The following is a 72,089-nucleotide window of genomic DNA, read 5'->3' as shown; positions in this document are numbered from 1 at the left end:
TGTTTGCTAGTATTTTGTTGAGGATTTTTGCATCTATATTCATCAGTGATATTGGTCTGTAATTTTCTTTTTTTGTAGTATTTTTGTTTGCTTTGGGTATCAAGGTGATTGTGGCTTCATAGCATGAGTTTGGGAGTTTTCCTTCCTCTGCAAATTTTTGGAAGAGTTTGAGAAGGATGAGTGTTAGCTCTTCTCTAAATGTTTGATAGAATTCACCTGTGAAGCCATCTGGTCCTGGACTTTTGTTTGTTGGAAGAATTTAAATCACAGTTTCAATTTCATTACTTGTGATTGGTCTGTTAATATTTGCTCTTTCTTCCTGGTTCAGTCTTGGAAGCTTATACCTTTCTAAGAACTTGTCCATTTCTTCCAGGTTGTACATTTTATTTGCATAGATTTGCTTGTAGTAATCTCTTAGGATGCTTTGTATTTCTGTGGTGTCTGTTGTAACTTGTCCTTTTCATTTCTAATTTTATTGATTTTAGTCCTCTCCCTTTTTTCTTGTTGAGTCGGGTTAATTGTTTATCAATTTTGTTTATCTTATCAAAGAACAAGCTTTTAGTTTTATTGAGCTTTGCTATTGTTTTCTTTGTTTCTATTTCATTTATTTCTGCTCTTATCTTTATGATTTCTTTCCTTCTGCTAACTTTTTTTTTGTTCTACTTTATCTAGTTCCTTTAGGTGTAAAGTTAGATTGTTTATTTGAGATTTTCATTTTTTCTTGAGGTAGGCTTGTATAGCTGTGAACTTCCCTCTTAGAACTGCTTTTGCTGCATCCCATAGGTTTTGGATCGTCGTGTTTTCATTGTCATTTTCCTCTAGGTATTTTCTGATTTCCTCTTTGATTTCTTCAGTAATTTCCTGGTTATCTAGTAGCGTATTGTTTAGCCTTCATGTGTTTGTGTTTTTTATGTTTTTTTCCTGTGTAATTGATTTCTAATCTCATAGTGTTGTGGTCAGAAAAGATGCTTGATATGATTTCAATTTTCTTAAATTTACTGAGGCTTGATTTGTGATCCAAGATGTGATCTATCCTGGAGAATGTTCTGTGCACACTTGAGAAGAAAGTGTAATCTGCTGTTTTTGGATGGAATATCCTATAATTATCAGTTAAATCTATCTGGTGTATTGTGTCATTTAAAGTTTGTGTATCCTTCTTAATTTTCTGTTTGGGTGATCTGTCCATTGGTGTATGTGAGCTGTTAAACTCTCCCGCTATTATTGTGTTACACTTGATTTCCACTTCTACAGCTGTTAGCAGTTGCCTTATGTATTGAGGTGCTCCTATGTTGGGTGCGTATATATTTATAATTGTTATATATTCTTCTTGGATTGATCCCTTGATCATTATGTAGTGTCCTTCCTTGTCTCTTGTGACATTCTTTTTTTAAAGTCTATTTTATCTGATATGAGTATTGCTACTCCATCTTTCTTTTGATTTCCAATTGCATGGAATATCTTTTTCCATCCTTTCACTTTCAGTCTGTATGTGTCCCTAGGTCTGAAGTGGGTCACTTGTAGACAGCATATAGATTAGTCTTATTTTTGTATCCATTCAGCAAGCCTGTGTCTTTTGCTTGGAGCATTTAATCCATTCACGTTTAAGGTAATTATCGATATGTATGTTCCTATTACCATTTTCTTAATTGTTTTGGGTTTGTTTTAGTCGGTCCTTTTCTTCTCTTGTGTTTCCCACTTAGAGAAGTTCCTTTAGCATTTGTTGTAGAGCTGGTTTCATGGTGCTGAATTCTCTTAGCTATTGCTTGTCTGTAAAGCTTTTGATTTCTCCATCGAATCTGAATGAGATCCTTGCTGGGTAGAGTAATCTTGGTTGTAGTTTTTTCCCTTCATCACTTCAAGTATATCATGCCACTCCCTTCTGGCTCGTAGAGTTTCCGTTGATAAATCAGCTGTTAACCTTATGGAAGTTCCCTTGTATGTTATTTTTCCCTTGCTGCTTTCAATAAGTTTTCTTTGTCTTTAATTTTTGCCAATTTGATTACTATGTGTTTCAGTGTGTTTTTCTTTGGATTTACCCTGTATGGGACTCTCTGCACTTCCTGGACTTGGATGGCTATTTCTTTTCCCATGTTAGGGAAGTTTTCGACTATAATCTCTTCAAATATTTTCTCGGGTCCTTTCTCTCTCTCTTCTCCTTCTGGGACCCCTATAATGCGAATGTTGTTTCATTTAATGTTGTCCCAGAGGTCTCTTAGGCAGTCTTCATTTCTTTTCATTCTTTTTTCTTTATTCTGTTCCACAGCAGTGATTTCCACCATTCTGTCTTCCAGGTCACTTATCCGTTCTTCTGCCTCAGATATTCTGCTATTGATTCCTTCTAGTGTAGTTTTCATTTCAGTTATTGTATTGTTCATTTCTGTTTGTTTGTTCTTTAATTCTTCTAGATCTTTGTTAAAAATTTCTTGCATCTTCTCGATCTTTTCCTCCATTCTTTTTCCGATGCCCTGGATCATCTTCATATCATTATTCTGAATTATTTATCTGGAAAATTGCCTATCTCCATTTCATTCAGTTGTTTTTCTGGGGTTTTATCTTGTTCTTTCATCTGGTACATAGCCCTCTGCCTTTTCACCTTGTCTATCTTTCTGTGAGTGTGGTTTTTGTTCCACAGGCTGCAGGATTGTAGTTCTTCTTGCTTCTGCTCTCTGCCCTCTGGTGGATGCGGCTATCTAAGAGGCTTGTGTAAGTTTCATGATGGGAGGGACTGGTGGTGGGTAGAGCTGGCTGTTGCTCTGGTGGGCAGAGCTCAGTAAAACTTTAATGCACTTTGCTGATGGGTCCGGCTGCGTTCCGTCTCTCTTGGTTGTTTGGCCTGAGGCGATCCAACACTGGAGCCTACCCAGGCTCTTTGGTGGAGCTAATGGTGGACTCTAGTAGGGCTCACACCAAGGAGTATTTCCCAGAACTTCTGCTGCCTGTGTCTTTGTTCCTTCATGAGCCACAGCTGCCCCCTGCCTCTGCAGGAGACCCTCCAACGCTAGTAGGTAGTTCTGGTTCAGTGTCCTATGGGGTTACTGTTCCTTCCCCTGTGTCCCAGTGCACACACTACATTTTTGTGTCCCGTCCAAGAGTGGAGTTTCTGTTTCCCCCAGTCCTGCCAAAGGCCTGCAATCAAATCCTGCTAGCCTTCAAAGTCTGATTCTCTAGGAATTCCTCCTCCCATTGCTGGACCCCCAGGTTAGGAAGACTGATGGTTGGCTCAGGTCCTTCACTCCAGTGTGTGGACTTCTGTGGTATAAGTGATCTCCAGTTTTTGAGTCACCCACCCATTAGTTATGGGATTTGATTTTATTGTGATAGTGTCCCACCTACCATCTCATTATGGCTTCTTTGCATATGCAGTATCTTTTTTGGTGAGTTCCAGTGTCTTCCTGTTGGTGATTGTTCAACAGTTAGTTGTGATTCCAGTGTTCTCAGAAGAGGGAGTGAGAGCATGTCCTTCTAGTCTGCCAACTTGAACCAATCTCTAGACTCTCTTTTCTCCTCTAACAAACACACTACAAGTATTAGAAATATGCACCACCATCTCAACAACATCCATTAACTAAGAATTTCATCATCTTCCCTAGGTATTTGCCTGAGAATACTTACCATAATCAAGCTTCTATTACATATAAACAAACTGAGATACAGCTCAAAGTGACAATTATGATATGTGCAAAATTTATATCTATGATCTATTCTTTTGGAAGTCTTCCTTACCATTTACTTTTTTAAACAAATGTTTTTGGGGGAATAATTTTAGATTTACAGAAATGTGGCAAAGATATTACAGAGGATTCCCATTTATTCTTCACCCAATTTCTCCTGTTGTTGGCATCGTATATAATGATGCTCCTTTTGTCACAACTAAGGAAATAACTTTGGTACATTACCACTAACCAAATTTGAGACTTTATTCAGATTTCAGTTGTTTTTCCTTAAAGTCCTTTTTCCATTTGAGGATCCCATATGACATTTAATAATCATGTCTCTTTAGTTTTCATTGGTCAGTGACAGTTTCTCCATCTTTGCTTGCATTTCTTTATTACCTTGACAATTTTGAGGAGTACTTGTCTGTTGTTTTGTAGTATGTCCATCTGTTTGTGTTTTTCTAATATTTTTCTCATGGTAAGACTGAGGTTATGTGTTTGGTGGGAAGACTACAGAGGAGAAGTCCCATTGTCATCCCATCACATAAAGGATACATATTATCACCATGTCTTATCACTGATTATGTTAGTCTTTTTTTTAACATCTTTACTGGAGTGTAATTGCTTTACAATGGTGTGTTAGTTTCTGCTTTATAACAAAGTGAACCAGCTATACATATACATATATCCCCACATCTCCTCCCTCTTGCACCTCCCTCCCATCTTCCCTATCCAAACCCTCTAGATGGTCACAAAGCATGGAGCTGATCTCCCTGTGCTATGCAACTTCTTCCCACTAGCTATCTGTTTTACATTTGGTAGTATATATATGTCTATGCCACTCTCTCACTTTGTCCCAGCTTACCCTTACCCTCACCATGTCCTCAAGTCCATTCTCTGCATCTGCACCTTTATTCCTGTCCTGCCCATAGGTTCTTCCAAATTTTTTTTTAGATTCCATATATATGTGTTAGCATATGGTATTTGTTTTTCTCTTTCTGACTTACTTCACTCTGTATGACAGACTCTAAGTCCATCCACCTCACTACAAATAACTCAATTTCGTTTCTTTTTATGGCTGAGTAATATTCCATTGTATATATGTGCCACATCTTCTTTATCCATTCATCTGTCAGTGGACACTTAAGTTGCTTCCATGTCCTGGCTATTATAAATAGAGCTGCAATGAACACTGTGGTACATGACTGCTTTTGAATTATGATTTTCTCAGGGTATATGCCCAATAATGGGATTTCTGGGTGATATGGTAGTTCTATTTTTAGTTTTTTAAGGAACCTCCATACTGTTCTCCATAGTGGCTGTATCAACTTACATTCCCAACATAACGCAAGACAGTTCCCTTTTCTCCATACCCTCTCCAGCATTTATTGTTTATAGATTGTTTGATGATGGCCATTCTGACTGGTGTGAGATGATACCTCATGGTGGTTTTGATTTGCATTTCTCTAATGATTAGTGATGTTGAGCATGATGATGTTAATCTTGATCACCTGACTTAGGTAGTGTGTGTCAGATTTCTCTGTATAAAATTACTCCCCTCAGCCATTTTCTATACACTATTCTTTGGAAGTGAGTCACTAAGTCAAGCCTGCATTCAGAGTGGGAGAATTAAGCTCCACCTTCTGGAAGTCAAGTTATCTACGTAAATTATTCATGAGAGATTTGTCTGTTCTCATTTATTTATTTATTTAATAATTTATTTAATCAGTTTGGACTCATGTATATTTATTTTATACTTAGCATTATAATCCAATATTATGTTGTTTAATTCTTTGAACAAATTATTTCAGCTTTGGCCATTAAGAGATCTTTCAAGTTTGTGCCTGTGCATTTTGGTTTTTTGAGCACTTCCTTTATTTATGGCACTATAAGGTGTACCAGGCTCATCTTACATATCTTACGCCCTCCCCCATAGGATTAGCTATTTCTTCAAAGAGCGCTGTCTACTTTTACTAGAGAATAGTATTGAAAACCAAGATCCTGCCTACCATTACTTTGCCTCTTTCTTTAGATAACCCCTATCCTACTAGGCTTATCCAACTCCTCATAAACCCAGTACTTTCATTTTGCTTCAACATTAGCCTCATCTCTCTCAACTCGGTTCAAAAAAATGTACCATTTCCACTCTTAGCTTTAATATTCTCATAATTAATTGGAACACTGCTTTGCCTAAAAGGAGTAATGAAAGGCCTTGAAAGGAAAGCAAGAAAGACTAGAAATAAAAAGCAACATGCTCTTGGTTTAAAGCACAATTTATAACCAAAGAAAAGGATCTGAGGTAAATTAAACAAAAATCCTTTATGGAAGAATTTTGATTACTTCATAACACATCACCTCTCACAAGGTATATGCAACAGAAACAAGTTAAGCCTGAGGACTGAAATAACACAGACTCATATGAGCCAAAGTATTCAAATGATATAGATATGAAAACTGATAGCAGAAAATTTTTAGAGAAATATTTTCAAAAGAGAAAAAATTTCAAAAGAGAAATATTTTCAAAATATCCTTGTCAAACCTTTTTTTACCTCCTAAAAATATGGATATTTTTAAAGACCATATGGTCAGTAATTTGTTAGTTAAAATAAGGCATAACTGAGGTGTCACTGTCACAGATACTGAGCATGAATTAATGGTTATCCTGAACTCCTTCAAGAGGTGGTGTCTAATGAACAAAACTATAAAATTATGATCACTATAGATTTAATAGAAGAGAATCAAAAACTCATCAGAATACTTTCTTAAAAATAACTTTCTTAAGAAAGACTATTTGACTGTGAATGTTATATCCCTTTATGGAAAATTCAAGCTTTCTCTGTGCAATTCAACATCCTAGGTTTTGAAACAAAGGAAGAACTTTTAGGGGAAGAAATGTTCTCTTCTTTGAAAATATTTTTCTTAGACAATTGCTGTATGGGTGTTAACAAATATTTACTAACTTCCACATTGTATAAAAGCCAAAATGAGTTTTTTATTTGTGCCAAGTATCTTGATAAATCCCATGAATTTAACTTTACTTGTTTTAACCATAAAAAGGAAAAATGAAAAGGAAGACAGATATGTTCTTAGCTCAGCTCCAGATTGGCACAATCAGTACTTTTTGGTTAAAGAAGCCATGAAGGCACAGTTTAAAGTTATTTAACAACAAAATAGAATTTTTTTCCCTTTAGTCTTCCTGTAGATGAAGCAAACTTGAACCAAAATGTGTTTTTGTTTGAAACCTTGTGTTTCAGGCTAAGAAATGAAGGTGACAATGTATCCCCCTGCTAGGAACCAGAGAAGAAATTAGACACTTTTTTTTTTTTTTTTTTTTTTTTTTTTTTTGCAGTACGCAGGCCTCTCACTGTTGTGGCCTCTCCCGTTATGGAGCACAGGCTCCAGACGCGCAGGCTCAGCAGCCATGGCTCACGGGCCAAGCCACTCCGTGGCATGTGGGATCCTCCTGGACCAGTGCACGAACCCGTGTCCCCTGCATCGGCAGGCAGTCTCTCAACCACTGCACCGCCAGGGAAGCCCGAGAAATTAGACACTTTTAGAAAGATAAATGGAAAGGAACTTTTAAAAACTCTTATCTGTCTTTGTTATATCCTTTCCTTGAACTAAATAAAGTTAGATTTAACATGGGTTCCTCATTTCTTCTTTGAAACTACGTGATGAATAAGAGATACATAAAACACAGCATGTGTTTCAAATGGCATGCTGTAAACTAACTCAAGCCAAAAAGATTGAGACAAAAGAATAATCATACTTTCATTGAAGCCTTCTCTCTGGAAGACTGACCAAAATTATGAATAGTGTATTCTTTGCGGGGGGGAATCACTTTCATGCTTTGGTACTAATAGTGACTAACTAAAATTGCATAGGAGGATATAACATGAAGAAAACAGCCATGTAGGAGAAGGAAGAAGAATTGAACTTAGTGAGGCAGGAAAGCAAGCAAAGAGGGAAAAACAAACTGAGTCTCAGAAACAATATTTTCTGCCACAGGATGAAGAATAGACCCAAAGAAATGATGACTTCATGAATCGGGGAAATGACAGTGAGAGGCAATCCCATTTGCAACTGGGTACATACTGACAGATAAACTGGAAAGAGGATCCAAGAGATAACAATATGGTTTATCCTTAATTTTGGTAGCTTGAAAATGAGGTGAACATCTTTGTTGAGGTTATAAAAAATGAAGAGAAAAACATCTGACAGCTTCAAGTATGAAATCTCTCTACATAACTGCTCATATTATACATGTCCAGATAAATACCCAATAATATGTTGCATATAATAAATTCTACCAGTATTGATATTCCAATTTTATACTTTTTTTTAATTTTTTGGTGTCTTTTAGAGTTCTTAATATAACACTTCCCTAGAAATAACACACACACTGTTCAGATATTATAAGGCCTTCTAATAGGAATAGAAAAGCTATCAGTTAAATAAGACACTATACTAAGGAAATGTCAGACTGGGCAATGTTTATTCATTTCAGGAACACCTACATACATGCCTGCGTTTTCTTCTATTGCTTTTCTCAATCTCCTCCCTTACACATACCACAAGTGTCTCGGAATTCATTTTCTTCCACCTTGAATCCAAAGGTACTTTCTCTAAATGCTGATTTTGAATAGACAACTAATACATATTATATCCAAATGCAAAGATGTATTCATTGGTAGACACATCACCCATCTGAAAATAACTTGAACGAATCCAAACTAACTCCTTATAATTCTGTAGAATTACTTGTCTATATGAGGTAAGGTTAAGTTTTTTAAAGTCTTTATTTTGACAAAAATTTTAAAAGTGTTTACTTTAAATTGGGGGACACGTGTATAATCAGAGCTTCTCAAATGCTCCATAATGTTTATAAACTTATCTATGTAATGATTATATGTAAACATGTACAGATATTACAGTCAATGTTCAATGATTGATTAATGGCTAATGTTAGTTAAAGAGACTGGATAATATGCAATGTAATATGAAACTCATAAAATAAATCTTTACCTTTGATGTAAAAATCAGTCCAGTTGGACCAATTATGAAAAGTATAACCATAAAAATACACCAGAGAAGTTTATTCTGTTGGTTCAGTTTCAGTTAATGTAAGAGAACCATTCAACTATTTTTATTAATAGAATCTAACCTTGACTGAATATTACCTATGATGTTTTCTGTATAAAATAGTGTATTTGTAATATATATCTACCTCACTTGCTACACACACACACACACACACACACACACACACACATACAGAAAGTGGGGTGTTATAATAAAAAATATACTCAAAAGGAAAAATACTTATTTTTCATTTCCTAGTCCCTTGAGGTGTAAAATTAGGATGTTTATTTGAGATCTTTCTTTTTTTATTAATATAACTCTTTATTGCTATAAAATTCCCTCTTAGAAAGGCTTTTGATGACTCATACACATTGGTATGCTATGTTTCCATTTGCATTTGTCTGAAGATGCTGTTGATTTCCCTTTTGACTTTTTTTGAGCTGTTGGTTGTTCAGGAGAGTGTTATTTAATTTCCACACATTTGTGAATTTTCCAATTTTTCTCCTGTTATAGATTTCTAGTTTCATTCCATTGTGGTTGGCAAAGATATTTGATTTGATTTTAATCTTGTTTAGTGGCTAACATGTGATCTATCCTGGAGACTATTCCTTATGCACTTGAGACGAATGTGCATTCTGCTGCTATTGGGTAGAATGTTCTGTATATGTTTGTTATGTTTATTCGGTCTACAGTGTTGTTCAAATCTTTTGTTTCCTTATTACTCTTCTGTCTGGATGATTGATAAATGTGGTTTATTGAAGTCCCCAACTATTATTGCATTGCTATTTTTCCCTTCAGTTCTGTTAATAATTGCTTTATATATTTAGGTTTTATGACACTGGGTGCATATATTATATATTTATGTGTTATATCCTCTTGACAAATTGACCTCTTTACCATTGTATATGACCTTCTTTGCCTGTTGTGATGACTTTTGATGCAATGCCTATTTTGTCTGATATAAGTATAGCTACCCCTGTTCTATTCTGATTATTATTGCATGGACTGTCTTTTGTCACTATTCATTTTCAGCTTGTGTGCATCCTTAATGCTAATGTGAGTCTCTTGTAGGCATCATTTAGTTGGCTCTTGTATTTTATCCATCCAGCCACTCTGTCTTTTGATTGGAGAATTTAACCCATTTACACTTAAAGTAATTACTGATAGGTAAGGATTTTACCATTGCCATTTTGGCAATTGCTTTCTGGCTGTTTTATAGTTCCTTTTTCTTTTCTTCCTCTCTTGCTGTCTTAATATCTGATTTAATGATTTTTTTATCAATGGGCTTTGATTTCTTCCTCTTTTAGCTTTTCTACTACAGGTTTCTTTCTTTGCAATTACCATGAAGCTTACATAAAACTTCTTATAGTTATAACTCTTACTTGTAAAATGGGAGTCTGGACTAGTTGATTTGACTAATATTTTTAATATTTCTGTTTTTTTCCTAATGCATATGTGATTATTAATAGTTAATTTTCAGTTCATTAGATGAGTTGTTGAATAGAGGACTCCAGTTAACAAACCAATACAGGAAGTTTTGGGATGGTGAGGGAAAAGTTACCTAAGTCTCAGAGGTACCTTAATGCAACATACCTAAAATGGAACTCACTATCTTCTCCCTGCCCATGATTACCTCTTTCCAGTTTATTCCTCCACATAATTTTTGGAGTATCTTTGTACAAAGAAAAAATAATCATGTCACTCCCCTTGAATGTTTAAATGTAAATGGTTCACCATATCTGTCAGGACAAATTCCAAACAAGTTAGCATAGACTATGAAGTCTTACATTTTCAAGTTCCTAACTACCTCTCCAGCCAGAACATAACTCCCATCATTTTCTTACAGCCTCTATCAAAATCCTTTTTAATTAACCTTATAAACATACTCCTCTCTCTCTTTCTCACTCTCATTCCCACTCTCTGCCTCTTCCACGGTTTTGTGTAACTTGTAGCAGATCTAAAGTGAATTAAGCCTAATTAAGACAGAATCCTATAAGGGAAGCTGCTTATCTGATTTTGTCCAATCCAAGCAACCAAGTCCTCAATAAGTAGGGTCTACCCAGTGTAGGCATATTGATTTGAAAGTATCTATAAAGGTATTTCAACATAGAACTTTAACATTTTTAATATGTTTGGGTAATAAAAATACTTACTGAAAATATTAATTCACTATCTATAATAAAAAATAAAAACAATTTACTCTGAATGGACAAATACCAATATCCATAAAGGGTTTGGACATCACCTTCAGTTTTCCTCACCAAGGAAGAGCTAATAATCCTTATAATGGCTTAAAGTGGTTATTGGACTACTTTAGTCTAGTCCGGTTTCTATTTTGTGCGTGTGTCTAACATTAATCTCATCCCATGTAATTTGTTTTCTGTTATACCTCCTTCTTGCTGCAATTTCTAATTACAAAATCAGAAATTTCTTGTCATTTCCTTAAGGTCTATGAATACTAAATATTTATCCATTAATTTCACCCAAAGTCTTTGACTCCTTCCAGTATGACCTGCAACTTTGCAGTTGATTTCAGCAATTCTCTGGCTTTTTGATCTAAAGGCTGTGTGTCTGCCTTCTCATGAGCATCTAGAGTCTGTCTGACATGTTGACATCTCACATGTATGGTGACAGGAAGGACATTCTAAACTTCCTTTGCAATCTGAATTGAGCCTTGAAGAATAGGTAAGACTAAAAGGGATGAGGAAGATGAAAAAGGACATTCTAAGAAGGGGAAGTAGTAAAAGAATTCACGGAGGCAGGGATGTCCCTGACAGATTAATAAGGCAATAAGGAGGCAGATCTGAATGAATAGAGGGTGCATATTCAAGAAATGTGGCATGAAAGCTCCCCATGCCACGAAGATTCTATCCTTGCCTTTTTATCAAACTCTTACTAGCTGATACTTTTTGTTAGAATCATTTTCTCATCCAGCAAATTGAGTTAGGTATTTTCTAATGCACTGTCTTTACATCTTTTACTTCCCTAACAAATAATCTATCGTATCTGATAACATTTTTTAACTATTCATTGCATGTATCAGAATCACCTAGAGCTGGGTCAACAAATGACTGTTCAAAGACCAAACCCAACCCTACTCCCTGCTTTATAAATAAAGTTTTATTGGAGCACAGCCACAGTCATCTTTTTGTATATTGTCTATGGCTACTTTAGTGCTCTAACAGCAGAGCTGAGTTGTTGCAACAGGGACCTGTGGTCCACCTGTGGCCTAAAATATGTACAATATGGCCTTTAACAGAAAAAGTTCACAGATCACTGAACTAGAGGGCTTGTTAAAACTCAGATAGCTGGACCTCACTCCTAGAGTTTTTGATTTAGTAAGATAAGAGTGGAGCCCAATGATATGCACTTCTAATAAGTTCCCAGGTGATACTGGTGTCTATGCTGTTGGTTTGGGACCATAGCCTGAGAACTGCTGCTCTAGACCAATGGATCTCATCCTTGGCTAAATATTAGAATCATCTGCAGAGCTCTTAAAAATTGATAGGTCAGCCCACCTAGATCAATTAAATCAGAATCGCTAGGGTGAAACTCAGATTTAAGTACATTTTTAACTCCCCAGGTGATTCCAATATGTGGCTTAGACTGAGAACTCTTTTCCTGTAAGCTCTGGGAAGGTATGTTCTCTGCCTTAGAGTTAGGCAAGTGCCTGGCATGCTGTAAGTGCTAAAGTAAGTGATTCATAGATGAACTAACATTTTTTCAGTTAAATAAAATTAAGGATAGAACTGAAGATTGGATGGGGCAATCCACAATTCCATTGAATTGGGTAACTCAGTGCTTTGTAACTTCAAGAATCTCTAAACATCATGAATCAACTTCCTGTACTTCCATTCTCCTCAGGAATGAAGCCACATTTAAAGAGAAATATGACAGGCAGACCACCAGGCTGCCACACAGCTCAGCAGATTTAAGAAGAGGTGAGGAAGGACACAAATGACGCAGTCATTTTTAAGCAGCAAACTGGAATTTGGCCAGTTCCCCAAGATACTAATTCCAACAAAAGAGTACGTTTTTCATTCATGATGGGTATACCATTTCTCTCAAAGCCAAAAATGAGAAGACTATTGTGAATGTGGATCCTTTTACGTGAAGAGAATAGCAGGGGATAGAAAGAGGAGGTCAGATGATAATAAAAAGCAACTGCTCATGGGGAAGGGGAGCATGAGTTCTCCTAATTGGTCTAACTGTTTACATGGTAAGAAGGAAAAAAAAGTTAATAATCTCTTTTAAATTGCTCTCAGAAGAAAAATACATCGGCTAAATTTTCCCCAGTATAGAAAAGCTAATAGCAAATGGGACATTCCCTTCAAAACTGAAGTTAGAAAGCACTTAGCTGATCTCCCTGTGCTATGTGACTGCTTCCCACTAGCTATCTGTTTTACGTTTGGTAGTGTATATATATCCATGCCACTCTCTCACTTTGTCACAGCTTACCCTTCCCCCTCCCCATATCCTCAAGTCCATTCTCTAGTAGGTCTGTGTCTTTATTCCTGTCTTACCCCTAGGTTCTTCATGACAATTTTTTTTCTTAAATTCCATATATATGTGTTAGCATGTGGTATTTGTCTTTCTTTTTGTGACCACCTAGAGAGGTGGGATAGGGAGGGTGGGAGGGAGGGAGATGCAAGAGGGAAGAGATATGGGAACATATGTATATGTATAACTGATTCACTTTGTTATAAAACAGAAACTAACATACCATTGTAAAGCAATTATACTCCAATAAAGATGTAAAATAAAAATGAAGTTAGAAAAATGACACCATTTCACTTCCCTTCTCGCAATTCACTATCTCTGTGCATTAAATGGCTCTGCCTTTGAAAACACTATTGCAGTAACAAGTTCAGCTGAGCAGCCAGCAGAGTAAGAAGGCAGAGGGAAAGGGGTGGAGGGTAGAAGCCAAGACACATGCAGCCCATTCTCTGAAGTTTGTGAGAGAAGATGGGAGAAAGGCCAAGAAACTCAAAGGAAAATAATTAAATAAATATCAGACAAAGAGACACACAAGGTTGAAAAAATGAAAGAAATTGATCAGATGGGGAGGAAAAAGATATCAGTAAGTGAGACAGAATAGAGGAGTGTAAGACCAAGGTAAGAAAACAGGAAGGGAATAACAAAAGCAAAAGAATGCTGGAGAGAGAGAGAAAGAATATGATCGATAAATACACACACACACACACACACACACACACACACACACACACACATATATATATATACATATATACAGATAGGGATATTTATATAGATAAACATTTGTATCCTTTATTTTCCTCAGAGTAATAACAACAACAAAAAGCAGGCTTCTTTCAATGAGACAATGTCCCAAACCCCGAGAAATATTTGCCCCATGCTCTGAATCAGAGATTTAGGAGCCAGATAAATAAGCTAGCCAGCCCTGAGCCTCAAATCACTGATTGCTATAGATACCTCAGGTTTCAACACCTGAGTGAAATGACTCACTATTGAGATAACCCCCAAACCCAAAGTAAATGAGAGCATCCTTTCGTGTATCTTGCAACATTTTCTGATGAGTCTCTATAATCATATTATGTTAGACAATGGGGTAAATTTGGAGATGCTATGCCTGATCACCTTGCATGAAATACTGACTTGATATTTACAGTGAGTTTGCTTACTTAGGCTTAAAAACACACATCTAGGAACTCTATGTTGTGCTCTTATCTCAACATACTAAATTTCCACTGCAAAAAGAAATCTTCCAGAGGCTGAAATCACACTAGCTAGTGGCAAAATTTAGTAGTTAGGGTCTCATACAGGAACCAGAATGTGGCTTTACATGTAGCTATATGCTATTTTGTAAGAGAACTTATAAACATGTAACCAACATAGCAAGATAAAGTGGAAATAAAACCGTGATGAGGACAAAGGAAAATAATTGCAGGAAAAGTAAGATGAAATGAGGGGTGAAACAAAATGCATATTGTGAAGCAGGGTATACTTGCTGGAAGGAAACAATAAATTTGGCTCCTAATGAATTAGCAGCCAACATTAAAGGGAAACATGGCCATCTACACAATTTGCATTGTCCTTGAGATTATTTTAAGCTATTCAGAAAAATCACCACGTTTTATGTTATCAAGAGAAGAATTTATCTATTGATTCTCATAAGGAGGATGCTCTGAAATGCGGTAAACAGAAACCTACATAGCAACCTTACATGAAATACAACAGCCAGTTTCAAAGGTTAGTTTCTTATAAGATTCCTTATGCAAATTTTTCAAGTCTTTATACTTTCTGATGATTAGCAGGAATGAAACTATGGAGCAATTTTATTCTGCTGTTTTAAGTGAAGAGGTGCATGCTAAGACACTTACACAGGCACCCACCTTAATAGAAGAAGGCAACCCTAACTTTGTCAGGAAGCATGCCAAGAGGGTACAAAGGGTAAGTCAAATGTTCTGCTCCATAAAAGTTTTGGTGTTGCCCTAAGAGACAAATGGAAAACTAAAACTATAATAATTTTAGCTTGGAAAAAATTTAAGTATGTGTAACAAAATACCCACCTCAACTCTAAAACATATCTTATTATGGCACCTGCAGCACATATGTTTACCAAATCTCATTCCTAGGGCATGTGATCCTCTTTCTGGGGTATGCAAAAACCTCTTCCTAGTTGCCTAGAAGTTTGGCAGGACTATATGATTGGCACTCATCAATGAAATGTGATTGTGTCACTTATGTGTTGAAGGAGTAAAAAGTCCCAGGACAATTCCACACTCTCTTTCTTCTATTAGGATGCTAGGGAGAAGACCTTATATTGGGATCATGGAATCACAAAATCGCTAGACTGTTGAGCCACTGCATGAAAGAGAGCCACCCTTAAAAAATTACCCAGACCGCCAGCAGATTTCAACCAAGTGAAAAATAAACTTTTGTTGTGTTAACTTCCTGGGATTTGTTACTGCAGCATAAGCTTAATCTATCATAACTAATACAGCATCCATATAAATTGTATTTCCCATATGAACTCCCAGATAAACTGGTTACAAAACATACTTCTAATTCACTGAAGAAGTTGACCTACTCTTTAGGATCCTTAACGATGTCAGTAAATGTTGGGTAAAACCTACCATAAAAAATCATAGTTTTGCTTTTGGAGTATTCTGTGAATTCCTTCTTTCTATCAGTAAATAGGACAGCATCCAGTAAAGCCACTGTATCAGTCAGGGTCCTGGCAAGAAATAGCATATAATCAAATGGGATAGTTGAGGATAACTTAATAAAGGAACTTGTTTAAAGTGTTAACAGGGTTAAAGTAAAATAATAGGGTAAAGAAAACCTACATGTTCTCATTAGTATTCCAGGCTAGCAAGAATGCAGATACATCACCACTGCTAGATTTAAAGGGGTAAAGGGGATAATATGGTTCCCAGAATTCAGATAGATCAGGAGCTTGAGCCTTTGGGAAAGAAATGAAACCACAACCAACTTATAGCCTGATCTCTCTTTTCTCCAGCCTTCTGATCTTATATAAATGAATCTCATTGGCTATATCCCATAAGAAACCAGAGCAGAAGTGAGACTGTTAGTACAGTCCACTGAGGCCTATTATCCAGTGTGCAAAGAGGGTGGAGATTGGAGGAGGGTGGATCTGCAGGGAAAAATGGAGTATATCCAGGATAGCTACTCAAAGCTATGCCATCTTCACATTGGATAATTTTTATCTTTCTGTTCTCTATAGGGGAAGAATAGTAAGTGATATTAAACCATCTTGCACAGTCTTATTTTATCCCTACTGGATACTATCTTAATGATCATAATGCCATTCCTATCAAATTCCAAGATAGTACTAAGGTAAGGTTCTGTGCAAATACCAATATTTAAGAGTTTATATTGAGCTCATGCTTTTAACCCACAGCCTATTCCTCTGTGCAAAGTCAATTTTATGTAATACTTAATGTGATTCTACTAAAAGTGATAATTAGAAGAAAATTGCAGTGTGGAAAAAAACAGTTAGGAGTCTATCACAATATGTCAAACAAAATATTCTGAGGTCCTGAGGAAAGCTGAAGAGGAATTGGAAAAGAGAGACAAATAAGAGAAGCAATCTGGAGGTTGAATGTATAGACTTACAGGAATTGATTGTGGAGAATTAAGACATTTTTTAAAAATAAAGAAAATGAAATGCTTCTAATTTAGGAGAATGAGCTGAAAAAGCTGTGCTAGTTCTGGTCAGGCATTTTGTAGACAATTTGAATGGACCCAATGTTTGAAGACCCAGTTTATCCACAATGGTAAACTGAGACCAGCCAACTTCTAGAGCATCACTGCTATGAGGTTAGGAAATAAGACCAATCCCTCCTTCACTACTCCTCAATGTTTCCTTGACAGGAAATTTACCCTCGAACCAGAGATGTGTAAGATCTTCATCAAACCATATCTATACCTCTGCTTCTAACTTAGATTCATGTCATATCTGCTGCCAAGTTCTATAGCAGAAAATAATAATTCAGGGTGCATTCTCTAACAGAGTCTTAGCTGCTTTCTGCTGCAATTACAAATCATTTGACATGACATTATTGTTGCAAAGCATTTGGCAAACATTATTTAAATCTCATAATGCTCTTGTAGGTAGCCTTCTAGTAAAAAAGAAACATTCATAGAGGCCTGGCCCCAGGCAAAACTAAGAATTGGACAAAAATTATGTCCCTTCTCTGCCAGGCACTGAGCGCCTACAAACAACTCCCACACAGAGCATGTTTTCCTACCACAGAGGCCCTTCCTGGACCTAGAAGGTGACCATCCTATGCTCTCAAATTCCTTTTTCTGACATCTAAAAGTCTAACTCCTGAGGGTGGTAGTGTAGTATTCATTTGTATTCATTTACAAAAATAAACAAACTCTAACTTGTTACCAAAGAATATAATAACTTAAGCCTAAAGTGTTACAGTAAATGGCAGAGGATTTCATGCACTGTGATAGAACAGTGGACAAGATCTTTTTTTTGGTAAAGAAGTTTGTTTTGTTTTATTTTTCCCCAAGTCCACACTATCAAAGATTAGTTTGGGGTACACGTGCTTCAAATATATAGCATTATTATAACAGTCAAGAATACAAATGCAAGGCTCTGAACAATATGGATAATGCCATCCAAATTGAGTACTTTGGTCAAAACTTCCTAACTGGAAAAGAAATGGAGAACTGACCTATGTGTGCCAATCCACTGTGGCCATCCTGAATGATTCATCCTTTGAACAAGAAGGGACAAGCTAATGTCTTATTGTCTCACACACCCTTAACCTGCTCCTCTTATAATATGCATCACTTGACAACACTACCATTCATATAGACCCCTAAACCAGAAACCTGGGGCTTGTTCTAGGCACTTCCTTCTTTCTCATACTTCATATACAAAAGAGTCACCAATCAAGTCTTGTTAAATCTATCTACAAAATTTAGAATGAAAATTTTCAACTCTCCTTTGTTTTCCTTGTATTCTCTTAGTTCATGATATTGTCACCTATCCTCTGAAGCACTGAAATAGTCTCTAGTCTTTGCCTCTTCCAGTTGTTCCTCTGTTGCCAGAGTAGGTTTTTAAATATGAATCTGCTAGTTACTAATAATTTTATAATAATTCAGACTTCAATTTCCTTATGAAGTTTACCCCAATTCTTCAGGCAAAGTTAACCTTCTCCTTTCTCTGTGTCCATCTGTCTATTGTAGCCATTAATATATCACGCTGTTATGCATCTAATTCCATATATATTTCTCCATTAAACTTGAAGTGTAGGGATCATGTCTTCTTCATCTCTTTACATCCGTAGTTGTAACAAGACAGAGAATTTGTTTGCTACACATTTGCTGAAACATTTATTATTTATAATCATTCCTTAAGGTTAAGGCCTGGAAGGTCTCAGCTGAAAATGAAACATTACTTTTGAAGACAAATTACCCATTCGGCTATTAATTGTTTAAAACATCTCAGTAGCCCCATCACAGAACAAGATTCCAAAATGTTGGATCCAAGGGCATGTAGGTAATGAAAAGTAATCTGGAAACATCTAGAGCATTGAACTGATGTGTGCTAAAGAAGGTCAGCACACATAGCTTTCAGGGAACCAGAAGCCTTTTCAAGACCAGGTACACAAGAACTTGGGAAAATATGGAAATAGTGCAGAAAATCATCAAAGGGGAACTCAAGTCAAACTGCACCAACTTCCCTATTGTGCTCAGGGCTTGTCTTGAATATGGCTAGGTGCTACTTTTCTTTCCTCAAAAAGGATCTAATTACCTTTATTCTTCATCCCCGTTAATGTTAAATGACCCTACATTCTGTGCTACTTTATCACACTGGCACTGGATAAAAGGTTTATTATCATCATAATTCATTAATTGATTTATTTATTCATTTATTATTTCACCTATAATGTCATTTATTTCTAGAAAAAAAGGCTAAGTAAACTCCGTCTCGCCACTTAAGCAACTGGAACTAGGATGTTGTATTGGAGAAATAAGAGAAATTCTCTTATTAGAGAAATAAGATCTTCTTGCTTGCAGTAGCTTAGAGCTGTCCCCTAATCTATTCTCATATTGCTCCAAGCTATGGTTTGACTGACAAAACACCAAGGGCACGATGCTGGATGGTTGCATATGCCCCAGCATATGAAATTCATAACTTTATGAGGGAAAATAAGATATATCATATATATGACATATTTATGATATATATTACATTATATAATGTAATATTATATACATATGTATATATACATATGTACATATATTACATACATACATATGTAATATATAATGTATAATTACACCATAAATTACATTATATATCATATATAATGTAATTAAGATATATGTATATCATATATATATTTCATTTTTATATACAGATATCATATGAGAGTCACAAACCCATTAGGCATGACAGTGCAATGTGGTAGACTTTATCACAGTTTTTCAATAAATGAGCCTTGGGATTTTTAACATCTTGAGGATATACATGAATGATTACTGGGACAGCATCAAATGTTGGTAGCTGGAATCCACTCCAAAAGTGAAGACTGCATCAAGGAGTTAATGACGTGGCTAACAGTTATTCTTAGAGCATGTATTCCTTCTAAAGTACAGAGGACAAACTTACTTCTTTGGTGGTGCTGATTCCTCATTGATGTGTTTTTGGCTATGACTCTGAAAAAAATGGGTACATGGACTCATTTCTGATTTCTCTGCACAAAACCTTAAGAGTCCCCCAGACGTAAGAAGGTAAGACCCTAGATTCCTGGGGAATGATGCCCAAACCTGAACCTCAGCTGTATACACAAGATTAGCACTAAAAAAGCCATGAGCCACACAGTTCTTTCTGCTGTGTTGGAACTCACAAAGCAAATGATGTTGAAAGAAGATGGAGGAGGTTGAGAAGGAAGTAGAGAAACAGAGGCGGCAGTGGTGCAGATAAAAATTTCTGCCCAGAGGCAATGGCCTTACATTTACAATACTTAACAAATCTTCAGTCATGTAAACTTTCAGACAAAAATGTAAACAGGCAAACAAACAAAATTACCAAAACATTAGTTCCTAACTATCCTGTTTAGCTGTTAAATCATCCCGTTGGCATTTGGTTTGTTTCCAGCTCTTGGTATGAATAAACAAAACTGTATTCCCTTAATGTTTGTCAATTATGTGCCAAGTAAAATGATGTATTGAGTTACATTTCAGTGTTAATGTACTAGAATTTTTCATATTTTGGATATCTAATTATATTTGCTCCTGATGGTGATGTAAAGTTTAAGTACTAAGGATTGAAAAGGTGGCTCTAATGTTTATATATTTACTTTATTAAAAAGCAATATATTACACAGACGGTCTTCAGCTGTGGGCTTACCTTGTAAATGGTTTCCAAACAAATTCATTATATTTTGCCTCCTATACTAGATTTTTGAAAGTACGATTTATTGACACTTTTTAAAGTGAACATAAAGGTTATATTAACAAGAATGACAGAGCCCAACTTAAAAAAATGGATCCTCAATATTTATTAAATTAAGTGTCTGGTCATCTCTGTGACCTACAAAGTATATTGGGCATGGCACATCAAGAAGTTTTTTATTGAGCCCCACATTCAGGCACTGTGTACAGAAGGAAGTTGGGTGGGAATTAGACAAGGTTCCTTCTTTCAAGAAGTTTACATTACAATATAGGAGTTACATACAAATATTTATTATCCATTGCTGTAATGAAAGTATGTAAATGGCACAGTGATGCCATAAAAAGAGTACAATTAATTCTGCTGGAGTGATGGAGAAGGCTTCATCAAAAGGAAAACTTTAACTGGATCTTAAAGCATGAGCATTTTACTAAGTGGTAGACAAAGGAAGGGTGATTACTCCAGGGAATAATATATGCAAAATCTCAGAAAAAAGAACCAGCATAGCACCTTAGGGACACTGCGAGTACTATTTTAAAGCTGTGTCATACAATGAAAAGTGTTGATGGGAGGCTGAGAAAAGCAATGAAAAATGAGGTTAGAGAAGGATTTAAGGATTAGACCATGATGAGGTTTGTTTGGACTTCATGCTCTAGTAAGTGAAATAAGTGATGGTGAACCTTTGAATGACTTTAATCACAAGAAGACTATCATTATACCTTATTTATAAAAACTCACCCTAATAGCAGTGTGGCTAATGGAATAAAGGGGAATTGAAAGCAAAAAGATACATTGTGAGACAAACACAAGAGTTTGCACAGGAGGTGATGACAGCCTGAACTAAAACTGTAGCACTGAGGATGGAGAAAAGGAAATCAAACATAGCAGAAGAAAGTCAGGGGAGATAATGTCCAGCATCTTCCATCCTAGGGAGAAAATGAAGAGATAAAATCAACAGAACTAATTTCTCAGTAACTACTTTAGAGAAACTAAGTATTGAGATTGACAGGTATGATGTGTTGGACTTAACAGTCAGAAAGCCTGGCTTTTAGTCCCAGCTCTGCTATTAACCAGTTATGTTACCTTGCAGGAGTCATTTCTCTCTCTCTCTCTCTGTATCCCAATTGCTCATCCTTGAAATGTAAGGAGTTGCTTTATGCCCTGTGATATCCTTTCCATCTCTGTCATTCTAGGGCTCTGTGGATGATTTTGAGACAAGGAGGCAGGCAGTTTCTACCTTAGGTAACTCCCTAATTACTTAGGGAGTAAATCCCTTTCTAAGGAGGACAGTAAATCAAATCTCTGGGGTAGAAGGTGGGATGGAAGATGCTTGTATCACTTAAGAAGAATCTTACATAAACATGAGTGTAGTCATCTCTCATTATCTAGGCACTTATTATTCATTTTCCATGTTATCCGTGACCTCCACTTCTCCTCCTTCTGACTGCCTGGCTTTTAGGCATGTCTTTGTTCATTAACATCGCCAATATAGGCTGAGAAGGGAAGGAGGGAAGCAGAAGTACAGCATTTTGCTACTTATTAGCAACTCTGTCTTTTTCATTTCAAGTGGATTTAAGAGAAAGAAGATTGAAGATATAAGCTAAAAACAAATTGTTATGGTTATCAGTGTATTTCAGTTATACAGTTTAGCCCTATTCCTGCAGATAACTGACAGTTTAATATCATAAGTTACTTGCAAAAAATGAAAACAAATGGTGTGAAAGTAAACTTTAAAATTATAGCAGATAGAAAGCAAAATACAAGCTCATTTAAAGAGCAATTTTACTTCTTGGTGTGAAAGCAGTATTATAGCATTGTTCCCTCCAGGACATTCTCCAGAGTCTGGTCCTAGTTACATTAAAATTATTTGGACAATAAATGTCTTCCCCATTTCTTTTAGAATACTGTCCAGTAGTGCCCAGAAGGAAATGCTGACTTCTCTTGCAGAAGGACAGGTAGGTGGGAGAAATGGGAGTTTCTGTTCTCCTTAGGACATGAACAAATTTCCCCTTGGAAAGCTCGAATGGACTTACTATATAAAGGAAAAGAATGTCTATATGTTATTTACCCAGATACTATATTCTTTTTTTTTTTTTTTCCAAAAATTGCACCGAGGTAAAGCGTAGCTTTACCAGGTGCGAGCGTGTTGCATAGGCGTTAGCAGTACTGCCCTCGCTAAACGCTCATCGGACAGTAGCGCAACCCCAAGAAAAGGATGGTTCCAGATACTATATTCTATAGATATAAATTAAAATCAGGCAGACTGAGGAGCAGCTGATTAAATCTCCACAATCAACTTGATGTACCCTGCATCGGTGGAATACTTGAATAGACAATGAATCATCCCAAATTGAGGAGGTGGACTTTGAGAGCAAGATATATTATTTTTCCCCTTTTCCCCTTTTTGTGAGTGTGTATGTGAATGCTTCTGTGTGAGATTTTGTCTGTATAGCTTTGCTTTCAGCATTTGTCCTAGGGTTCTGTCCGTCCGTTTTTTTCTTTGTTTGTTTGTTTTGTTTTTTGGGGTTTTTTTTAATTAATTTTTTTTTCTGGGGACGAGGGGAAGATGGTGGAAGAATAAGACGTGGAGATAACCTTCCTCCCCACAGATACACCAGAAATACATCTACAGGTGGAACAACTCCTACAGAAAACCTACTGAACTCTGGCAGAAGACCTCAGACCTCCCAAAAGGCAAGAAACTCCCCACGTACATGGGTAGGGCAAAAGAAAAAAGAATAAACAGAGACAAAAGAAGAGGGATGGGACCTGCACCAGTGGGAGGGAGCTGTGAAGGAGAAAAGGTTTCCACACACTAGGAAGCCCCTTCACGGGCAGAGACTGTGGGTGGCGGAGGGGGAAAGCTTCGAAGCCGCGGATGAGAGCACAGCAACAGCGGCATGGAGGGCAAAGCGGAGAGATTCCCGCACAGAGGATCGGTGCCAACCCGCACTGAGGATCGGTGCCAACCTGCACTCACCAGCCTGAGAGGCTTGTCTGTTCACCCGCCGGGATGGGCGGGGCTGGGAGTTGAGGCTCGGGCTTCGGTCGGAGCACCAGGAGAGGACTGGGGTTGGCGGCGTGAACACAGCCTGCAGGGTGTTAGCGCACCACGGTTAGCCAGAAGGGAGTTCAGGGAAACGTCTGGACTGGCCGAAGAGGCAAGAGACTTTTTCTTCCCTCTTTGTATCCTGGTGCGCAAGGAGAGGGGATTAAGAGCCCTGCGTAAAGGAGCTCCAGAGACAGGCATGAGCCGCGGCTAAAAGCACGGGCATGAGACACTAAGGCTGCTGCTGCCACCACCAAGAAGCCTGTGTGCGAGCACAGGTCACTATCCACACCCCCTTTCTGGGGAGACTGTACAGCCAGCCACTGCCAGGGTCCCAGGACCCAGGGACAACTTCCCTGGGAGAACGCACGGCGCGCCTCCTGGTGCAATGTCACACCGGCCTCTGCCGCTGCAGGCTCACCCCACACTCTGTACCCCTCCCTCCCCCCGGGCTGAGTGAGCCAGAGTCCCCGAAGCAGCTGCTCCTTTAACCCCGGCCTGTCTGAGCGAAGAACAGAGGCCCTCTGACGACCTACATGCAGAGGCGGGGCCAAATCCAAAGCTGAGCCCTGGGAGCTGGGAGAACAAAGAAGAGAAAGGAAAATCTCTCCCAGCAGCCTCAGAAGCAGCAGATTAAAGCTTCACAATCAACTTGATGTACCCTGCATCTGTGGAATACATGAATAGACAACGAATCATCACAAATTGAGGAGGTAGACTTTGAGAGCAAGATTTATGATTTTTTCCACTTTTCCTCTTTTTGTGAGTGTGTATGTGTATGCTTCTGTGTGAGATTTTGTCTGTATAGCTATGCTTCCACCATTAGTCCTAGGGTTCGATCTGTCCATTTTGTTTTTTTTTCTTTTTCTTAAAAAAATTTTTTTCTTAATAATTATTTTTTATTTTAATAACTATTTAATTTTATCTTCTTTCTTTCTTTATTTATTTCTTTCCTTCCTTCCTTACTTCCTTCTTTCCTTCTTTCCTCCTTCCCTCCTTCCCTCCCTCCTTTCATTCTTTCTTTCTCTCTCTCTCTTTCTTTCTCTCTCTTTCTTTCTTTCTTTCTTTCTTTCTTTCTTTCTTTCTTTCTTTCTTTCTTTCTTTCTTTCTTTCTTTCTTTCTTTCTTTCTTTCTTTCTTTCTTTCTTTCTACATTTTCTCCCTTTTATTCTGAGCCATGTGGATGACAGGCTCTTGGTGCTCCAGACAGGAGTCAGTGCTGTGCCTCTGAGGTGGGACAGCCAACTTCAGGACACTGGTCCACAAGAGACCTCCCAGCTCCACATAATATCAAATGATGAAAACCTCCCAGAGATCTCCATCTCAACACCAGCACCCAGCTTCACTCAACGACCAGCAAGCTACAGTGCTGGACACCCTATGCCAAACAACTAGCAAGACAGGAACACAAAGCCACCCATTATCAGAGAGGCTGCCTAAAATTATAATAAGCCCAGACACCCCAAAACACACCAGCAGATGTGGACATGCCCACCAAAAAGCCAGTATACAGCCTCAGCCATGAGAACACAGGTACTAGTCCCCTCCACCAGGAAACCTACACAAGCCGCTGAACCAACTTTAGCCACTGGGGAAAGACACCAAAAACAATGGGAATTACGAACCTGCAGCCTGCAAAAAGGAGACCCAAACACAGTAAGATAAGCAAAATGAGAAGACAGAAAAACACACAGCAGATGAAGGAGCAAGATAAAAACCTACCAGACCTAACAAATCAAGAGGAAATAGGCAGTCTACCTGGAAAAGAATTCAGAATAATGATAGTAAAGATTATCACAAATCTTATAAATAGAATGGACAAAATGCAAGAAACATTTAACAAGGACCTAGAAGAACTAAAGATGAAACAAGCAATGATGAACAATACAATAAATGAAATTAAAAATACTCTAGATGGGATCAATAGCAGAATAACTGAGGCAGAAGAACGGAGAAGTGACCTAGAAGATAAAAGATTGGGAATAACTACTGCAGACCAGAATAAAGAAAAAAGAATGAAAGAACTGAGGACAGTCTCAGAGACCTCTGGGACAAATTTAACACACCAACATTCGAATTATAGGGGTTCCAGAAGAAGAAGAGAAAAAGAAAGGGACTGAGAAAATATTTGAAGAGACTACAGTAGAAAAATTCCCTAATATGGGAAAGGAAATAGTTAATCAAGTCCAGGAAGCACAGAGAGTCCCATACAGGATAAATCCAAGGAGAAATATGCCAAGACACATATTAATCAAACTGTCAAAAATTAAATACAAAGAAAACATATTAAAAGCAGCAAGAGAAAAACAACAAATAACACACAAGGGAATCGCCATAAGGTTAACAGCTGATCTCTCAGCAGAAACTCTCCAAGCAAGAAGTGACTGGCAAGACATATTTAAAGTGATGAAGGAGAAAAACTTGCAACCAAGATTATTCTACACAGCAAGGATCTCATTTAGATTTGATGGAGAAATTAAAACCTTTACAGACAAGCAAAAGCTGAGAGAGTTCAGAACCACCAAACCAGCTTTACCACAAATGCTAAAGGAACTTCTCTAGGCAAGAAACACAAGAAAAGGAAAAGACCTACAATAACGAACCCAAAACAATTAAGAAAATGGGAATAGGAGCATACATATCAATAATTACCTTAAATGTAAATGGAATAAATGCTCCCACCAAGAGACACAGATTGGCTGAATGGATACAAAAACAAGATCCATATATATCCTGTCTACAAGAGATCCACTTGAGACCTAGAGACACATATAGACTGAAAGTAAGGGGAAGGAAAAAGATATTCCATGCAAATGGAAACCAAAAGAAAGCTGGAGTAGCAATTCTCATATCAGAGAAAATAGACTTTAAAATAAAGACTATTACAAGAGACAAAGAAGGACACTACATAATGATCAAGGGATCGATCCAAGTAGAAGATATAACAATTGTAAATATTTATGCACCCAACATAGGAGCACCTCAATACATAAGGAAAATACTAACAGCCATAAAAGGGGAAATCGACAGTAAAACATTCATAGCAGGGGACTTTAACATCCCACTTTCACCAATGGACAGATCACCCAAAATGAAAATAAATAAGGAAACACAAGCTTTAAATGATACATTAATCAAGATGGACTTAATTGATATTTATAGGACATTCCATCCAAAAACAACAGAATACATATTTTTCTCAAGTGCTCATGGAACATTCTCCAGGAGAGATCATACCTTGGGTCACAAATTAAGCCTTGGTAAATTTAAGAAAATTGAAATTGTATCAAGTATCTTCTCCAGCCACAACACTATGAGACTAGATATCAATTACAGGAAAAGATCTGTAAAAAATACAAATACATGGAAGCTAAACAATACACTACTGAATAACGAAGTGATCACTGAAGAAATCAAAGAGGAAATTAAAAAACACCTAGAAACAAATAACAATGGAGACATGACGACCCAAACCTATGGGATGCAGCAAAAGCAGTTCTAAGAGTGAAGTTTAAAGCAATACAATCCTACCTTAAGAAACAGGAAACATCTCGAATAAACAACCTAACCTTGCACCTAAAGTAATTAGAGAAAGAAAAACAAAAAAACCCCAAAATTAACAGAAGGAAAAAAATCATAAAAATCAGATCAGAAATAAATGAAAACGAAATGAAGGAAACGATAGCAATGATCAATAAAACTAAAAGCTGGTTCTTTGAGAAGATAAACAAAATTGATAAGTCATTAGCCAGACTTATCAAGAAAAAAGGGAGAAGACTGAAATCAATAGAATTAGAAATAAGAAAGGAGAAGTAACAACTGACACTGCAGGAATACAAAAGATCATGAAAGATTACTACAAGCAACTCTATGCCAATATAATGGACAACCTGGAAGAAATGGACAAATTCTTAGAAATGCACAACCTGCCAAGAATGTATCAGGAAGAAATAGAAAATATGAACAGACCAGTCACAAGCACTGAAATTGAAACTGTGATTAAAAATCTTGCAAAAAACAAAAGCCCAGGACCAGATGGCTTCACAGGCAAATTCTATCAAACATTCAGAGAAGAGCTAACACATATCCTCCTCAAACTCTTCAAAATATAGCAGAGGGAAGAGCACTCCCAAACTCATTATATGAGGCCACAATGACTTTGATACCAAAACCAGACAACGATGTCACAAAGATAGAAAACTACAGGTCAATATCACTGATGAACATAGATGCAAAAACCCTCAACAAAATACTAGCAAAGAGAATCCAATAGCACATTAAAAGGATCATACACCATGATCAAGTGGGGTTTATTCCAGGAATGCAAGGATTCTTCAATATACGAAAATCAATCAATGTGATACACCATATTAACAAATTGAAAGAGAAAAAACATACAATCATCTCAATACATGCAGAGAAAGCTTTTGACAAAATTCAACACCCATTTATGATAAAAAACCTTGCAGAAATTAGGCATAGAGGGAACTTTCCTCAACATAATAAAGGACATATATGACAAACCCACAGCTAACATTGTCCTCAATTGTGAAAAACTGAAAGAATTTCCAGTAAGGTCAGGAACAAGACAAGTTTGCCCATTCTCACCATTCTTATTCAACATAGTTTTGGAAGTTTTAGCCACAAAAATCAGAGAAAAAAAGGAAATAAAAGGAATCCAAATCAGAAGAGAAGAAGTAAAGCTGTCACTGTTTGCAGATGACATGATATTATACACAGAGAATCCTAAAGATGCTACCAGAAAACTACTAGAGCTACTCAATGAATTTGGTAAAGTAGCAGGATACAAAATTAATGCACAGAAATCTCTGGCATTCCTATACACTAATGATGAAAAATCTGAAAGTGAAATCAAGAAAACACTCCTTTTTACCATTGCAACAGAAAGAATAAAATATCTAGGAATAAACCTACCTAACGAGACAAAAGACTTGTATGCAGAAAATTATAAGACACTGATGAAAGAAATTAAAGATGATACAAATAGATGGAGAGATATACCATGTTCTTGGATAGGAAGAATCAATATTGTGAAAATGACTCTACTACGCAAAGCAATCTACAGATTCAATGCAATCCCTATCAAACTACCACTGGCATTTTTCACAGAACTAGAACAAAAAATTTCAAATTTGTATGGAAACACAAAAGACCCCGAATAGCCAAAGCAATCTTGAGAATGAAAAACGCAGCTGGAGGAATCAGGCTCCCTGACTTCAGACTATACTACAAAGCTACAGTAAACAAGACAGTATTGTACTGGCACAAAAACAGAAAGATAGATCAATGGAACAGGATAGAAAGACCAGAGACCAACCCACACACTTATGATCACCTTATCTTTGATAAAGGAGGCAGGAATGTACAATGGAGAATGGACAGCCTCTTCAACAAGTGGTGCTGAGAAAACTGGACAGGTACATGTAAAAGTATGAGATTGGATCACTCCCTAACACCATACACAAAAATAAGCTCAAAATGGATTAAAAACCTAAATGTAAGGCCAGAAATTTTCAACATCTTAGAGGAAAACATAGGCAGGACACTCTATGACATAAATCACAGTAAGATCCTTTTTGACGCACCTCCTAGAGAAATGGAAATAAAAACAAAAATAAACAAATGGGACCTAATGAAACTTCAAAGCTTTTGCACAGCAAAGGAAACCATAAATAAGACCAAAGGACAACCCACAGAATGGGAGAAAATATTTGGAAATGAAGCAACTAACCAAGGATTAATCTCCAAAATTTATAAGCAGCTCATGCAGCTCAATAACAAAAAGCAAACAACCCAATCCAAAAATGGGCAGAAGACCTAAATAGACATTTCTCCAAAGAAGATATACAGACTGCCACAAACACATGAAAGAATGTTCAACATCATTAATCATTAGAGAAATGCAAATCAAAACTACAATGAGATATCATCTCACACCAGTCAGAATGGCCATCATCAAAAAATCTAGAAACAATAAATGCTGGAGAGAGTGTGGAGAAAAGGGAACACTCTTGCACTGCTGGTAAGAATGTGATTTGGTACAGCCACATGGAGAAGTATGGATGTTCCTTAAAAACTACAAATAGAACTACCATATGACCCAGCAGTCCCACTACTGGGCATATACCCTGAGAATACCATAATTCAAAAATAGTTGTGTACCAAAATGTTCATTGCAGCTCTATTTACTATAGCCCAGAGATGGAAACAACCTAAGTGTCCATCATCGGATGAATGGATAAAGAAGATGTGACACATATATACAATGGAATTTTACTCAGCCATGAAAAAAAGAAAATTGAGCTCTTTTTAATGAGGTGGATGGACCTAGAGTCTGTCATACAGAGTGAATTAAGTCAGAAAGAGAAAGACAAATACCGTATGATAACACATATATATGGAATTTAAGAAGAAAAAAGAAAAAATGTCATGAAGAACCTGGGGATAGGACGGGAATGGAGATATCGACCTGCTGGGGAATGGACCTGGGGATATGGGGAGGGGGAGGGGTAAGCTGTGACACGGTGGGAGGGTGGCATGGACATATATACACTACCAAGCATGGAATAGATTACTAGTGGGAAGCAGCCGCATAGCACAGGGAGATCATCTCGGTGCTCTGTGACCACCTAGAGGGGTGGGATGGGGGGAGGGAGACGCAAGAGGGAAGAGATGTGGGAACATATGTATATGTATAACTGATTCACTTTGTTGTGAAGCAGAAACTGGCACACCATTGTAAAGCAATTATACTCCAATAAAGATGTAGAAAAAGAAAAAGAAATAAAAAGCAGGCAGGCTGACCTAGCACTCCAAAGTAAGCAGAAAAATAAATAAAAATCTATGTGGGGAATCTGAATTTGGGAAACTCAACCATCATATCTCATATGTGGAGATCTAGCCAAGAGGGCAGTTTTATGAGGTATGAGGCTTTGCCATGTATAAATACATTATCTGTTATACATTTTGTTAATCAGTACCAAATGCCAAAGTATTCTTGTATCTTTATTTACCCCTTATCTTTATCAATCTAGGAACATTGGTACCAATACTTTCAGTAGAAGGGGAACTCTCTCACATGCTTTAAAAAATAAGGGTTAAGCCCCAAAGTGATTTGGACACTCCAGAGAATATAAGATCAACACAAAATTCTCCAGTCTTTAAAATGCCATTTGTGTGAAGAACAAAATTTATATCTGATGTTTTACAGTCTCCAGAGCATTTTCTTATACATTATTTCCTTTAACATTTCAGCAGCCTTGTACCTTGAGGTATCCTATTTTATAGATGTGAAAAATGAGGGTTGGGGAAATTCATTAACTAAGTCACACAGTTGATTAATAGCAAAATTTGGATTTGAACTTGGATCCTAGGATGCCAGGTCCAGTTCCTACATCTCAGTTACCATGTTGATTATAAATTTGTTCAGTAAGAGTAAGTCTTCATCTAAACGAGTTATGGAGCAGCAAGATGGGTAATTTGACAAGTATTCTAGATTCAAGGAAGCTTAACTAAAATGCTCAGAAAATGGGGTCTTCTGGTTATTGAAATCCTTTTTTATTTCAACATTTTTTGTTTACAATCTTTATAGTGTGTATTCATCCATTTTTATGACAGTAAATAAGGAATATGGAAAATAATTGAATCTTACTGCCTTACATAGTAATCTAAAAAATATCTGTTGATTGACAACCTGCAGAGTCTCAAAACCAGAATTCTAGTCATTAACTGTGATTTTTCATGAGTGTAAGTAAAAATATAGGGTTCTAAACTAAATTTATACTGACTTCAAGACACACCAAAGAAGTTATTAGAATAAATCACTGATGAGAGCTTATTGTCTTGTTGCTGCTTTTTCCCTAAAGTCAAATTCAAGAAGAAAAAATTCTGTTAGATATCTTGATGGATTGAATGTTTACTTCAATACATAAATATCTTTCAGTGTAAGTTGTTCTCCCTTTCGACACATCTAGAACAAAGCTAAGAGTCACCAGACTAAACAAAGTGTAAATGAATTGGGAATCATGGGTCAAGTGAAAATCACTCCCCTTTCTTGGAATCCTCTATGAGGATCCTGGAGGAAGTGGGTGAAGGTTTTATTTATTCTGTAGAAGAAAATCACAGAAGTGTGTAACTTCTGTGTGCAACATCAAAATGGTCATCAAATCTACATTATGGATAGAAAGGAGTTAGAAGGGATACTGTTGTGAGAGGGCAACACTACAGCCATCCTTGTGCTCTAATGCAGAAATCAATTGACTGCTTTATGAAGTGGAATCAAGGTTCCTGGGGAACTCAAGATGGACTACATTAAATATATTACAGTGCACCCAAAATGACAAATTCAACAAGAAATACAGGGATCTGTACTGATAAAGAAGTTTATTTGAATATATATTTTTTCTTCCAGTGAAGGAGATTTAGAATACTGGAACATAATTTTGATTAACATCTTTCTAAGGTCTTTTTAGCACTCTCTTCTCTCAAAGGGTATGAAGAACAAATCTTCAAAGCTCTCCCTGATGGGATTTTGCTTAGAACCAAACACATCTCAATTATTTTCTCATTAACACAAGGGAGAAGCAAGACTGTCACCACCTCTTCTTTGCCTGTGGTCCCTAATAACCTTAAATAATATTTCAGAACCAATCTATTTCATTATTTTATTATTTTTCAGTGAAATTCTTTTCTCTAACAGAGCTCAAATGTGTCTTTAATAATATATTATTTAATATAATAGCTAAATTTTGACATCTCATCTATGTGTTTTATATATGATAGTGATTTGAATGTAATATAATAAAGCTTAGAATTAATCTAAGTGCATGTCAATACTCAATAAAAGAAGTTAACAAAAGTTTTCTTAATTAGCATAGGCATTAATCTTTATTTTTATCTAGTATGTTAAATCAACTGAAGAATAATTACTCTGAAGTCTAGACCAAATGATTCCCATTTAGTTTCCCAGCTTCTTCATATAATATGAATTGATGAACTTTCGGACAGCGTCATGCTATAGCTAAACTCAATGATTCATTCTTAATTTCTTTCAATTATCTCTATAAAAACAATTTGTATTTCAGAAGATATCCCTAACACAAGCAATCTGCAATGAATGATAGTTATTTTAAAATATTTATTTTCATGGGAACTAGAAAATATCCCAAATTGATTTCTTTGAATTCTTCAATGATCAGATTAAAACTGAAGAGTTAAATTTCATCCAGTTTTATTTTGCATTTTATTGTACATGTATGAGAGGGTTTAATTCAATTGAGATAACAGTCACATCCCAGAGAATGCTGTTGTCCCCATGGTGTGGGAGTAAAATTTCCAAAAATAAATCTTGAGTGGCTGGGAAACAGATGCTCTCTATGGGTAATCTAATTCAGCCATAGAAGTAAGACTGGAACTGGGTGTGCCAGGGCCCAAAAGAAGTTCAAATAAAAATTCAAGTTAAAAAACAATTTAATATGTTCCATCTTATCTGATAGCCCCTTATTAAGGATCTATGGACTTTTGAGTTGAGCTAGCTGCTCTGTAGGAAAAAGGAAAGAAGACAGGGCTTTTGGTAAAGTTTATAAGACTAAGAAAGTAAGAATGTGTTAATGTCTACATGATGTTAAAACTGGCAGGGCTATGGCACAGAAATAACATAAAAAGTGAATGTGGATACACTGGTCCTATGAAGCAGGAATAATGTCAACAGGAGAAAGCATAAACTATTAGGAACATCCAACACTATGTTTAATAATAATGGTGAGAGTGGGCACCCTTGTCTTGTTCCTGATCTTAGAGGAAAAGGTTTCAGTTTTTCACCATTAAAAACAATGTTGGCTGTGAGTTTGTCATATATGGCCTTTATTATGTTGAGGTATTTTCCCTCTATACCCCCTTTCTGGAGAGTATTTATCAAAAATTGGTGTTCAATTTTGTCAAAATATTTTTCTACATCTACTGACATAATCATATGATTTTTATCCTTCATTTTCTTAATATGGTGTGCCACACTGATTGATTAGCATATATTGAAGAATGCTTCCATTCCTGGGACAAACCCCAACTTATCATGGTGTATGATCCTTTTAATGTGCTGTTGGATTATGTTTGCTAGCATTTTGTTAAGGATTTTGGCATCCATAATCATCAGTGATACTGGCCTGTTGTATTCTTTTTTTGTGACATATTTTCGGAAGTTTTAGCCATGGCAATCAGAGAAGAAAAAGAAATGAAGGAATACAAATCAGAAAAGAAGAAGTAAAACTGTCACTGTTTGCAATGACATACTATACACAGAGAATCCTAAAGATGTTACTAGAAAACTACTAGGGCTAATCAATGAATTTGGTAAAGTTGCAGGATACAAAATTAGTGCACAGAAATCTCTTGCATTCCTATACACTAACAATGAAAAATCTGAAAGTGAAATCAAGAAAACACTCACATTGACCATTGCAACAAAAAGAATAAAATACCTAGGAATAAACCTACCTAAGGAGACAAAAGACCTGTAAGCAGAAAACTATAAGACACTGATGAAAGAAGTTAAAGACGATAAAAACAGATGGAGACATATGCCATGTTCTTGAATTGGAAGAATCAGCATTGTGAAAATGATTACACTACCCAAAGCAATCTACAGGTTCAATGCAATCCCTATAAACAACCAACGGCATTTTTCACAGAACTAGAGCAAAAAAATTCACAATTTGTATAGAAACACAAAAGACCCCAAACAGCCAAAGCAAACTTGAGAATAAAATATGGAGCTGGAGGAATCAGGCTCTCTGACTTCAGACTATAAAACAAAGCTACAGTTATCAAGAGAGTATGGTACTGGCACCAAAACAGAAATATAGATCAATGGAACAGGATAGAAAGCCCAGAGATAAACTCACACACATATGGTCACCTTATCTTTGACAAAGGAGGCAAGAATATACAGTGGAGAAAAGACAGCCTCTTCAACAAGTGCTACTGGGAAAACTGGACAGCTACATGTAAAAGAATGAAATTATAACACTACTTAACACCATACAGAAAAATAAATTCAAAATGGATTAAAGGCCAAAATGTAAGGTCAGACACTATAAATCTCTTAGAGGAAAACATAAGCAGAACGCTCTATGACACAAAGGATCACAGCAAGATTCTTTTTGACCCACCTCCAAGAGAAATTGACATAAAAACAAAGATAAACAAGTTGAAACAAATGAAACTTAAAAGTTTTGCACAGCAAAGGAAACCATAAACAAGACGAAAAACCAGCCCTCAAAATAGGAGAAAGTATTTGCAAATGAAGCAAGTGACAAAGGATTAATCTCCAAAATATACAAGCAGCTCATGCAGCTCAATATCAAAAAAACAAACAACCCAATCCAAAAATGGGCAGAAGACCTAAATTGACATTTCTCCAAAGAAGATATACAGACTGCCAAAAAACATATGAAAGGCTGCTCAACATCACTAACAATTAGAGAAATGCAAATAAAAACTACAATTAGGTATCACCTCACACCAGTCAGAATGGCCAACATCAAAAACTCTACAAACAATAAATGCTAAAGAGAGTGTGGAGAAAAGGGAACCCTCTTGCCATGTTGGTGGGAATGTAAATTGATACAGCCACTACAGATAACAGTATGGAGATTCCTTAAAAAACTATAAATAGAACTACCATACAACCCAGCAATCCCACTACTGGGCATATACCCTGAGAAAATCATAATTCAAAAAGAGACATGCACCACAATATTCATTGCAGCTCTATTTACAATAGCCAGGACATGGAAGCAACCTAAGTGTCCATCAGCAGATGAATGCTGGCACATATATACAATGGAATATTACTCAGCCATCAAAAGAAACAAAATTGAGTTATTCGTAGTGAGGTGGATGAACCTAGAGTCTGTCATACAGAGTGAAGTAAGTAAGAAAGAAAAAAACAAATACCGTATGCTAACACATATATATGGAATCTAAAAAAAAATGGTTCTGAAGAACCTAGGGCCAGGACAGGAATAAAGACACAAATGTAGAGAATGAACTTGAGGACACGGGGAGGGGTAAGGTTAAGCTGGGACGAAGTGAGAAAGTGGCATATACATATATACACTACTAAATGTAAAATAGATAGCTAGTGGGAAGCAACCACATAGCACAGGGAGATCAGCTCGGTGCTTTGTGACCACCTAGAGGAGAGGAATAGGGAGGGTGGGAGGGAAAAACAAGAGGGAGGGTATATGGGGATATAGGTTTACATATTCTGATTCACTTTGTTATACAGAGGAAACTAACACAACATTATAAAGCCATTATACACCAATAAGGATGTAAATAAATAAAAATATTAGGAACAAGTTTAAAGATAAAAAAAGAGAACTACAGATCCAGGATAGAAGAGATGTCATACAATGGAATATTACTCAGCCATCAAAAGAAACGAAATTGAGCTATTTGTAATGAGGTGGATAGACCTAGAGTCTGTCATACAGAGTGAAGTAAGTCAGAAAGAGAAAGACAAATACCATATGCTAACACATATATATGGAATTTAAGAAAAAAAATGTCATGAAGAACCTAGGGGTAAGACAGGAATAAAGACACAGACCTACTAGAGAATGGACTTGAAGATATGGGGAGGGGGAAGGGTAAGCTGTGACAAAGTGAGAGAGTGGCATGGACATATATACACTACCAAACGTAAAATAGATAGCCAGTGGGAAGCAGCCGCATAGCACAGGGAGATCAGTTCGGTGCTTTGTGATCACCTAGAAGGGTGGGATAGGGAGGGTGGGAGGGAGGGAGACGCAAGAGGGAAGAGATATGGGAACATATGTATAACTGATTCACTTTGTTATAAAGCAGAAACTAACACACCATTGTAAAACAATTATACTCCAATAAAGATGTAAAAAATAAATAAATAAAGGTGAGAAAACTGAGGTCCCAGACTTCTCTTAACTCCTTCCTGAACTATATATATATATGCCCCCAGATGTCTTGTTTCTTCATTCTATCTACCCATTGAGGTACCATGCAACTTCATCTTGAACTATTGACCATTCTCCTCCCATCACATTCACAATTTATTTTACCATGCCTGTACTTTACCCTGCAACCTCAGTCAGATGTTGTATCTGTCTGACTGAACTCTGAGCTCCTTCAACTGGGACCTCTCCTGTAGGTAAATATGCAATCTTCATGAGATTGAATCTACCTGTTTTATTATGAACAAATGGCATGCATTGATCAGTTTAGAGTTTTACCAGCAAGTGTCTTCGAAAGTATTCTAGTATGGTAGGCCTGTCTGAATTCATGTCTGTTTAATACAGGGTGGATGTGAGAAAATGGCTACTATAATTTTGGTGAGTGAGGGGTTGTGACACGGGAATCTAAACTGAGTCTTTTCCTTCTCCCTTGGATAATCTTTTTTTTTTCTCACTTTTTTCTCAAACAATTTGTGCATGGTTTTATAAGACAGATGATTTTGCCTTGTGATCTACTTTGATTTATTGATGAAACTACAATGATGAATCACATTTAATTATGATCATTAAAAGAGATAAATCAAAACACACAATTGCCTGTTCATCACAAAGATCATGAAAAATGTGTATTTTTAAATTCTGCAGGAGACAGAAAAAATAACAAATATTTCTACCTGATCCAAAACAATTTCATTCTCAATTGAAACTTCAGAAAATGATGAGAATCTGAGAATTAGATTGTACTTCAGAGGGTCCATTCTCCAGCCTTCAGGCAGCTGGTTAGCAAAACATTCCAGGACCAGTTATCTAAGTTCTTCTTTAAAGTCAATCAGCAAAGCACATTAGACTTAATAATATCAATCTTTCACACACTTTGTATTTTTTCTGTATCTACACAGTATCTAAAAACCAGTTGTATAAGATCATTTTTAACTGAACAGGCATCTATAGCCATCTTTAAAGCAATTGTTAAATAAGGGACAGACTAATCAGTAGTCTTTGGTTGCCCATAGTGAGTTTTCTACACCTTGATAACCATAAAGGTTTTCATTATGTTCAGTAGAAATTTCTACTCCTTCTATTTTAACCACTTTTCCAATTTTTTAATCTCTGAATAACAAAAACTCTATTAAATATTTCTCCCTATAAAAATCATTGAAAATGGGATTCCAAGTACCTCTTGTCTTTAAAACAAAATCTCAATCCCAGTAGTCTGTCTTCATATGAAAAGAAAAAAACAAGAAAAACACACTAAACTTTTTTTTTACTACTTTGCTCTGAATTTCCCACAGTTTTCCATCTGAATTTTAAAAGTATGGTGATGTTTCATAGTAAGTACCAAAATAAGATAGCTATTATTATGACTATTATTATATCAGAAGAAAAAGGAAGATATACTAAAGCAGCTATTAGAACATAACATCAGTGCATCAAAACTACAATGAGGGACTTCCCAGGTGGCACAGTGGTTAAGAATCTGCCTGCCAATGCAGGGAACACAGGTTTGAGCCCTGGTTTGGGAAGATCTCACATGCCACAGAGCAACTAAGCCCACAAGCCACAACTACTTAGCCCACGTGCCACAACTACTGAAGCCCATGCACCTAAAGTTCATGTCACTGCAATACCCGTGCATTTTATTGTACATGTATGAGAAGCCACTGCAATACCCGTGCACTGCAACGAAGAGTAGCTCCCGCTCGCCACAAGTAGAGAAAGCCCATGCACAGCAACAAAGACCCAAAGCAGCTAAAAATAAATAAATAAATAAATTTATATTAAAAAAATACAATAAGATACCACCTCACACCAGTCAGAATGACCATCATTAAATAGTCTACAAATAACAAATGCTGGAGAGGATGTCGAGAAAAGGGAACCCTTCTACACTGTTGGTGGGAATGTAAGTTGGTGCAGCCATGGTGGAAAACAGTATGGAGGTTCCTCAGAAAACTAAAAATAGAATTACCATATGATCCAACAATCCCACTCCTTGGCATATATCCAGACAAAACTATAATTCAAAAAGATACATGCAACCGTATGTTCATAGCAGCATTAATCACAATAGCCAAGACATGGAAACAACCTAAATGTCCATTGATAGATTAATGATTAAAGAAGATGTGGTACATATATACAATGGAATACTACTCAGCCATAAAGAAGAATGAAATAATGCTATTTGCAGTAACATGGATGCAACTAGAAATTATCATACTAAGTGAAGTAAGTCAGAAAGAGAAAGACAAATATCATATGATATCACTTACATGTGGAATCTAAAATATGATATAAATTAACCTACCTATGAAACAGAAACAGGATCACGGACATACAGAAAAGACTGGTGGTTGCCAAGGGAGAATGTGTTGGGGGAACGATGGAGCGGGAGGTTGGGGTTAACAGATATAAGCTTTTATATATAGAATGGATGAATAACAAGGTCCTACTGTATAGCACAGAGAACTATATTCAGTATCCTATGATAAACCATAATGTAAATGATTATAAGAAAAGAACGTATAGATGTAGATATAGATATTGATATATATATGTATAACTGAATCACTTTGCTGTACGGCAGCAATTAACACAACGTTGTAAATCAACTATACTTTAATAAATTTTTTTAATTTAAAAATGTTTAAAAAAAGAAAATAACATCAGCACATAATCCAAAGCAAACTTTAAATTTACATATTGAGATATCCAGGAAGGAAGAGCTAGAACTCAAGAGTCAATACAGAAGAACAGTTGTCAGCACTAGAATGGCAAATCATAGGTCACTTAGGCCTCTAGTCTACATAGTACAGACTAATGCAGAGTGACTGAAGAACAAAGTAGGAGCCCAGAGCTCAGTGCTAAGATGTCATGTCTTGAGTCAGACCAGCAGAAGAGCTGTAAGATTGTAAGCTTCAAGTGGGATTGGACTGGGAACTGGGACAAAGCTGAGCCTACAGGTGGGTACTTCACTAGGCCAAACTGGGATAATTCAAGAAAGCAGAATCAGGAGAAATTAGGTGGAGGTGAATATCTTTCCTTGGCAAGAACTAAGATGAGGGTATGTGCCTTGGTAAGAGAAAGTGCTTTTCACATAGCAGTAGACAATTCCTACCTTCCTGTTTTACTGTGAGCTGAGCTTCATTGTACACATGTCCTTTTGAAAATAAAAAAAATATTAGATTATCAAAGACTAATGTGTACCTTTTAGATAAGAAACTATCCAAGTTATAATTTACAAGTTTAAAATAATAAGTTTAAAAGATCAAACTGCCCAAAAAGCTGTGTATTTTTTGTAATGCCAATAGAGAAATGTTGAAATCTTAGCAGCATGGATATCTAACTTATTAGAGAATTTTCCATGTTTTATAGACCCTCAGAGCTAAGAGGAACCAGAAAGACCATCCTGCTAAATACAGGAATGAACTCTACAGCCAACCAGACCTCTGGTCACTCAGCATTTACTTAAACATTTCCAGATCTGAGGTATCCATTGAATTTTCAAATGGTTTCAGTTTTCATATTCCAGCCAAAGTCTACTTTCCTGATAACTTATTCTTCTGAGTTTGGCTCTTTGGAGACACTTAAAGAGAAATCTAATCCTTCTTCCATCTAACAGTCCTTGATGATTAAAAATACCGGAAAGGTCACTGACATTGCCTTTCCAGCTGGTAAAGACTCAAAACATCCCATATATTGGATTCACATAGAGAAATAAAGTAAAATGGAGAGAGAGAGAGCACGTGAAAGAGAGAGAAATCAAAGCTTACCTTGACCATCACAAATTGTTCAGATGATAAACATAGTCAAGTCCACATCAAAACCAACTTCTCCTACTGTAGTAGGAGAACCATGGTTATTAGACTTCAAACTCTCTTCAGGCAAAAACTATGTCTAATTCATTATTTTGTCCCTGGCACATATTAGATGAAGATCAAATATTTTGGGTTGAGGTAAGCATGTGTTTCAAAAGAGCCCAAAAAATGTAGAATTAGAGATCAAAGACATGTTTTGAACAGAATGCAAGGTAAGCTAAACCAAAGACCTATAAGAAAAGTTGTCTTGTTATCTCCAACCTATTAACAAATTATTAGGAGAAATATTTTAATTCTAATAATATCAGGCTCACATATGCTTTTCATTGCCTCTATATGTTTACACAGTACCTAAGAAAAAGTTGGACTAAATTGTTTGACTGAATTGTACAGCTATGTAGACATAGCTTTTAAGCATTTTTTAAAAGCTAAAAGGGAAAAAAAAGTAAATGTGACGTGCTTAGCACAGAAGGAAAATGATAATGATGATGATGATGATAGCTAACATTTATGACCATTTGTTACATGCCAGATACTGTGTTAATTGTTATACATAAATTATTTAATTTATACCCCATGAGTTACATATTATCATCTTCATTTAAAGATGAGTAAAATAACATCTTAGAGAGTTTATGCAACTTGCCTAAAGTCTCAGAGCATGTATTGGAGCTGAATCAAACTCAGGTCTGACTCCTAACATATGTTAATGATACTTTTGAAGACATTATTGTCAAGAAGTTTTCCTGTAAAGATGACACCATAGCAAGAATCCCTAACATGATTAGTGACCAGATCCACTTTCATCCTTGTTCTCATGTTCAAATATTTAGTGGTTTCACCTTTGTTTAAAGCTGGATTGTCTTCATGAAATTTTCTCTGCTCAGACCCTGTCTAAACTATATGTAGTAATCGTAGGAAATCAAAAGAGGCACCACTTATCTAAAAATTGCTCCCAGTTAGGATGTGAAAGCAAAATAATTACCAGGCTATTTGCCACTTTCTAGAGTTGCTCTCCTTTCTCTTGCTGCAGTTGAATGATAAATGAAATTCATCACTTTGTGATGAATTGTGGTCAAAAGCCATGAGAAACACATTTAAAAGTGTCTAGAAATAAAGTTGAGTTTGTTCCAGCTAGTTACATAGACACACCCTAAAACAGCTATGCCAAACAACTCCATCAGAGAACTGCCTATCCCAGAGACTAATTTCAATCCTTAGGTTTGGAGAGTAGTCAGAAAGTCATGCATGGAAGTGAGGCCAACTCAATAGAACATGTCAACACATTTGCTTATTCAATGCGTATCTACTCATTTTTTTAGAGAAAGGAAACGAATAATCAGAGAATTGTTTCAGCATTTTATTTTCCTTTTATTCTGTCTAACCAATACAGAAGTAACATGGTAAGTGGTGAGAGGACAGGGTTTCGAATTAGAAAGGCACGGATTAAAATTCTCAGCTCTGACACTTTCTACAAGTTGTGTGATGAGTCAGCTTTACTTCTCTGATCCTCATCTGTAACATGTGCCTATTATACATGAATATATATTATATAAATATATGTTTATATATACACATATGTATGTTATGTACAACTTATGTGTGTATACACACACAGACCTCATAGATTGTAAACATTATTAATACATATAATAAAGTACCTGTCATAAAATAGGCTTTCAATAGCAAATATTGCAGTGAGTATGGATTTTTATCCACACTTTTGTATATATTATAAATGTCACTTTTTTGTTTAAATTTAATTAAATTTTACTTTGAGCCCCCATTCTACTGGACCAGCAGTAAATTAAATCTCCTCCATTACTGGACATCCCAAAAGTATTACACAGCACGGAACATTGGAGAAGGACTTTGATTGTAGGTTTATACCAGTCACCACTGACAAGCTCACGTTGGTCCTTTGAAGTTGGAAAACTCAGTAGCTTCCATAAAATACTGGGCATAGAAACCTCAGCAAATAACAGGCCTCATATTTCACATTCTTAGGTATACCACCCAGCCTTCTACACACACACACACATGCACACGCACACTCACAGCACAAGCACCTCAGTTTTCTTGATGCTTTGATCAACCATCACCTACCTAGTTTCAAGGTGTATTCTCTCATTACCTTGCTGCTTCTCTTACCCATTTTCAAAGATCTCAACTCAGGACTTTTCATTCCAGTTAAGCTCTCCAATGAGTTGAAGCTTTCCAAAAATCAGAAGTTTTAGTGTTTGTTTGCTTGTTTGTTTGTGATAACTTTGGCAACATAAACTACACCCCACTCCCAGGCACAAAATGACCTAACTACCTTCTAGAAATAGGAGAGAAGAAAATACAGAGAACAAAATACATATAACTTATTCTTTGTTTTTCTTCTACCAATTATAAAAATAAATAATCCATACTATTTAATACACCAATAAATGATTCTGGCCCACTTTTGTTATATCATCTCCAAGCAAAATGATAAAGTGAAATGGGTCCTTCATTCTGCTTTCTTCTCTACTCTTCCTTTAATCCTATCCAGGTGCCCAGAGCCCTCCAAAGTCTTAATGCTCCACCCCATGGCTACGGTTACCAACTCATACTAGTTTGCCCAGGACAAGTCTGATTCTAAAATGGAAAGTCCTACATCCCTGGAGACTCCTCAAGCCTAGACAAACTGGAAGGCATAACTTCCCTCCTTAGCACTCCATGTTTTAGATCTGCTGTTCCCCTGTTAAAATGCATACTCCCTTTGCTAGTTAATCTGATAAACAATTTCAAAATAATGTATAAATATGTCAGCTCTCCAAGATAACAACTGCATTTTAGCTAGGGTATACAAATTCAAACATAGTTATTTCAGGCAGTATAGCAGGGTTGATGCCAGAAATATAGCTAGGGACTCAGGACACTTGAAATCTTACCATTAGGGTGCCACCTACTTGTCCTATAAGTAGAGCTAATACTTGGGCCTGATGGTATTATTTCTCACTCTCAAACATCTGGCTTTTAAAAAAGCTGAGAATTTTTTTAATGTGGGTACCTTGACCTTACCCTAGAGCCATTAAATCAAAATTGCTGGGGTTAGGGGTGTGGCCCAGGCAGTAGATTCTGTTTTTAAAGCTCCCCAGTTGATTTTCACATGCAGTCAAGGTTGAGAACCACTGCATTAGAGCATTTGAGAGTTTAGACAAGCAGACACTCCCTCACACACTCTTTCTGATTAACAAAGTAAAAATGGGAAACTCAGGGCTTTTTTATTTGAATTTTTGCAAAGAGTAATCAATTCCTCTTGGCCAGCTGTATTGCATTCCACAATGAAAACACTATAATATTTGTTTGTTTATTGATCTGAGAACCAAGAGTCCTCTGGCAGCCTCACGATTATCTCATGCCCACCATCTGTATTATGCCTTATTTGTAATTGATATCCAATCCTAATTACATCTGAAAAAGAGACCTTTGTTTAGTATATGTTTCAGTTTCCCTCCCATGACCTTAGTACCTGCACTGTAGTGAGTCACCTGCCTGGTGACTTTCCTGATTACAAGATATTTCTAGCACCTTCTGAACCTGGAGATGGTCATGATATTACCCATTTGACCTTCTGGTTGTTCTGATTTTGCTGGGTCTTAATGAGCTGCGTTAAGAAGTCTCTGTTTGATTTTTTCTTGCAAATTCAAACAGATGTTTCCCATCTTATGACTCAATGACGCATGATACAAATCTAAAGCAGTAGGATTGAGGGCACTTAAGTTTTTAGTCAAATTAAAAGTCCATGACTTGGCTTCTGTATCACTAGCACCAAAGGTGGCAAGTAGAACCTTGGCTCAGAGTATTTTAATCTCAGCCTTGACAGAGAAGAAGCTACCTGTTTTCTTTGAGAAACATTTTGCCTTCATTGCCTTCTTAATTCTTTTGGGATCATAAATGTGATTGCTCAGTGGTGATATGTTGTGCTGATAGATGTACTTGCCCATTAAATTTGGCCCTAGACTACCATCAAATTGCCCATAGTGCATCAAGCAACTTTCATTACTGACTTGAGTCAGATTGAAATTATCAGGCTAGAGCTAAAGTCCCCTGACCCAGTTCATTCCTCCTTGCTGTCATTCTGTATGGGATTTCATTTCTTTCCTTATAGAATTCTGCTGTAGGAATCTGAGAGGGTTAGGAAGATAGTATATTCAAATGAAAGGAAGATAATCATAACTACATTTAATACTTTACATTCCTACAATGTGGGTCTTTAGCCTACCCCACCACACCCACAAACCAATAAATTTTCTCTATTGCTAATTTTCTCAATCCTGTATTTTATAATAAATGTTCAGAAACACAAAAATGGTCACATGATCTTATGTGAAACTAGTACCAAGAAATAGAGTTTATTAAAAATGCCAATAAGTACTTTGTTAACAGATGCATAAGACTCTGAGCAAGTGTTTTCTTGAAGATCATGTGACAGCTATCAGCACTCCGTAATTGAACAGAGGACCCAAGTGAAAAAGACCTGTACCCATAAGACCAAGTTGTATGTCTCCTTCAGTCACCACCCACTCAAGGCTTGTGAAAATATTATGTAATTGAGGATATCTATTCAGTTAATAAACATTTCTTCATTATCTAATATGTGTAAGTCATGGAATATGCAAAATGGATAATATAAATCTACATCTTAAGGATGTTAAAGTATAAGAAAATATAACCTAGTCAATGTTCAAATTCCTCTAAAACTGTAAAATTTACTATAGTTTTCCTGGTCTCTACAGAAAAATGTATAGAAAGATTTTTATTATAATAATCGTTCCGCAAGTCAGCCTTATTGCAATGTCTATATACTGCTGATGGTAACTCCACAGTGCCATGTATCAAGATGCTGAACAGGTCCCCAGGGATTTGATATAGATAGATAGATAGATAGATAGATGATAGATAATACGTAGATACATAAACAGATACATAGATAGATATCTTGTTTCCAAGAGAGAGAAAAGAAAGAGAGAGAAAGAGACAGAGAGAAATTTATTATAAGGAATTGGCTTAAGTGATGATGGAGGCTGAGAAGTCCTAAGATCTGTTGTCAGCAAGCTGGTAATCCAGGGAGCCAATAGTATATATTGCAGTCCAAAATCTAGAAGGCTTGAGATCCAAGAAAAGCTGATGTTTCAGGGAATGTTCAAAGGCAGGAAAAGTCCAATGTCCCAGGCCAAATAGTCAGGCAAGGAGGAGTTCCCTCTTTCTTAAACTTTTTGTTCTATTCAGGTTTTCAATTGATTGGATGGGGTCCATTCACATTATGGAAGGCAATCTGCTTTACTCAGTCTACTGATTCAAATGTTAATCTCATTCAAAAATGCTCACAGACACACCCTGAATAGCGTTTGACCAAATGCCTGGGTACCCTGTATCCCAGTGAAGTTGACACATACAATTAACCACTATACTAATAAAAGACCAAAATATGATTCAAAGGTAGAAGTCCAGACTTGGAAAAACCTAATAATATTGTGGGTTTTGGCTTCTTTGTGCAGGTTGCAGTTTTTATTTTTTTAATTTTATAATAACTTTATTTTTTTAATTGGAGTATAATTGCTTTACAATGTTGTGTTAGTTTCTGTTGTACAGTGAAGTGAATCAGCTATATGTATACAGGTACCCCTCCCTCTTGGACCTCCCTCCCATCCCCCCATCCCGCCCATCTAGGTCAACACAGAGCACTGAGCTGAGCCCCCTGTGCTATACCTCAGGTTCCCACTAGCTAACCTAATCTCTCAATTCCTCCCACCTTCCCCTTATCCCCCTCCCCGTGTCCACATATCCATTCTGTACATCTGCATCTCTATTCCTGCCCTGAAATAGGTGCATCTGTACTATTTTTCTATATTCCACATATACGCATTAATAAACGATATTTGTATTTCTCCTTCTGACTTACTTCACTCTGTATGACAGAATCTAGGTCCATCCACATCTTTACAAATGACCCAATTCCCGTCCTCTTTATGGCTGAGTAATATTCTACTGTACCACATCTTCTTTATCCATTCATCTTTTGATGGACATTTAGGCTGTTTCCATGACCTGGCTATTGTAAATAGTGCTGCAATGAACATTGGGGTACATGTCGTATTGAATTATGGTATTCTCAGGGTATATACCCAGTAGTCAGATTGCTGGGTCATAATGTAGTTCTATTTTTAGTTTCTTAAGGAAACTCCATACTGTTCTCCACAGTAGCTGTATCAATTTACATTCCCACCAACAGTGTAAGAGGGTGCCCTTTTCTCCACAGCCTCTCCAGCATTTATTGTTTGTAGATTTTTTGATGATGGCCACTCTGACTGGTGTAAGGTGATACTGCATTGTAACTTTGATTCCCATTTCTCTAATAGTTAATGATGTTGAGCACCTTTTCATGTGCCTCTTGGCCATCTGTATGCCTTCTTTGGAGAAATGTCTATTTAGGCTTTCTGCCCATTTTTGGAATGGGTTGTTTGTTTTTTTGATATTGAGCTGCATGAGCTGTTTACATATTTTGGGGATTAACCCTTTGTCCATTGCTTCATTTGCAAATATTTTCTCCCATTCTGAGGGTTGTCTTTTTGTTTTGTTTATGGTTTCCTTTGCTCTGCAAAAGCTTTCAAGTTTAATTAGATCTCATTTGTTTATTTTTGTGTTTATTTTCATTACTCTTGGAGGTGGGTCAAAAAAGATCTTGCTGTGATTTATGTCAAAGTGTGATCTTCCTATGTTTTCCTCTAAGAGATTTGTAGTGTTCATTCTTACATTTAGGTGTTTAATCCATCTTGATTTTATTTTTGTGTATGGTATTAGGTAGTGCTCTAATTTCATTCTTTTACATGTGGCTGTCCAGTTTTCCCAGCACCACTTATTGAAGAGGCTTTCTTTTCTCCACTGTATATTCTTGCCTCCTTTGTCAAAGATAAGGTGACTGTAGGTGTGTGGGTTTATCTCTGTGCTTTCTGAATTTTATTTTATTTTTTTATACAGCAGGTTCTTATTAGTTATCTATTTTATATATATTAGTGATTATCTCTGTGCTTTCTATCCTGTACCATTGATCCATATTTCTGTTTTTATGCCAGTACCATACTTTTTTTAACATCTTTATTGGAGTATAATTGCTTACAATGTTGTGTTAGTTTCTGCTGTATAACAAAGTGAACCAGCTATATGTATACATATAGCCCCATATCCCCTCCCTCTTGTATCTCGCTCCCACTCTCCTTATCCCAACCCTCTAGGTGGTCAAAAGCACTGAACTGATCTCCCCATGTGATGCAGCTGCTTCCCACTAGCTATCTATTTTACATTTAGTAGTGTATATATGTCCATGCTACTCTCTCATTTCGTCCCAACTTACCCTTCCCTCTCACTGTGTCCTCAAGTCCATTCTCTACATCTGCATCTTTATTCCTGCCCCTAGGTTCTTCAGAACCATTTTTTCTTTGTGTTTTTTTTTAAGATTCCATATATATATGTTAGCATATGGTATTTGTTTGTCTCTTTCTGACTTACTTCACTCTGTATGACAGACTCTACGTCCATCCACCTCTCTATAAATAACTCAATTTCATTTCTTTTTATGGCTGAGTAATATTCCATTGTATATATGTGCCACATCTTCTTTATCCATTCCTCTGTCAATGGACACAGATTGCTTCCATGGCTTGGCTATTGTAAATAGTGTTGCAATGAACATTAGGGTGCATGTGTCTTTTTGAATTATGGTTTTATCAGGATATAGGCCCAGTAGTGGGATTGCTGCATCATATGGTAGTTCTATTTTCAGTTTTTTAAGGAAACTCCATACTGTTCTGAATAGTGGCTGTATCAATTTACATTCCCAACAACAGTGCAAGAAGGTTCCCTTTTCTCCACACCCTCTCCCACATTTATTGTTTGCAGATTTTTTAATGATACTGTCTTGATGACTGTAGCTTTGTAGTATAGTCTGAAGTCTGGAAGCCTGATTCCTCCAGGTCTGTTTTTCTTTCTCAAGATGGCTTTGGCTCTTCGGGGTCTTTTGTGTTTCCCTACAAATTGTAACATTTTTTGTTCTAGTTCTGTGAAAAATGCCATTGGTAATTTGATAGAGATTGCATTGAATCCATAGATTGCTTTGGGTAGTATACACATTGTCACAGTATTGATTCTTCCAGTCCAAGAACATGGTATATCTCTGTATCTGCTTGTGTCATCTTTGATTTCTTTCATCAGTGTTTTATAATTTTCTGTGTATAGATCTTTTGCCTCCTTAGGTAGGTTTATTCCTAGGTATTTTATTATTTTTGTTACAATGTTAAATGAGATTGTTTCTTTAATTTCTCCTTCTCATCTTTTGTTGTTAGTGTATAGGAATGCAAGAGATTTCTGTGTATTAGTTTTATATCTTGCAACTTTACCAAATTCATTGATTAGCTTTAATAGTTTTCTGGTAGCATCTTTAGGATTTTCTTTGTATAGTATCATCTTATCTGCAAACAGTGACAGTTGTACTTCGTTTTTTACACTTTGGATTGCTTTTATTTATTTTTCTTCTCTGATTGCCATGGCTAGGACTTCCAAAACTATGTTGAATAATAGTGGCAAGAGTGGGCACCCTTGTCTTTTTCCTGATCTTAGAGGAAATGCTTTCAGTTTTTCACCGTTGAGAATGATGTTTGCTGTGGCTTTGTCATATATGGTCTTTTTTATGTTAAGGTAGGTTCCCTCTATGCCTACTTTCTGGAGCATTTTTATTATAAATGGATGTTGAATTTTGTCAAAATCTTCTTCTGTATCTATTGAGATGATCATATGGATTTTATTCTTTAATTTGTTAATATGGTGTATCATATTGATTGATTTTAATATATTGAAGAATCCTTGCATCCCTGGGATAAATCCCACTTGATCATAGTGTATGAGCCTTTTAATGTGTTGTTGGATTCTGTTTGTTAGTATTTTGTTGACGGTTTTTGTGTCTATCCGTGATATTGTTCTATAATTTTCTCCTTTCATGATATCTTTGTCTGGTATTGGTATCACTGTGGTGGTGGCTAAACCAAATTGATAAACCTTTAACCAGACTCATCAAGAAAAAAAGGGAGAGGACTCAAATCAATAAAATTAGAAATGGAAAATGAGATATTACAACTGACACTGTAAAATACAAAGGATCATAAGAGACTACTACAAGCAACTGTATGCCAATAAAATGGACAATGTAGAGGTGATGGACAAATTCTTGGAAATGTACCACCTTCCAAGATTGAACCAGGGGGAAGTAGAAAATATAAACAGACCAATCACAAGTAATGAAATTGAAACTGTAATTAAAAATCTTCCAACAGACAAAAGTCCAGGACCAGATGGCTTCACAGGCCAATTCTATCAAACATTTAGAGAAGAGCTAACACCTATCCTTCTCAAACTCTTCCAAAAAATTGCAGAGGGTGGAACACTCCCAAAACTAACAATTTGTATTGATTGTTACAAGACTTACATAAAATAATACTTAAAGAAGGAAATGAAGAGTAATTGATTATTACAATCACTGTTAAGAATTCTACTATTTCACACTCTACAGAGTTTTAGGAATGTCAGTATAATCCTAAATCAAAGGTGACTAGACATGTCACTAGGGACATAATTACTGATTTTATTTCAGTGAGTTGGCCCAATGAGTTGGCACAGTAGATTATACCTTTTTGATCCATTTTATCCTTGAAAAGTAGTTTTTCTTTCTCTTAGTAAATAATTAGTAAACTACAAGTAGGGTAGGGATGGGCCTATTAAATAATTCACGGGGAAATAGGGAGGGTGGGAGGGAGATGCAAGAGGGAGGGGATATGGGGATATAAGTATACGTATAGCTGATTCACTTTGCCATACAGCAGAAACTAACACATCATTGTACAGCAATTATACTCCAATAAAGATGTTTAAAAATGCAAAAATTTTCTGTCCCCCTATGACTGTCTGAGAGCAAACAAAATCCCCAACATATTACTATTTTTGCCATTCTTCAGAAACCTGTGACCTTGCTTCACTGCTGAAATAGAGAGGAAAACTCACACCCCAGTATTTTCCCAGGAGATGTTATTAGAGGTGGGCATGAAAACACGTTGACTTTATTTTTCCTTTTCCTCTTCAGTGAAATGATCTGTTAATAAAAAATAAAATAAAAAGCCAAGAACCACAGCTGAGCCAATACAAGCCAGAAAATGCCAAGCTAGAAAAGGCTCCCTATGTATTTGTAATTCTACCAAGCAATATGCTTACCATTTATGGAAAATCACAAAGCAACTGAAGAGAAAGCACACCCTAGTGATATATTGTTCTATGTAATTGGTTCGTGAAGATTTTTGCAAGTTTTATCCAAGAGGCTAGAAAATGCTGTTATGCCTTATTGCCTATTATCTAACTCTGTTTTATGATGACATATTCTTCCCTTCTGAATGCTTTAGTTTTGCAACTGGTGAAACAATTTTTTTAAAAAGCCTTTTTGTTAAAAAATATTTTCTTTACCACTATTCTGATTCCTCATTTGGTATCATTACTTCACAAAACAAATGATTATATTCCATAGTAAATCAGATAAAGGAATACAAATGGGTGAAACCTGCTAACTTATTTTTCTCCCTTAATGATGCTACTGAGGCTAATACAGTTGCTTCCCTACAGATGATGAAAGTGGAGTAAATAGATAAATATGTGCAGTAGACACAAATTGCAAATATTACAGGTTTACCAGGACTTGAATGAGTGGTGAGTTACTGTATGCAGCACATCTCTAGTTATGATGGATGGCATTGCATACAATAAAGCTCTGTGGCAAATTTTAAATGGAGAGTTAGGAAAGAAACTAACCACTTCTAGACCCTTAATTATAACCCTGTGTAAGAACATACTGCACAATTAGTCTTCTTTTTTTTCGAGGAGGCTTACCTTTAAACTGTAAAATGTAACATCTGTGGATTTTGCCCTTCAAGTTGGCAAATATTTTTAAATGGCAACATCTAGTGTCTGTAAAGGTGCCAAGAAAAAAGGCACTCTTATTCATAGCTGGAAGGGAATGTAAATTACAAGGAGGGAATTTTATAATCTTATGACATGTATCAAAAGCCTTAATAATGTATATAGTCTTTGTCACAGCAATTTCTCTTCTAGGAATGTGTCTTAAATAAATATTATAGAAGTGCAAAAATGGGAAAAGATTAACTAAAAAACTGTTCACTAGAGTATTTGATAATACCGAAAATTTACAACCAACTACTTGTGCAATTAAAAGGGGATCAATTAAATAAATTATTGTGGATCCATATGAAAAAATAAGGCCACAAAATGCATTGTAAAAGCTTATTTAAAGATGAGATATTCTCACGATATATTAAATGAAAAAAAGGCAAGTTACTAAAGAATATGATTCCACTTTTATAAATGTATATAAAAATGTTAACAGTAGTTCCTCTCAGTGATGAACTTGAGAGTAATTTTTATTTACTGTTCTTTTATCTCTGTTTGCTATAATTATCATTCATTATTTTAAAGTGAGAACAAAAAGTTATTTTAAAAAGAGGAGGTCTAAAAAAAAGAGGTCTAAATTTTTGTTGAGGGACTGGTTCACAGGGAGAAAAGAAAATATAGTCCTTATAACTAGATTCCCTGGTTATTTTCTATAAATGTTAGCAAGATGAAATAACCTAATCAAAGGTTGACCAGAATTTTGTGAATGAACTTTCAATGAAACAATAAATCACAGCCACCAAATATTTGAATTTTCAGTAGTTTGAGATTATTCCAAGATGACACTACCCCACCTGAAAACATCAGTATATTTAACAAAACATGGATTATATAATATTGCTAGTTAACTTTAAATGAAACAAATAACTAGTATGAAATCAAAGGAAGATATTAATTAGAATTTGAGCAAAGGATAAGAGTAGGGATGAAATGAAAGATTTTTACCCCTTCTTCTTGGGCTAGGCTTCTTATCTAATCTCAAATATTTCTTATTCACAATCAAATAATGCACCATCATAAATTTTTCTACTATTTTCTGGCATTTTTTATTTTGACCCTAAACTGAATCCTAAAGCCTATTTTGTGGAATAAATCAAACTGTCAATTCCCTGCTGGAATATGCAGGCTGGGTCAGCGAGCAGCCTTCTTATTGACACCCTTGTTCTCATAGAGATCTCAAGCTGAGCTGTATTATTCTGATCAGTAGGACAGCTTGGAGATTTCTAAACCAGGGAAAAGTATTTGAGAATAAGCTAGTGGTGCTAATCCTTTTGAATCAGCATCCCTACTTTGAGTTAAAATAAGTTTTCCTTTCAAAACCAGACTGTTATCAAACACCAATAAATATGTGGCTTATTCTTTGTATAACTTAAAGGGAAGAGCCTGATATCCAAGTTATGTATATCAGTCAAGTTAAGCTAGGTTATGCTGTGGTAGTGGTAACAAGAAAACACTGAAATGTAAATAACTTAAAATGTGTGTTTCTTGCTCATGCTATATTTCCCTCCTGGGTTGCTGGAGGTGGAGGTGGTGGTGGAAGAGTGCTTTTCTCATTGTAGTTACTCAGAGATCACTCAGTGAATCCAGCTGACAGAGTAGCTATCACCTTGAACATTTCCTGTCACAGAGGCAGAGGGAAAGAAACCTAGGAAACATCTCATTCAGGCAAGTAAATTTTCTGGCCCTCTCAACTTGAAATGAAGTATGCCACTTTTGCTCACAACACACTGCCCAAAACTAATTACATCGTTCCAAAAAACCATGAAGGAGCCACAAAGTACAATCCTACAATGGCCCCAGAAAGTGAAGGGAGAAAGAACTTTTTGAGAACCATTTTCAGAAAAACACCAATGACTACCATACTAAGGTTTCCTTTCAATCATTTCAATTTCAATCTGTCAAAACTGTTTGTGTATGTGTGCATATGTATGTGACAGGAGGAAGTTTTATACAAATGTACATAATTTATCAAACTCCCCTATCTGTAATTTTACTTTTCTACCTTTTCATCGTCCTTTAAAAATTGCTCATTTGATAATTGTCTTTCAACAAATATTTTTGTTGTGCAGTAATAACTTCATGAAGAATACTCATTATAAACTGCCATGCTCAATAAGAACATACATATAAAAAATTACCTTAAATGTAAATGAATTAAATACTCCAAAGAAAAGACATAGGCTAGGTGAATGGAAACAAAAATAAGACCCATATATATGCTGTCTACAAGACACCCACTTCAGATCTAGGGATACATAAAGACTGAAAGTGAGGGGATGGAAAGAGGTATTCCATGCAAATGGAAACCAAAAGAAAGCTGGAGTAGCAATACTCCTATCAGACAAAACAGACTTTAAAATAAAGACTGTTATAAGAGACAAAGAAGGACACTACATAATGATCAAGGGATCAAGCCAAGAAGAAGATATAACAATTGTAAACATATATGCACCCAATGTAGGAACACTCCAATATAAAGACAAATACTAAGAGCCATAAAAGGAGAAATCAACAGTAACACAAAAATAGAGGAGGATTTTAACACCCCACTTTCATCAATGGATAGATTAACGAGACAGAACATTAATGAGGAAACACCAGCCTTAAATGTCACATTAGACCAGATACACATAATTGATATTTACAGAGCATTCCATCCAAAAGCAGTAGAATACACATTCTTCTCAAGTGTACATGGAACATTCTCCAGGATTGATCACATGCTGGGTCACAAAGGAAGCCTCAGTAAAATTTAAAATGTTGAAATCACATTAAGCATCTTTTCTGACTACAACACTATGAGATTAGAAATCAACCACAAGAAAAAGAAACTGTAAAAAACACAAATACTTGGAGGTTAAATAATGTGCTACTAAACAACCAATGGATCACTGAGGAAATCACACAGGAAATAAAAAAATACCTAGAGAAAAATGAAAGTACAATGATCCAAAACTTATGGGACATAACAAAAGCAGTTCTAAGAGGGAAGTTTATAGCAATAAAATCTTACCTCAGAAAACAAGAAAAATCACAAACACCCTCACCTTACACCTAAAGCATTTAGAGAAAGAAGAACAAACAAAACCCAAAGTAAATAGAAAGAAAAAAATCATAGCAATCAGAGTAGAAATAAATGAAATAGAGACAAATAAAACAGGAGCAAAGATGAATGAAACCAAAAGCTGTTTCTTTGAGAAGATAGCAAAATTGATAAACCTTTAGTGAGACTCGTCAAGAAAAGAAGGGAGAGGACTCAAATCAATAAAATTAGAAATGAAAAAGGAGAAGTTACAATGGACACCACAGAAATGAAAAGGATCATAAGAGATTACAACAAGCAACATTTTGGCAATAAAATGGACAACCTGGAAGAAATGGACAAATTCTTAGAAAGGCATAACCTTCCAAGACTGAAGCAGAAAGAAATAGAAAATATGAACAGATGAATCACAAGTACTGAAATTGAAACTGTGATTCAAAAACTCCCAGCAAACAAAAGTCCAGGACCAGATGGCTTCACGGGCAAATTCTATCAAATATTTAGAGAAGAGTTAACACCTATCCTTCTGAAATTATTCCAAAAAATTGCAAAGGAAGGAATACTCCCAAACTCATTCTGTGAGGCCACCATTACCCTGATGCCAAAACCAGACAAAGATACCACAAAAAAGAAAATTAAAAGCCAAAATCACTGATGAACATAGATGCAAAAATCAAAAAACTAGAAATCTGAATCCAACAATACATTAAAAGGATCATACACCATTATCAAGTGGGATTTATCCCAGGGATTCAAGGATTTTTCAAACTCTGCATATCAATCAGTGTGATACACCACATCAACAAATTAAAGAATAAAAACCATATGAGCATCTCAGTAGATGCAGAAAAAGTTTTTGACAAAATTCAACACCCATTTATGATAAAAACTCTCCAGAGCGTAAGCAAAGAGGGGACATACCTTAATATGATAAGGGTCATGCATGACAAACCTACAGCTAACATACTCAATGGTGAAAAGCTGAAAGCATTTTCTCTAAGATCAGGAACAAGACAAGGATGCCCACTCTCATTGCTTTTATTCAACATAGTCTTGGAAGTACTAGCCAGGGCAATCTGAGTATAAAAAGAAATAAAAGGAAGCCAGATTGGAAAAGAAGAAGTAAAATTGTCACTGTTTGCAGATAAGATGATACCAGAAATCTACTAGAGTTAATCAATGGATTTGGTAAAGTTGAAGGATATAAAATTAATACAAAGAAAACTGTTGCACTTCTATACCCTAACAATGAAATATCAGAAAAAGAAATTAAAGAAGCAATCCCATTTACCATTGCATCAAAAAGAATAAAATACCTAGGAATAAATCTACCTAAGAAAACAAAAGACCTGTACTTTGTAAACTTTCAGATGTTAATGAAAGAAATCGAAGATAACACAAACAGATGGAAAGATATACCATGTTCTTGGAATGGAAGAGTAAATATTGTGAAAATGACTATTCTGTCCAAGGCAATCTACAGATGCAATGCAATCCCTATCAAATTACCAATGATATTTTTCACAAAACTGGAACAAAAAAATCTTAAAATTTGTATGGAGACACAAAAGACCCCAAATAGCAAAAACAATCTTGAGAAAGTAAAAAGAATCAAGAGGAATCAAGCTCCCTGACTTCAGACTATAATACAAAGCTACAATAATCAATACAATATGGTACTGGCACAAAAACAGAAATATAGATCAATGGAACAGGATAGAAAACCCAGAAATGAACCCATTCACCTATGGTCAATTAATCTATGACAAATAAGGCAAGACTATACAGTGGAGGAAAGACAGTCTCTTCAATAAATGGCACTGGGAAAACTGGACAGCTACATGTAAAGGAATGTAAAACATTCTTTTACATTCTTTAAAAGAATGCAAAAACACCATACATAAAAATAAATTCCAAAGGGATTAAGGATCTAAATGTAAAACCAGATATTATAAAACTCTTAGAGAAAAACAGACAGAACACATTTTGACATAAATCACAGCAATGTCTTTTTCAAGCTGTCTCCTAGAGTAATGGAAATAAAAACAAAACAAACAAAAAAAAAAAAACAAATGGGACCTAATTAAACTCAAAAGCTTTTGAACAGCAAAGGAAACCATAAACAAAGCAAAAATACAACACAGAGAATGGGAGAAAATATTTGCAAATGATGCTACTGACAACGGATTAATCTCCAAAATGTACAAACAGCTCATGCAGCTCAATACCAGAAAAGAAAAATCAAAAAATGGGCAGAAGACCTAAATAGACATTTCTCCAAAGAAGACATAAAGATGGCCAAGAGGCACATGAAAAGATGCTCAACATTGCTAATTATTAGAGAAAAGCAAATCAAATCTACAGTGAGGTATCACCTCACACCAGTCAGAATGGCCATCATCAAAAAATCTACAAACAATAAGTACTGGAAAGGGTGTGGAGAAAAGGGAACCCTCTTGCACTGTTGGTGGGAATGTAAATTGATACAGCCACTATGGAGAACAGTATGGAGGTTCCTTAAGAAACTAAAAATACAGCTACCATATGATCCAGCAATCCTACTCCTGGGCATATATCCAGAGAAAAACATGGTTTGAAAAGATACATGCACCCCAATGTTCATTGAATCACTGTTTAGAATAGCCAGTACATGGAAGCAACTTAAATGTCCATCGACAGACGAATAGATAAAGAAGTGATACATATATGCAATGGAATATTACTCAGCCATTAAAAAGAATGAGATAATGCCATTTGCAGCAACATGGCTGGACCTGGAGATTACCATACTAAGTGAAGTAAGTCAGACAGAGAAAGACAAATATCATATGATATCGCTTATATGAAGAATCTAAAAAAAAAGATACAAATGAACTTATTTACAAAACAGAAACAGACTTAGAGAATGAACTTATGGTTACCGGGGGGAAGGGTGGGGGAGGGATGGCTTGGGATTTGGGGATTGAAATGTACACACTACTATATTTAAAATAGATAACCAACAAGGACCTAATGTATAGCACAGGGAACTCTACTCAATATTCTGTAATAACCTGAATGTGACTAGAATTTGAAAAAGAGTAGATACATGTATATGTAAAAAAATTTTTAAATTAAAATAAAGGAATAAATAGGGATAATACCAAATGCTGGAAAGGAATTAGAAACTGGATCACTCACATGTTGCTGGTGGGTATAAAAAATGGTCCAGCCTCTCTAGAAAACAGCAAAACAGTTTCTTACAAAACTGAATATACCATTCAGCTCAGCTATTGCACTCTTAAGCATTTATCCCAGAGAAATAAAAACATGCATTCACCCCAAAAATAAAAAAAATAAACTGCCATGCTCTAAATTCCCTTAGGTTAGAAAATTTGAATGGAAGATTGGTAGGTGGCTGAGCAAAGCTTTAAAATGACTTGAAGTCCTAGATAAAAACTAACAAATTCACTTCATAGGCCCACACCATAATTAAGGACTGCTGCCACATATCAATGAACAGAAATGGGATACTAGACAGGATACCAACATAAGTTGTCAATACCTGTGAACAAGTCAAGGATCTAGGTACTGAAACTGAAGTGCAAGCATTGAGCTTAGATACAAGGAATAAGATCCCAGTTGGGGTAAAATCAGGCACTAGATGAGAACAGTCACTGTGCTGCTGAAGTGTGGAAGAACCTGACCAGCCTCCCCTAGTTCCTCCTCATTAGAAACAGAATTATTGGTCCCAGACTAGGGCAAAGCCATTCCTGATGGTTGAGACTAAATGGCCATGGAACTGAAAGGATGTGGAGGTAAAGCACCAAGCAGATGACCTCCACCAGGAGTAGCAAAATAAATATTTAACACAAACAAGGAAAATAATAACAAATGTGTGAAACTGGCTGATATTAGGAAAATAGGTGCCCAGAGTCTTGTACTACAACCAAGTATAACATCTGCCTACTTATATTGCCTTTCAAAATACCATGTAGACCAAGCAAAACCTGTCCATAGCTAGAATACTACCACCAGTTTACAACTACTGGCCTGCTAACTCTAGTCTTGCCTCTCTGCCCTATTTTATATTTTCAGTTTCAGGTTATTTGCCCCCATAATCTCCAGAAACTATACTTGGACCACATTCCTCTAGACTTCTTGCATCATCCATAGCCTTGGAAATAACATGAGTTTTGGACATCCTGCATATTTTTTCTCTATAATTATATCCTCGTCCTTTCCTGTTCATCTAGCTTCTGACCAAATTTTATCCTTACCATTCATTTTCTACATATCTTGAGCTTGGCTTGTTGCTTTGATTCTGATTCAGTCTTTTTCTGATTCCTGACTACAGTCTATTTCCTAAAATTTTGTCTAAAACTAAACTCCGGTTCTAGCTCCTTGAATGGCATCCATAAATCTGCTGCAGCAACATGATAGAACATTTGTTGGATACCTACATTGTGCCAAGATTGACACTTAACAGTGTGAATTAGGTGTTTGAATGCAAACTATGAATTCACTCTCTTCCAAAGCCTAGATTTCTTCTCCTACTCACTCCATTCCAAAGGACTGGCATACCCTTGACTTTTTTTTTTTTTTCAGTACGCGGGCCTCTCAATGTCGTGGCCTCTCCCGCTGCGGAGCACAGGCTCCGGATGCGCAGGCTCAGCGGCCATGGCTCACGGGCCCAGCCGCTCCACGGCATGTGGGATCCTCCCGGACCGGGGCACGAACCCACGTCCCCTGCATCGGCAGGCAGACTCTCAACCACTGCGCCACCAGGGAAGCCCCCCTTGACTTTTAAATTACCTCTTAGCTATAGCAGATTTTTCTTTCTTTTGAAGACATAGTAATCGGTGAATGTTAGCTTGAGCAGATTAACAGAGGTGTGAATTAACATGATACTTCTTCAAAGTCATCTCCTATAAACAGCATCATAACCTAGTAGTCATACCGAAATTCCCAAAATTAGTAAGCATGATAGCTAAAGAGAGGAGATATACTTCCTCAGATTCATCCATACCAAAGGAAACTGTAATTCTTTTTCTTCCCAATAAAATTAAATGCAAAAAAAATTTATGAAAAGAAATAGATACTAATTCTAAGATCCTGCAAAATCTCACCAGATTTCAGTCCTGAAGAAAACAAGGTCCATGTAGGAATTGCTGCCGAAATTTCTTGACAACTCTCTGTTCAAGCTGTTTTGTGAAATATTTCTCTTGCCAACAGGAACAATAGAAAGTGCAGATGTGCATTAGTCATTGAGGTCTAGCAGAAAACCAGCCCCCACCCACAGTTTCCAGGTGCAGAAGGAATCAGGGCATGACTTGTGAGATGTGACCATTAGAGCACTGAACTAAAGCACCTGGAAAATTCCTTTTAAGAGATGCCAGAGCTTGATGTGTAAGAGGCCTAATGGCAGTGTTGATCTGTGGGTGTGGCTAAAAAGACAATAGGGGGATTAACAATCCCTTTTACACTGGACAAGCTGGAAAACTGTTCATTGACTAGTGGCAGCAACTGCTATTTGTCACTCTTTGTCTTGGATTCCTAGCCAGTTCAAAGCCCTGGCTCAGCTGCTTTCCCATTCAAAGGATTTGACCTGGGGGACAGAATACTTGTCAGCTTTTAATTAGTGCTCTGCAAGTCTTAGTGCCACAGTCTTAATCATTGCTTTACAGGACATTCACCTGTTTCTTTTTTGGACCTTTCCCTTGTTGAATATACTGGGAACTCTTGCCTATTTTAGCTGTTGTGTGATCTAATTCTGGCCCTTTAAACCTATAGTATCCACCTAAAAACCATGTTCCCTAATGATGGACTACAAATACCTACTTAATTGGTTGCAACAATTTTGGAAATCTTCCCCCCCCCCAATACTCATTCTGATCTGCTGCCCATTCATCCTGTTTCTCTCAAGCTTTGGATCTTGCCTTGACCTACTTTTGATCTCTAAATTTGACATTTAGACTTTATAGGTTTGGCATTATAACCTCAGTTTTCCCTGGTGGACTGTCCCTTCAGTTCTGTGCTATCTTCAGTTGGTGCTTCTGCTTCAGATTTAATCCTAGAAACCCTGAAACTAATTCTTGCCTTTTGATTAGCACCATAATCCTCAGTTCCTCGGAGAGTTCAGTTCCTTTGAAAGGTAGAAGTCATGGACACATCTGTCATGTATTCTCCTGCCTCTTTGTCTAAACTTCTTCCCATCACTTGCTTCCTTGAAAAAGAACTCAGGCTTTGATGTCAAAGTTACCAGAAAATTTGAATACTAGTTCTACCTTTGAATAATTACATTGTCTTAGACAAGTTACTTCCAGCATTCTGAGTCTCAAATTCTATAAAATGAGGACTTTATTCCCTCTTATCAAGATCGCATGACAGTTTGAAATATTTGCAAAGCATCTAGTAGATTATAGTCAATAAATAAATGTTACTTCTCTTTTCTGAGTTAATCCCCTAGTAGTCTTTAAGATTCAGGCCTCTAGAGTATGACCCCTCTATCCCACCCACAGTTTACAAAAGTATAATTGTAACAACATGGGGAATCAGGATTTTTTTAAAGATCAAGTAGAAATATTCAGAACAGACGTAAGTACACAGAACAAAAAAATATTGGTATTGTGAATGATCTTGGATTTCATCTTTGTGCTATTACTATTAGAAAACACATACACACACAAATATATTGACAACCTAAATAATCAGTTTTTATACACTGCCCATTTGAATAGTAGTCAGTCCTGAAGCATGAATAATCTGGACAGTGTAAACAAAAATAAGTAAGAGAACATGGTTGGAATGAAATTCTACAAGGGAAGAACAGCAAAAGCTGATAGTAGGCAATTACCCCAAAAGGAAATCTTGATACAAAATGTGTCTGGATGAGCTGAGAGGGAGGCTCCTCTCACTGAGTAAGTTTCCTTTATTTCTAAAATATATTCAGACCAAAGCTTTTATGCTAGGGACAGGTAATAGGGAGGAACTGAACCCAAAATCTTAAGTGCATTAAAAACTACCAAAATGCAGCCATGTAAGTAAGCACAGGGACAAAAAAAGGCACTAAACCATTCTGAACACCTCTTACCACCTTATGTGACATATGACCCATAGATAATTCCAGGTTCTTCAAGGAGCATTCTACAAAATACTTTAGAGGAAGAAATGATAATGAGCAGCCTCATTTCCCTATGTAATCATGATGGGACTGTCAGTCACAGTGACCTGCAACCCTGACCACAAAGATGGTCATGTGAACAAAGTTTAGCCAATTATAGTACCAAATTTTCAGAGATGATTGGGCTATGGTTGGACATATGACACATATTGTGACAATCAGAGTCTTTTCGTAATATATGTATATATGTATATATGTATATGTATGTGTGTGTGTATATATATATATATATATATATATATATATTAGAGACAATAGGAGAGAAAGGTTTTCTCTTCTGTTTGGATTATCAAACATGACAGTAGCCTTAGAGCCACCTTTCCCACTGTATAGAAAAAGCCTGAATAAAAAAAAATAAGACCAGTATACAAAGAGAAATTTATTTTAAAGATAGAAAAAGAGACCAACCCCTGACAACATCTTATGAGCCCCTTCTTCCAGATTGGCCTCAAGCCAGAATCCACTCTTGGACATCACAGTTATATGAGTCAAGAAAATCCTTTTGGCTTAAGCTAGTTTTTTGTTAAATTTTTGTTACAACCAAAAGATTATTCACTAAATTTCAACTCCCTCTCCTACAATAGTAAGACAATGTCATTTGTTTTTAAGAAAGAATAAAAACACTGTTCAAGACTCTAATCTGGAATCATGGCAGCTACTACTACCAAATTGCTTACGATAATAGAAGCATTTGCACATACATAAATATACTGAAATCTTAAAATTTTATACTTGAGAAGTAAAATAAAACATTGATTACAAATCCATGGAATGTTCAATGTTCAGCAAGAATAATTTTTGCACATGCATAAAAATAAGTATATAATGGAACCTTATTCATGTGACTATTTAATCAGAGATTTTCCATTGTAAATCAAGATAGATAATGTTAGAGAGTTTGGGGGTACTGTATTTTATGTAATTTTAAATTAATTGTAACTCTTTGGTAACATTTAGCTGGATGTAGCAGGAAGACATATCTGTCTTTTGCATAACACGTATTTGGTGAGACTCCATCAAAAATAAACTCATAATAAGCCATATCACCCCCAACTACTCTCTGCCTATGTATTAAATAGATATTCCTCACAATATGAGAATCTTTCATATTTTATGCATTTAAAATGTGGCCACTTAATAATAACATGACATTTGCTCCTAACTATGACAGAGTTAGTAGTAGTAAAATAACCATCCCATTAAAAAAAAAGCTAGAAAAGCTAGACAACATATAAAAAATAATCTGTCTGAAGGTTTCAAAGACTTTCCAAGGTAGGCAAGGTTGGAGGTGGCCAAGTTCCCAGAGAGAAGAGAAACTCACTGAGGTGAGACCATTATTCTGTATTCCTGGGATCATTTGTCAATTCTTATGCTGCACAGAGCTAGAATCTAAGCTGACCAGAGAACAGTTGAAGTGCTGAGTGAAGTTATCATCTGCATAATGGATTTGGGTAGGCAAATTTGGAGTTCAATACCCTCAAAAGATGAGGAGCTTTGGGAAATTCACCAGGCTCAGTTGGGATCCCTAGAGAGAAAGGCCCTAGGAGAGACAAAAAAACAGATGTAGACCTCACTATATAGTGTTTGAAATCAGGCCTTAATTCAGCTCAGCTCAGGAATGGATTAAGATAATCAGCTTCTACTCTGGCTACTTGTCAAAAGATAAACTGTATTCTCTCTGGAAGAATATCACATTATAGAGAACCTCTATAGTTTTTCACATATAATGTCTAATATTCAATCAAAAATGAATTCACCAGAAGAGTGAAAGCAGCTAAACAGAAGACTAGTGCACTAGGAGATAAATTAATAAGAAATACCCATGCTGAATTGTGCTTAAAATAAAGAATTAAAAATATAGAAATTTATAAGAAACATATAGGATATGATAAAAAGGCCACAAATATTGCCAAATATAGTCATCTTAGAGAAGGAAGATGAAAAGAAGTGGACAGATGTAATATTTAAAGAAGTAATGATCAAGAATTTTCTGAAATTGATTGAAGGCATCAAACCAATGAGTTAAGGAATGCTTCAAACACCAAGCAGAAAAAAATACCAAGAAATTCACATTTAATCCTATCAGAGTAAAATTATTGAAAATCAAAGGAAAAGAAAAAATTAAGCAGGTACAGAAGAAAAAATAATTACTATCAAATGAATAAGTCTGACAACCAGCTTCTCAAAAGAGTGATGGAAGCCAGAAGACAATGGAATAATATCTTTAAAGTGCTAAATGAAAATAACAGCCAATCTAGAAATCTATAACCAGAAAAAAAAATAGCCTTGAAAACTGAAGGCAAAATGAAAGCATTTCTAGACAAATAAAACAGATTTTATAACCAATATGCTCACACCAAAAAAATCCCAAAGAGGTTTCTTTGGGCAAAAGGAAATGATCACAGATGGGTACACAGAAGTTCAAGAAGGAACAAAAAAATAACTAAAAGGTTAAATGTATGGATAAATCCGAATCAATATTAGCTATACGAAATAATACTACTACTTAATTGTGGAGTTTAAAATCTATGTATATGGGAAAGGAAATAGTCAATCAACTCCAGGAGGCACAGAGAGTCCATACAGGATAAATCCAAGAAGAAACAAGGCAAGACACATTAATCAAACTATCAAAAATTAAATACAAAGAAAAAATATTATAAGCAGCAAGGGAAAAGAAACAAATAACATACAAGGGAATCCCCATAAGGTTAACAGCTGAGTTTTCAGCAGAAACTGTAAGCCAGAAGGGAGTGGCAGGACGTATTTAAAGTGATGAAAGGGAAAAACCTACACCAAGATTACTCTACCCAGCAAGGATATCATTCACATTCAATGGAGAAATTAAAACTTTTACAGACAAGCAAAAGCTAAGAAAATTCAGCACTACCAAACCAGCTTTGCAACAAATGCTAAAGGAATTTCCCTAGGCAGGAAACACAAAAGAAGGAAAAGACCTACAATAACAAATGCAAAACAATTAAGAAAACGGTAATAAGAACATACATACTGATAATAACATTAAAGGTAAACAGATTAAATGCTCCAACGAAGATGCAGACTGGCTGAATGTATACAAAAACAAGACTGTATATATGCTGTCTACAAGAGACCCACTTCAGATGTAGGGACACATACAGACTGAAAGAGAGGGGATGGAAAAAGATATTCCATGCAAATAGAAATCAAAAGAAAGCTGGAATAGCAATTCTCATACCAGACAAAATAGACTGTAAAATAAACACTATTACAAGAAACAAAGATGGACACTACATAATGATTAAGGGATCAATCCAAGAAGAATATAAAACAAATGTAAATATTTATGCACCCAACATAGGACCACGTCAATACCTAAGCCAAATGATAAAGCCATAAAAGGGGAAATTGACAGTAACACAATCATAGTAGGGGACTTTAAAACCCCACTTAAACCAATGGACAGATTATCCAAGATGAAAATGAATAAGGAAACACAGGCTTCAAATGACACATTAAACAAGATGGACTTAAATGATATTTATAGGACATTTCATCCAAAAACAACAGAATACACTTTCTTCTCAAGTGTTCATGCAATATTCTACAGGATAGATCATGTCTTGGGTCACAAATCAAGGCTTGGTAAATTTAAGAAAATTGAAATCATATCAAGTATGCTTTCCAATCACAACACTATGAGACAAGACATCAATTACAGGAAAAAAACTGTAAAAAATACAAACACATGGATGCTAAACAATGCACTACTAAATAACCAAGAGATCACTGAAGAAACCAAAGAGGAAATTTAAAAATACCTATAAACAAATGACAGTGAAGAAGTGAGGACCCCAAACCTATGGGATGCAGCAAAAGCAGTTCTAAGAGGGAAGTTTACAGCAATACAATTCTACCTCAAGAAACAAGGAAAATCTCAAATAAACAGCTTAACCTTACACATAAAGCAAATAGAGAAAGAAGAGCAATGAAACAAAAAAACAACCCAAAGTTAGCAGAAGGAAAGAAATCATAAAGATCACAGCAGAAATAAATGGAAAACAATGAAGTAAATGATAGCAAAGATCAATAAAACTAAAAGCTGGTTGTTTGAGAAGATAAATAAAATTGATAAACCATTAGCCAGACTCATCAAGTAAAAAAGAGAGAAGACTCAAATCAACAGAATTAGATATGAAAAAGGAAAACTAACAACTGACATTGCAGAAATAAAAAGGATCATGAGAGATTACAAGAAACTGTATGCCAAAAAAAATGGACAACCTGGAAGAAATGGACAAATTCTTAGAAAAGCATGACCATTGGAGACTGAACCAAGAAGAAATAGAAAATACAAACAGACCAATCACAAGCACTGAAACTGAGACTGTGATTAAAAATCTTCCTAAAAACAAGAGCCCAGGACCAGATGGCTTCACAGGTGAATTCTATCAAACATTTAGAGAACAACTAACACCTATCTTTCTCAAACTCTTCCAAAATATAGCAGAGGGAGGAGAACTCCCAAATTCATTCTATGTGGCTACCACCACACTTATATCAAAACCAGACAAAGATGTCACAAAGAAAGAAAACTAGAAACCAATGACACTGATGAACACAGATGCAAAAATCCTCAACAAAATACTAGCAAACAGAATCCAACAGCACAGTAAAAGGATCATACACCATGATCAAGTGGGGTTTATCTGAGGAATGCAAGGATTCTTCAATATGTGCAAGTCAATCAATGTGATACACCATATTAACAAACGGAAGGACAAAAGCCATATGATAACCTCAATAGAGGCAGAAAAAGCTTTTGAAAAAAATTCAACACCCATTTATGATAAAAACCCTCCAGAAAGTAGGCATAGAGGGAATTTACCTCAACATAATAAAGACCATATTTGACAAACCCACAGCCTACATCATTTTCAATGGTGAAAAACTGAAACCACTTGCACTAAGATCAGGAACAAGACAAGGTTGCCCACTCTCACCACTATTATGAACATAGTATTGGAAGCTTTAGTCACAGCAATCAGAGAAGAAAAAGAAACAAAAAAGCAATACAAATCAGAAAAGAAGAAATAAAGTTCTCACTGTTTGCAGATGACATGATACTGTACATAGAGAATACTAAACATGCTACCAGAAAACTACTAGAGCTAATCAATGAATTTGGTACACTAGCAGGATACAAAATTAATGCACAGAAATCTCCTGCATTCCTATACACTAACAATGAAATCAGAAAAAGAAACTAAGGAAACAATCCCATTCACCATTGCAACAAAAAGTATAAAATACCTCAGAATAAACCTACCTAAGGAGGTAAAAGATCTAATCAAAAAACTATAAGACACTGATCAAAGAAATCAAAGACGACACAAACAGATGGAGAGATATACCATGTCTTAGGATTGGAAGAATCAACATTATGAAAGTGACTATACTACCCAAAGCAATCTACAGATTGAATGCAATCCCTATGAAACTACCAATGGTATTTTTCACAGAACTACAACAAAATATTTCACAATTTGTATGGAAACACAAAAGAACCCAAAGAGACCACAAAATTTTGAGAAACAAATACAGAGCTGGGTAATCAGCCTCCTTTACTTCAGACTATACAACAAAGCTATAGTAATCAAGACAGTGTGGTACTTGCACAGAAACAGAAGTATAGATCAATGGAACAGGATTGAAAGCCCAGAGATAAACCCACACACACATGGTCACCTTATCTTTGATAAAGGAGACAAGAATATACAATGGAGAAGACAGCCTCTTCAATAAGTGGTTATGGGAAAACTGGACAGCTACATGTAAAAGAAAGTAATTAGAACACTCCCTAACACCATACACAAAAATAAGTTCAAAATGGATTAAAGACCTAAATGTAAGGCCAGACACTATAAAACTCTTAGAGAAAAACATAGGCAGGACACTCTATGACATAAATCACAGCAAGATCCTTTTTACCCACCTCCTAGAGAAATGGAAATAAAAACAAAAAATAAACAAGTGGGACCTAATGAAACTTCAAAGCTTTTGCACAGCAAAGGAAATCATAATCAAGGTGAAAAGACAATCCTCAGAATGGGAAAAAACATTTGCAAATGAAGCAACTGAAAAAGAATTAATCTCCAAAATATATGAGTAGCTCATGCAGCTCAATATCAAGAAAACAAAAAACCCAAGCCAAAAATGGGCAGAAGACCTTAATAGACATTTCTCCCAAGAAGATATACAGATTGCCAACAAACACAGGAAATGATGCTCAACATCACTAATCATTAGAGAAAAACAAATCAAAACTACAATGTGGTACCATCTTACTCCAGTCAGAATGGCCATCATCAAAAAATCTACAAACAGGGCTTGCCTGGTGGAGCAGTGGTTGAGTCCGCCTCCCGATGCAGGGGACACGGGTTCGTGCCCTGGTCTGGGAAGATCCCACATGCCATGGAGCGGCGGCTAGGCCCGTGAGCCAAGGCCGCTGAGCCTGCATGTCCAGAGCCTGTGCTCCACAACAGGAGAGGCCACAACAGTGAGAGGCCCGCGTACCGCAAAAAAAAAAAAAATCTACAAACAATAAATGCTGGAGAGGGTGTGGAGAAAAGGGAACCCTCTTGCACTGTTGGTGGGAATATAAATTGACACAGCCACTATGGAGAACACTATGGAGGTTCCTTAAAAAACTAATAATAGAACTACCATACAACCCAGCAATCTCACTACTGGACCTATACCCTGAGAAAACCATAATTCAAAAGGAGTCATGTACCAAAATGTTCATTGCAGCTTTATTTACAATAGCCAGGACATGGAAGCAACCTAAGTGTCCATTGACAGATGAATGGATAAAGAAGATGTGGCACATATAAACAATGGAATATTACTCAGCCATAAAAAGAAATGAAATTGAGTTTTTTGTAATGAGGTGATTGGACCTAGAGTGTTTCATACAGAGTGAAGTAAATCAGAAAGAGGAAAATAAATACTGTATGCTAACACATATATATGGAAACTAAAAAAAAAATGGTTCTGAAGAACCTAGGGGCAGGACAGGAATAAAGACACAGATGTAGATAATGGACTTGAGGATATGGGGAGGGGGAAGGGTTGGCTGGAATGAAGTGAGAGAGTGGCATGGACATATATACACTACCAAATGTAAAGTAAATTGCTAGTGGGAAGAAGCTGCATAGCACAGGGAGATCAGCTCTGTGCTTTGTGACTATATAGAGGTGTGGGATAGGGAGGGTGGGAGGGAGACACAAGAGGGAGCGGTTATGGGGATATATGTATACGTATAACTGATTCACTTTGTTATACAGCAGAAACTAACGCACCATTCTAAAGCAATTATGCTCTAATAAAGGTGTTTAAAAAATAAAAATAAATAAAATCTACATATAATTAAAATAAATGATTACAATAAAAAATGTGGAAGCATTAGTAGAATTCTTACTATAAATATTTAAAGTATAAATTCCTATGATTATCTGAGAAGTGCTCAAATACTAAATTATATTAGTGTCTATACAATGTATGATGTAATCTCTAGTGTAACTACTAAAGAATGGTGAAAGGGTACAAAAATAGCAAGCGGTTAGAGGGTGAAGTGGAATAATAAAAATATTTGATTCAAAATAAGGCAAAATGAATGGGAAATGATAATAGAAAATGTTGAATAAATATGAAACAAATGGCAAGATTATAACTTAAATGAAAATATATCAATAATTATATTAATATTTCATAGGACTAGACACTCTAATAAAAGTACAGTGGAGAAATCCTGCTGCTTATTATGGGAAGTCATTAGCATTTATAAGAATGGTCCACTGCAGCTATAGGAGATCTCAAAGATGGATCTAGGGTATATGAAGTAGAGCATCAACATTTGATACATTATTAAGTTTACTCTTTGTTATGTGTATCCATTTATACATGAAATAAATATATATGTGCAGCAAAGACATAAACAAGAATGTTCATAACAGCAATATACATGAGACAAAATCTGGAAACAACCCAAATATCCATAAATAGTAGAGTAGATAAATGAAATTGTCATTGTCATACAGTGAAATATTATATGAGTATAAATTATAGCTACACCCAATAATACAGTTAAAGCTCTCAGATTTTATTCAGCTAAAAAAAACAGATACAAAAAAAGCATATAATGTATGACTCAGTTATATGAATTTCAAAAAAGGGGCAAAACTAGTAAATTGGAATATAAGTCAGAATATCAATTTGGGGAGTAGCGACTGAGAGGCAATGCCAGCTGGAATACTGATAATGAATTATTTTTATCTCAGTAGTGGTTTTGTGAGTGTGTTCATTTTGTTAAGAATTCACTGCTCTTGCTTTACACTAATGATTTGTGAGTTTTCCAGTATGTGTATTATACTTTAATATAAAGTTTTTTAAAACAAGAATCATTCACATAGGAAGGGTAATATATGGAAGGACATTTCAATCATTCCTTTATTGTTTCAATAGTTATTTATGGAGCACCTATTATAAACCAATTACCATTATAGCATTAAGAAAAAATTATAAATACTGATTCTGGCAGTTTTTATTTTAGTGACCTTAGGAAACAAGTTCTTTGACCCTTTTCTTCTGTTAAAAACAAGCAGGTTATGCCTAAACAGTTCTAGGGTCTTTTCCCATTTTAAGATGCTATAAGTAAGTAATATGATCAACAGTTTCCAATGGTAGTTTCATTACACCATTCATTAGCAATAGGCCAAATGTGTCTTTGTTCATCACTACAAAGACATTCTGCTCTTTGCCCTTTTTCATGGAAATAGAAAAAGAGTCATTTCCAGTATCGTTATTCTTATTTCTAAAAAAATGACAAAATAACTGCTCTTTTTTACCCTGAGCATCATTGACTCTGGCTTGTCACTGTTTTCATACTGCAGACAGACAACGGGTCTTCAAAGATATGTTCCCTGGGATGAATACACTCAAAACATGTTATTCTTTTCTCTTTGTGCAACTAAGAAACAAATAAATGGATTTAACTCTAACTTTGTTTGGGATTTAGCCTCTAGACTAAGACCAAGAGCTATTAATTTTAGTCTAAAATAAAAATTTGTTATTTGGCTGTGAATTTCAAAGGTGAGAAAAATGGAACTACCTCTATAAATGACAGCTCTAACGTTTTCATGAGTGATCTTGTATCTCATCTGCAGTCAGATCAAGCATAATATCATGTGCTTTATATATTCAAATTAATGGTTCTATTAAAGAGGAGACTTCTACAGGTCTGTGGTGCCAGACCTCCACACAGGGAAAATAGTTGACTGCTTGCATTGGCTAGCCACCAAGGAGAAGGTGTAGGAGTAGAAGGCAATGTCAATGACTTTGTAGTACATTAGGAAAAGATGCCCCGTGTGCCTGGCCCTTAGGCTGGCCCTGCCCAGGGTGGAGGGGTGTTACAGCTTCATTAGGGTGAAGCTAAAGAACAAGTTCTGAGCCTGGATCTCTCTGCCCTGGGGCATCACCAAAAGGAAACCTTCCTTCAGCAGCACCCAGCTCTTCCACACAGAGTCCACACACAGGATGGGGAGATAGATCTCCCCCTGGAACAAGACCAGGTCAATCACAGGCCATATATAATTTGAGGTTCCCTAAAAACCTTTACCTCAGTCCCACAATACCACAATTTGTAAAGAAACCCATTAATCAATCTAGAGAACAAATCTGAGGTCAAATTCAAGACATTGGCTCACACTAATAAAAAGCAACCCAATTGCAGCAGCCAAGTAATGAAGCCATGATAGGAGTCCACAGATCTAGATTAGGCAAGAGGATTCAAGCAGAATCAAAGTATCAGCATACAGGTAAAATTAACATAATTATCAAGAGCACAGGTGTTCCTGTTCTGGAATACATTCCAGAGTGAGAGGTCAGACTATCCTCAAGAACCTAGTGAGATTTACTTAACAGAGTAAGTGGACTTTGAAAGCAAATCAGAGGAGAGGATAATAAATTAGGAAATGTCAGCCTTTGTGGCTTTTTCCCTACTTAAATTACCTTTCTTGGTGGAGCAGATAAGATTGGGCAAATGTATGCTACTTCCTGTTGTGACATAATTCTTCATAGATACCTTGTGCTTCTGCACTTCTACTGAGCATAGACACTAACTGCCTTTGTTCCATACTATCTTTACAAAGATGTTTGTATAGTTTATAGTCTTAAAAGATATTGCTAGTGTCTGCCTCTGGAACAAAGACAAGATATATTTACTGTTGTTTTTTAAAGAGTTGGGTTCCCTAAGCCCAGGATTCCTCTCCTGCAACCTACCC

General features: G+C 36.1%; 1 non-coding gene across 1 annotated transcript; it reads right to left on the bottom strand.

The window, feature by feature from the left end:
• Positions 1-22,752: 22,752 nt before the first annotated feature.
• On the bottom strand, positions 22,753-22,878 carry LOC132514178 (U4atac minor spliceosomal RNA). The gene has a single exon (XR_009538668.1). It is a non-coding gene; the product is annotated as a U4atac minor spliceosomal RNA (small nuclear RNA).
• Positions 22,879-72,089: the final 49,211 nt, after the last annotated feature.

The sequence above is a fragment of the Lagenorhynchus albirostris genome, chromosome X, assembly GCF_949774975.1.
Source record: "Lagenorhynchus albirostris chromosome X, mLagAlb1.1, whole genome shotgun sequence".
Taxonomy (NCBI): domain Eukaryota; kingdom Metazoa; phylum Chordata; class Mammalia; order Artiodactyla; family Delphinidae; genus Lagenorhynchus; species Lagenorhynchus albirostris.
This window is presented reverse-complemented; position numbering and strand designations above follow the sequence as displayed.